The sequence below is a fragment of the Chiloscyllium plagiosum genome, unplaced genomic scaffold (genome assembly GCF_037043375.1).
Source record: "Chiloscyllium plagiosum isolate Xiang-an unplaced genomic scaffold, Cpla_swu_hap1 HiC_scaffold_11, whole genome shotgun sequence".
NCBI lineage: Eukaryota > Metazoa > Chordata > Chondrichthyes > Orectolobiformes > Hemiscylliidae > Chiloscyllium > Chiloscyllium plagiosum.
Window position 1 is genome coordinate 39,143,628 of NW_028270149.1, and position 72,089 is coordinate 39,215,716.

At 42.6% G+C, this 72,089-nt stretch overlaps 1 protein-coding gene across 1 annotated transcript; it reads right to left on the reverse strand.

The window, feature by feature from the left end:
- Positions 1-18,645: 18,645 nt before the first annotated feature.
- On the reverse strand, positions 18,646-58,916 carry zc4h2 (zinc finger, C4H2 domain containing). The gene is made up of 5 exons (XM_043704841.2): positions 58,762-58,916; positions 40,789-40,960; positions 32,495-32,667; positions 24,464-24,626; positions 18,646-21,673 (listed from the first exon to the last, which is right to left on the reverse strand). Exons 1-5 carry the CDS (start codon positions 58,812-58,814, stop codon positions 21,560-21,562), a joined length of 675 nt encoding a protein of 224 aa, XP_043560776.1. The 5' UTR covers positions 58,815-58,916; the 3' UTR covers positions 18,646-21,559.
- Positions 58,917-72,089: the final 13,173 nt, after the last annotated feature.

Sequence of the window (72,089 nt, forward strand, 5' to 3'; positions counted from 1 at the left end):
ATTATGACAGGCTGAGATAAGGCAGACAAGTAAAAATCCTTCCCATTTGGGAAGTAGGAATGTAGTCATCCAAAGTAATCTAAAGGCCCAGGCTAATGTTCTGGGGACATACTGAGCTACAGGAAATGACCAGGGGAGTGGGACTTTCTGAGAAAGCACTGCAGACAGCCAGCATCAACTCAATGAGTGACTGGCCTCCTTCTGCTTTGTAGATGAACCTCTGACTCTCTGTGACTCTAAGCTACTACATCGTGTTCCCAGATCTCTATTTGTTCTGGTAGTGAAATCTCACAGATAACACCCTCATGCCTTTAAAAACTGTGGGGAGTTGTAATCAGAAAATCAAGGTAATGGAGCCAGAAGTGGACATTATCTCCACTCCTGCAATACACAGAATGATGATGCAAGTTGTCAGTGTGTGTGGCCTGCACATGAACCATGTACAATCATGTGACGGGGCAAGCAAAAACGGTCTGTCCTCATCATCTGACTGAATTTAATGTCAGACTGAGCCATAAAAAGCCTGCCTCTGCAAGCATCCAATGTCTTTAAGTCAGGAGAATTGGTAGGAAGTTGGTAGAAAGATTGAGCACATGCAGGGACAATAAACCATTTTTTTTGCTAAACTATCACTCCTATACCCCTTAAAAGTTTTTATGAATTAACCACCCCTCCCCCTACAGCACCCCTCATCCACCCTGCGACCATACCCCCACATAAGGGCACACAATCTTCATGACTTGAATTCAAAACAAATATAAGTTACTGTTGATAGCAGATGGTTATTTCCCTAAACCCTGGCTGCTGTTGCAAAATCCCACTGAAGGGATGTTTAATCGGTCCAATTGGTTTGTTTGTGATATTATAGAGAGTCCTTTTGGCACCTCAACTGAGCTGGGAGTGTGATAAAGCTGTAATTCCCAGAAGCTATTTCCTCCAAAACATTGCCACTTGGCTAAGCAACATGAGCAAGCTTCCAGGTTGGATGCATTTACTTTCAGAACGACTCTGCTGAGCAGAATATGTTTGGAAAAGTTGCTGAATGAGTTTGCTAGAGAAACAAAAGTTCATTGTAATAAGTACTCCTTAGTGCAGTTCAAACGGGAAGATTCTAGCCCAGTTCCTGATTTGTACAGAGATTATTGATCATGAGCTATTTGAGATATGGACAAGGCAAAACCAAAAAGAGCATTTGCCCTTGAATCAGTACTCAAAAACTTCTGCTGTTAAATACATATCTTAGTGATAAAAAAAACTGGAGGTGCTGGAATCCAAGGTAGACAGGCAGGGAGGCTGGAAGAACACAGCAAACCAGGCAGCACCAGGAGGTGGACAGGTCGACATTTCGGGTGTAATCCTTCCTCAGGACCCAAGAAAGGTTGCACCTGAAATATCGACTTCTCCACCTCCTGATGCTGCCTGACTTGCTGTGTTCTTCCACCCTCCTGCCTGTTTATATTAAATATATATCAGCAGGAGATTGGGTAAGTGCAAGACTGAGTTTGGCAATATTGGTCTCTGTTGATGAATAGCTTCTCCCACTTACAACCTACATTCACACATTAAAAAATGGTTGGTTAACAGAGAGCCGCAGGTATCCACAGAACATTAGATGTTTGGAAACACATCCCAGTTGACCTTTGTTTCAATGGGAATAGAATATAAATGTAAGGAAGTTCTGCTAAAACTATGCAAAACACCAGTCAGATCACAATTGGAATACTATGAATAGTTTTGTGTCCATTATCTAAGGAAAGATGCAGTGGCTTTGGAGGTAGTCCAGAGAAAGTTCAGTAGGTTGATACTAGGTATGCAGGAACAAATTACTGCAGATGCTAGAGATCAGAGGCGACAGTATGGTGCTGGAAAAGCACAGCAAAGCAGGCAGCATCCGAGGAGCAGGAGAATCAATGTTTCGGGTATAAGCCCTTCATCAGGAATGACTGGTGAAGGGCTTATGCACGAAATGTCGATTCTCCTGCTCCTCGGATGCTGCCTGACCCGCTGTGCTTTTCCATCACCACACTGTCGACTCTGGTCTCCAGTATCTGCAGTCCTCGCTCTCTCCTAGATGCCAGAGTATGTACTGAAAACAGATGAAGAGTCATCTAGACTCAAAACATTAGCTTGCCCTCTCTCCATGGATGCTATCTGGCCCGCTGTAATCTCAGCATTTGTTGGTTTCACTAGGTATGGAGGTACAATCTTATAAAGAGAATTGATTAGATTGTGTCTCATTGGAATGTAGAAGAATGAGCAATGACTATATTGAAACATAAAAGATTCTGAAAGGACTTGAACAGTACAGAGAGGTTGTTTCCCCTTGTAAGGAGCAGAGGGCATTGTCTCAGAATAAGGCGCTGCACATTTAAGACACAATGCATCTCTCCTTTAATTTCATCTCTCAGAGGGTTGTGAATCTGTGGAATTCTTTACCACAGAGGGCTGTTGAAACTGAGTTATTAAGTATCTTCAAGACTGAGATGGACAGATTTTTAATCAGTAAGGGAATCAATGGTTATGGGGCAAAGGTAGGAAAATCTGATGCTATTGTTAACTTCCCTCATTAGCCATGGCTGGCTTCCTCCTTCCTAGAATCCTTTTTCCTGGAATATACCTTTTGCTGTGAGCGGTTAACTATTTTCTTAAATGTCTGTCGTTGATCCTCAATTGATTTTGTTGCTGAACTCCTTCCCCAATCCACCGCCGCAAGTAATTTCCCTTATTTAAGCCTAGTAGCACATTTGTTTCTGATTCAAGCTCCTCTCTCTCATACTGAAAGCTAGATTCTACAGTGTTGTAGTCACTGTTCCTGAGCGGATTTTTTACTCTGGCATCATTCGTTATTAAAGACTCATTTTTTTTTAAACAACACAATGTGATTTCAACCTACATCAGGGTAGCTACCATTACATTACTGGAGAGTCAATTGTAATGAGACAACAAGTTTGCAAAACCCAGGGAAGATAATGACATCCCTCCAAGGGACTGTGAAAGGTTTTCCATCCATAGGTTACAAGTCACATTTCCTTCTGCTGGCCTCTTCAACCAAAATGTCTGGTGCAGTACCTGAAAACCTTAGTGTTCATGCTTTCCTTTGTCAGCCATTACTAATAGTTGCACAGCAATAGTAACCACAATACACCTCTCCTTTTTGAGGTGCAGGCTACTTTAAGTAGTGACAGCTAGATTTAAGCAAAGTAGGACAGGAGGTACAACAGCAAATCCAGCAATTCCCCTTTTTGGGTCATTTTTGGTGTTAAAAAAGTGTATCATTAACGCCAGTACATAGGCTTTTGAGATCTAATTAAACAAAAGCAGGCACAAAACTATCAACTCTGACATCCAGCTGTGTCTAATGTTGTTGGCTTTTGCTGGCCTCGGGGGTTCAGGAATAAAATGCCAGAATGGAATTTTCCCAATTTTTGGCAAAGCATTCCTCTTTTTTTGGAGGAGAGTCACGGCAGGCTGTCTGACATAGCTGATGTTTTCTCACACAACAGTCGACTCTTAACGCATTAATTATGCAGAGACGATTAAGTGTGGAGCTGGGGAAAGCACAGCAGGTCAAACAGCATCAGAGGAGCAGGAGAGTCAACATCTGAAGTCAGGACCTTTCATCGGGTCTGGGAAAGGGGAAGGGACTGAGAAATAAATAGATGGAAGGGGATAGAGCTGCGGAAAGGTAAGTGGAAAGGTGTTGGTGGGTGTGATTGATCATTGGGAAGGGTGGAGTGGATAGGTGGGAAGGAAGGTGGACAGGTTTAGGTCAGGTCAAGGAGGTAGGGTGGAGAAGGAGGGCTGGACCTGGCAGATGGGGAGATTTGGAAGCTGTTGAGTTCTATGTTGAGATCATAAAGTTGTAAGCTCCTGAGACAGAAGATGAGGTGTTCTTCCTCCAGTTTGCGTGTAGCCCTATTTCAATAGTGGACGAGCCCAAGGATGGACATATCATCAGGGGGGTGGGAGGGAGAGTTGAAATGGCTGGCAACAAGAAGGTGGGATTGATTGGACCATACAGACCCATAGCTATTCCCTGAGACTGTCCCCATATTTGTGTTTGGTCTATCCGATGTAGAGATGACATCAGGAGCAACAGATGCAATAAATCATGAGTGAGGAAATGCAGGTGAATCTCTGCCAGACTTGGAACGATTGTTTGGGGCCTTTGATGGAGATAAGAGGGAAGGTGTGTGGCAGGCGTCACACATCCTGCAGCTGCTCGGAAAGGGGGTGGAGGAGAGGTTGGTGGGGAGTGTGACGGTAGTTTAGGTGGGGAGGGAAATACTATTTTGGTGGTGGGGCAGACAGCAGATGGCGAAAATGCAGGAGGATGATGTCCTGGAGATTTTTGAATGGAATGTGAGAACCAGTGGACTCTATTCTTGTTGCGGTTGGGGGTGGAGGGTTGTGAGTTTGAGGTGAGATGTGGTTGAGGGCATTGTTGATCACGGGGGAGGGGAAATTACAGTTCTTGAAGTAGGACATCTGGGATGTCCTGGACTGGAATTATTCATCATGGGGGCATAGGCGGTGGAATTGTGAGCATGGGATTGCATTTTTTCAGGACAGCAGGTGATAGGAGTTGTAGTTGAGGTAGCTGTGGGAGTCAGTGGGTTTGAAATAGATGTTGGTGCTGAGTCAGTCGCTGGAGACAGAGACTGAGAGGTCCAGGAAGGGAAGGGAGGTGTCAGAGATGATCCAGGTGAATTTGAGCTCAGGGTGGAAGGTGTGGGTGAAGTAGATGAACTGTTAGAGCTCCACGTTAGAGCACTGATGTAGTGGAGGAAAAGGTGGAGAATGGTGCTGGTGTAGCTGCAGAAGGACTGTTCCAAGTATCCTAACAAAGAGGCAGGTATAGCTCAGAACCATGCGGGTACCCATGGCAACCCCTCTGGTTTGTAGGCAGTGGGAAGATTAAAAGGGAAAGTTGTTAAGGGTGAGGACCAGTTCTGCCAAGTTGGTGAGTGTCGGTGGAGGGGGACTGGTTGTGTTTGCAGGAAAGGAAGAAAAAGGAGGGCTTTGAGGCCCTCTTCATAGGGCATATGGGTGTAGAGGGACTGGATATCCATGATGTAGATGAGATGTTGGAGGCCAGGGGCGGGGGAGTCGATGTTGCAGATCTGAACCTTTCATCAGAACTAGGGAGGGGGAAAAGGGCTGAGAAATAAATAGAGGGAGGGGTTTGGGATATTAATTATGCAACCCAGCATTCTACCACATCTTTTAATATTTGCCCGGGTCAGTGATTCAAGAAGATTATTCTACCTCTAATGTCGGCGCAACATCCTAGCCATCATAGCACAATTGAACTTGCTGGTCATGCTTAGGAAATGATTGCTATCTGCTATGTGTAGTAGTCAGGTCAGAAAGCCTCAAGCAGGAGGCTGGTTAGCAAAATTAAAGCACAAGGGAACAGGAGGTAACATACTGGCATGGATTAATGACTAGCTAACAGACAGAAAACAGTGTAGAAATAAATGGGTCATTCTCATATTGGCAGACTATGAATAGGATTAGTACTTGGGCTCCAGCTGTTCATAATATGTATCAATGAGTTGGAGGTAAGTCCAAAAGTGATATTCTAAATTTGCTGATGATACAAGGCCAAGTGAGAAGGTCTATTGTGTGGAAGATTTAAAGCAGTTTCAGGAGGATTTGGACAGGCTTGGTGAATAAGCAAGAACATGGCATATGGAATTTAATGTGAAAAATGTGAGATTGTCAGCTTCAATAGGAGAAACATGTGCAGAGTATTCCTTAAATGGTAAGAAAATAGAGTGTAAAAGTACAATGGGACCTATGCGTTCTTATTAATCAATCACTGAAGGCTAACATGCAGGCGCAACAAGCTATTTGAAAGGCTAATAGAAGATGAGTATTTATTGCAAAAGGATTTGAGTACAGGGGCAGTGAAGATTGCTTCAAGTGTATTGGAGGCTGGTTAGACTCCATCTGGGGTACTGTGGGCAGCTTTGCTCTCCTCATCTCAGGAAAGAAATAATTGCCAAAGACAGAGTATAATGAAGGTTCACCAGACTTGTTCCTGGGATAGCAGACTGTCATGTGATGAGAGATTGGGCAAACTGAGCCAGTATTCTCCAGAGTTTCAAAGAATGAGAGGTAATCTCATTGAAACTTACTTTTAAAGTTAGATGTATTTAAGATGTTTCCCCTAGTTAGGGCACAATTTACAAATTAGGGAAATGTCATTTACATCCAAGATGGGGAGAAATAGTTTCACTCAGAGGAATGAACTTTTGGAATTTTCTACCATAGAGAGCTGTGGAAACTCAGGCTTTAAGTATGTTTAAAGTAGAGACAGATAGATTTGAGTTCCAGTAATGTCATGTAATGGGGTGGGGTTGATAAAAAACACTGAAGTGTTTCCGTCAGCTATGATCTTATGACTGTGCGACAGGCTCAACAGGCTGTCCCTATACAGAGGAACCTCGATTATCCGAATGGGATGGGCAGGCACTATTTCGTTCAGATAATTGATTCAGTTAATCGATTCAATGCCTTTCCTCTGGGGCTCAGAGTTTTCTATTAAGTCTGCACACCGTTCAGGAGACTAGCAGCAGAACAGTGCGTGAGCCCTCGACCCCCCCAAAAACCAGCCTACCAGTCACAGGCCCCCCGCCCGCGCCTCCGTCCGCCCCCAACACCACCACCCCCACCCCACCCATCTGACCTCCGTCTACCTCAAACACCACTTCCCGTCCATCCACCCCCAACACCGCCCCTGCCTACCACCACTCCGGTCTTCCCCAAACACCGCCCACCGCTTGTCCCCAATATCGCTCCCTGCCACCTCCCCAGTCCACCCCAAAAACCAACCCCCTCCGGTCTGCCCCCAACACTAAACCCTGCCTGCCTGCCTCCCCCCCCCATACACGACTCACCGCACGCCCCCAACACCCTCCCAGCCGCCTCCTGCCCGCCCCCACCCCCTAGTGCGACCCTATCCGGTCCACCCCCTGCCCCCCCCTACCTCCCGGTGTGACCCAAACCTGCCCCTGGTCCGCCAAGACAGCCCCCTGCCCGCCCTCCCAGTGTGCTGCCAACACCCCCGTCCCACCCCCCGGTCTGTCCCCAGCACCACCTCCCCCAGGCACCCTGGTCCTTTCCAACACTGCCCACCGCCCACCCCCAACCCCACTTCCCAACACTGCCCCCATCCCCCTCTATGGGGTAACCAGACTGGACACCAACAGCAAGACTGCTGCTTCTGCCACTGCTTTTTTTGGGGTGGGGGTGTGTGAGTCTCCAAATAGCATGCCTACACACATACAATAAAAAGGTGTGTGTGTGTGTGTGTAACTTTTTGACAGGTTCCACCTTTACCCTGTTGGATTATCTGGGGCAGGGGGTTTAGGGTACACCCCAGTGTAGAACTCCTGGAAAAATGTGAGGAAAGAGAGGGTGGGAGGTCAGTCATTTAGAGACGGTGCCTGCACTCCCATCCGTCCAGGACTGTTCTCGGCAGCATTTTTAATCACTGCAAACAAAAGACACGATCAGTGTTGGACACACGTCTTTGATGTAATGTTTCTGCTGGGACCTCACAATCTCCTTTGGTTAATCCAATTTTCAGATAATTGGTATTTGGATAATCGAGGTTCCTCTGGATTCGCATGTTCTATGTCTCTATGTCAACGTGGTGTCTCAACATAAAATAAATGCTCAGCAGTGCTGCAGGCAGTTTAATGACCTTTTGTGCTCTGCAAACGTAATGTGCAAACATTTTCTCTCAACTAGCTCACGTTCACAAGATAACCACCATTTATTCGAACTCTCCCACTACATACAACGTATACAGATTACAACTCTCACTACTGCTTGAGGTTTGTCTACTCAGTGGCTCTCACCCATCTCATTTTCCCAAATTACTAACCCTCCTGTCACTTCCATTTTCCACTCAATAATTAGGGTTACCTCACCTCCTCTCCTGTCCCTGTATTACCACTAATGCCTTTCCCATCCACTTTCGTCAAACTCAATTCCTCTGTATGCGTCATCGCAGGTATAAGTTTCTCATAGCCAGGCCAATAGAGCCAAGATCAACACACTGTGTTGATCACTGTCAGATACCTCACCCTAATGTTGTAGTTGGCTGGAAAAGAGGGTTATCCCTCACATGAGAACACAAGGACCTCTACAGAAAACCAACCTGTGAGTGAACTTTGGTGTTTTGTGCTGTGCTGCTCTCCTGTTAAAACCAGTATTGAGTCATTTTTAACTGACACAATTGTTTGCCCCTTTTATACAACTAATTCCCTCTCTGTTCTCGTGCAGCTTCGAGAAGGACCTAAAAAATGGTAACAAGTAAGAAGCCAGCAGCACCACCACTCAGCTCAAGCTCCATCTCTGAGAAGGTCACCATTCCATTCTCAGAGGATGCAACAGGAAGGCTTCACCCTCCAACACTCTGACACTTCCACCTCAGTGTGTTCTCTGTCTAGATTAGACTCGGGAGTACAGCCTGCTGAAGACATCATGGCTACATCTCCACATCTGGCCAAGGAAGAAATGTCCCAGGTCTTTGATGCTCATAAGACTGCAGAAGTCCAAGCACCTGCTCAGCTCCAAGCAAAGGACAATCCCATGGTCTTGGTCATTAATCACTTTGTGAAAGCAAGCAGGGTTGGCAGGCACAGTTGCTAACCTGGAACAAAGGTTGAAAATCCACTAACCTTCTCTGTTTGGCACCAGTAAAAAGCAAAGAACATGCTGGAAATCTGAAACAAAAACAGAAATTGCTGGAGAAACTCAGTGGGTCTGGCAGCATCTGTGGAGAGGAAGCAGAGTTAATGTTTTGGGTCCACTGATCCTTCTTCAGAACTTGTTTGGCTGAAATATCTCAGTTGGGAGAGCGATAAGCTGAAAATCTAAAGATCCCTCATTCAATACTGGGTTTAAAAGATGATTGGCTGAAAAAGCTCTCAGTTTAGTGCTGGCTTCAACATAAGTACCCATCTGAATGCCTCCATGGATAGGTTGGCTGCTGCAATAGAGATGCAGGTCTAGAACACTCTTTGATGTGGAGGTGCCAGTGTTGGATTTGGGTGGTCCAAGTCAGAAGTCACACAACACCAGTTTATAGTCCAACAGGTTTACTTGAAATCACAAGCTTTCAGAATGCTGCTCCTTCATCAGGTGATGATGCTTCACCTGACAAAGCAGCAGCTTCACCTGACAAAGCTTGTGATTTCAAATATATCTGTTGGACTATAACTTGGTGTTGTGTGACTTCTGATTTTGTCCATCACTCTAGTCATTGGTGCTCAGTAACATAGGCAAGATAAAACGAGGATAAGGGACCTCAACCTCACTCCAGGTGCCCCTTCCTCGCAGGGAGACGGGGTGATGCTAAAAGTCACTAGAGCAAGGTGGAGCTACGCATGAGACCTCAGAAACCTCCATTCAGAGGTGCCTGGTCCCTCCATCTCTCACTTGCCGGTGATGCTGTAATTTGCAGGAGTCCAAGCCAAGAAGGGTGATCCTGCATTTGGACAGGACCCTGTCAACGGAAGTGGGCCCTCTAGGTACAACAGACCTCAGGGAACAACCTGTCAAGTCTTCCAGGCCAACAGGGCCAAATACAGAGTTGGCACTGTGCACCCTAGCTGCAGACATCAGGACTGCAATTCAACATGGGGGAGGGAATGGAAGAGAAAAAAAACACTGAAGGCACATTGGTGACACTTCACTGTAAATAATCCTGCACTTTTGTAAATATAGGCTCACTGACATTCTTAAAATACCAGCTGTGTTCTCTTTGTAGCTGTCTTGGTGACATATTCACCCACTTGCGAAATGAACAGCCTCTTCAGCCATTCCAAGGAGAAAAGACATTGCAATAGCCAATCATTACTCATCTCTCACAAGCTCTTTCACTCTTTGTTTGAAGACAGCATCAGATGTCAAGGACCTTTGAACCATGGCATCATGGTGACTACAGGCCAACATGTTTTAACGTGGACAACACTGAGACTACAAGTAATGCGCAAGGCTCGTGAAAGAGCCTGCCTTGTACAAGTTGTCCATATTCAGACCCATCTTGTGAGTGAGAGTACAGAATCAGCAATGATTCTACATATCCCCAGAGATGACACTGTATTCTATTTTTCAGCTTCCCAAGGAAATACATTGCCATTAAAGGCTGTGAAGTGTTCAAGAGGAGGTTTGACCTGCACTCATCCTCGTATCTCATTGTTCTACCAAGAGAGGCTGCACAAAGCACTACCTCTTAGAAAAAGTGTTGTTTGACAGACACTTCAGAGTGATTTACCAGTCCAATCAAACCCTGAAACACTGAAGACCAACTAATGATGGAAGAATATAAAGAAGGTGTCTCAGGATTGTTCCAAACCTGCTGTCGATCATGACTCAGGTTCCTATGCTGACTGAAGTATTAAGAGCAACCCTCAGCATCATGCCATGTTACTAACCTGTCTCACAGACTGTTGCTGTGTCCCAAATGGTGAGGATGCTCTGTAAAATGCATGAAGATGCAATCAGCTGAAGATACTACAAATACAATCATATAGATAATAAAACATTTGTGTGTGAAACATTTATATAAAAAAATCTGTGGACTGATAAAGGACCATTTGCCATAGAACACAAAGAAAGTAACATAATGAAAGGAAATTCAAATCCAGCTTATTCATTCTAGAAGCACATTGCAATGTGGTTCTGTCTGGTCTCTCACACTTTGATGGTGTATAGTTCAATCATGCTCACTTGGATGTCACTCCAAGTCAATATCCTCATTCTTAGAGGAATACTCTCAATCCCCCATTTTGTCTGCATCTGGGACAGCATCCCTTTGTCGGCTCCAGTTGTGAAAGACACAGCTTACCACAGTCATACAGGACACCCTTTCTGTACTGTACACCAAGGCCCCACCTGAGCAGTCCACACATTAAAAAAATCATCTAAAGAAGGCCAAAGGTCTGTAACGCTATTGTGTTGGTAGAAGCATAGGCATTGTTGTAGCTCAGTTCTTCATCAGTCTGAGAGTTACAGTGAGGTGTCATCAGTCATATGTAGAGGGAGCAGCTCTTGAATCACAGAAGCCATCCTTGTATGGGTCAAAGGCTTTGGAAGGAAACTGGAACCTGTGAGTTATCCAGTATATACATCATGTTCCCACAATAGCTGGTAGACAAGTCTAGAATCCAGCCTTTTGTGGTGATAATCTGGCCATTGATGGAGTGAAAACCTTTTCAGTTGACGAACTCTGTCAATCGGTCATGGGGCACTCTCGAGCCTGTGTGGGTGCAGTTGCCATGATGATGGCTCAGAACCCCAAGGTGACATGGAATCTTTTAACTTTAAATTCCAAAACGTTCCTTTTAAAAGTGAACTGATTACAAACAAAAAGAAGACTGCAGATGTAAACTCCGGTGGTTTGGTAATGTCCTGTTTGGTACCCATGGAATATTGCACCTGTCGAATGTTAAGGGAATTTCAAGTAGAGAGTGGGAGGTGGGGGAAGAGGGAGAGGGAGGGGGCAATAAACAACAAGAGATAACAAGGGAGAAAATTAAAATTTGCTGGAAAAACTTCGCAGTTCTGGCAGCATTTTAAGTGTAGTGTCCCCTTCCTCTGTTGTTTTCTCCAAATATGCTGCCAGACCATAGTTTCTCCAGATATTTCTGATATATCTTTCACATTTTCACCATCCACAGATCTTTGTTTTATTTTAAAGGTAATGAGAGGCTGATGATCTGCCCCCATCTCAGAAGAAACCTCATCATATATTTTATGTGTTTTGACCTTCCTTGAAGATTTAAAAAAAGGAACTAAAGATTGACTACAACCCCATCTGTGTGTGCTAGTGAGAGAGGGTATTACTAATGGAAGAAAGTGTACTCGTGAACAGAGGTTCATATGTACTAGCCCGGGTTCAAACTGTAATGTGCTGTGAAGGTCACAGTTGAAAAGCAACCCACTAGTCACCTCTGCATTGCAGGTAAAAGGATTTTTGAGTGTTAGAAGCCAACTAACCAGAAAGTCAGTCAGAAAGAGATGGGAAAAAACAATCCTTTCATTTTGTAAGTCACCAGCGAATCAAAAGAAAATAGGACAAAACAAATTCAACTAACTTTTAAAAGCCTGGAGTCCTAAACTATTCAACTATCAACATTCTCAGATCTGCTCTTCCTGAAACACCCCGATAGATTGATCTGTGTTTCTTTTAATTGTTGTTTGACTCACAGATGGATTAGGAATAAAAAGTAAGTGAGTTACATTTTTCTTTTTTTCAAATCTGGCAACTATTCAAATCACATTTTTGTTAACTCAAGGAATGTGGGTAACATTAGTTTCTTTTTAAACATAAATTCACATATTCTGGGAGAAAGACACCCACACAAAATTTGGTATTTTTAAAATTAATCTTGCTGTGACCAACTGAGAGGTGGGAGAATTAAGAAGGGAAGCCAGTGCATCCCTCCTTATGTGCGAGCTTGAAAATCTGGAACCGTATTATTTGGGGAACCTTGCCTGAGCCTGGTTATAACACAGTCTCGAGCATCCTCCGCCCGGGAGAAGTAGCAACTTTGGACAATCCCACTGCCCAAGCTGCTTAACTTTTTGTCACAGACAAAAGATATAAACAGTAGTAATCTAGAAAAAAAATGACATCTCTGATATCTTGGATGCATTTCTGGACTGAAGTTGGGAATGCCACACAAGTCCCCAGTTATTCTTTAGGATGAACAGCTAGCATAAGAATTCAGGACAATCCAGTTGATAAACTCCAGCACCAGAATTCAGCATTTCACTTATCCCTGATGAGCCAACCATTAATACCCAGACCTCAAGGACTGACCATGGCCCACGTTGAAGACTGACCTGGGAGGACAACCCTGACTGAGCACAGCCCACCCCATGGAAAGGTATCTGGTCAGACCAAGTGCCTGATTACCCCTGGACTGAGATTAAACAAGTCCCTTAACTGAATGTGGCAGCACTTCTTGATTGACTTTGGTTCCTCCTTCAGTACTGGTCCTGTTTGACTTCTAGATGGGAATGTTTGATTGAGGTGCATTCAGTGTGTTTGCCACATGATGTGGGATCACTGTACATTGATGGAGCCTGTTAGGTGGCATGTTCATTCCCTGTAACTGTTGAATATTCTGAACAATATCAAGATGCCTGCCTCTCCCTCAGCCTTAAAAAGCAATGGAGGCCAATGTGGCTAGCAGCCTCCAACAAAACGTAGGGCATGTGAGCACCAAAGAAAGTAAGTTAAGAGGCAGTAGGTGCATCCCATGTTAATGTATATGTATTCGTGAATGCAAAACTGGCAGAAATGCTCATGAACTCCAAAGAGAAGTGGTGTGAGAGTTGGTTTGACAGTAGCCATAGTGATGTGGTGAGTCTGCTGGTTTGGTAATGCCACGTCCATGAAGGAAGGGTACAAGAGGGCAAGCTGTATGGAGCATTCAGGGTGGTGACAGTGGAGTTGGACAAAGACCCACGGAAGCAAGCAATGAGCTACTGCTGCCCCATAACAGGTCTGACTTTCAGGTCAGGCATTTATGTTATCTATTTGCTCAGAGAAGGAGCAGAGGATGGACAGCTGCGTAGAAATGTGGTGAGATTGGCTATTAATGAGAAACAAATGCATGAAGATAAGGTAGTCACCACTCATTAGGAAGATTCTGAACTCACCATTTGAACCTTACAGGGTAAATTGAGAAAACATTCAGAAACCTTATTTTTTAATTCCACTGTATTTTCCCAACTTCATTGCTATTGCCCACACTGCTCAAGGTATGTGAAAATTCCACCCCCAAACTGCGAGGATTAGGTAATAAGATTAGATCAAGATTTTTATAATCAGGGAGCTGCACTGAATTGTAGGCACAGCTGGCTGCTTGCAATCGAACTAATGTGCAGGCAACTTGAAGTTGCTATCCTGGCTGCATTTCAATCAGCAAGTACAGGTTAGCAGCACCTCTTATATAATTTGTAAAAGCTCATTTATCCATCAGAATTCTGTTCAGACCAGAAATTGTATTCTGCACTGACTGGCTATAGCTAAAAGGTGCCCCTTAGTGGTGAAAGGAATGCATTGTAGCAATAATATAAAGAATACGTATCTAAGAAGGAGACCAAAATAAGGAGACTATTCTCATAGAGATATACAACACAGAAACAGACCCTTTGGTCCAACTCGTCCATGCCAACCAGATGTCCTAAATATATCTAGGCTCATTTGCCAGCATTTGACCCATATCCATCTAAAGCCTTCCTCCTCAAAGACACATCTAGCAGCTTTTTAAATGTTATAATGCACCAGCCTCCACCACTTCCTCTGGCAGCTCATTCCATAAACGCACCACCCTCTGTGTGAAATGATTGCGCTTAGGTCCCTTTTAAATCTTTCCCCTCTTATTTTAAACCTATGCCTTCTAGTCTTGGACTCCCCAAGCCCGGGGAAAAGACCTTGTTTATTTACCCTATCCATGCCCCTCATGATTTTATAAACTTGTATAATGTCACCCCTCAGCCTCTGATGCTCCAGGGAAAAAACCCCAGCATATTCAGCCTCTCCCTATAGCTCAAACCCTCCAACCCTGGTGACATCCTTGTAAATCTTTTCTGAACCCTTTCAAGTTCCACAACATCCTTCAGATAGGAAGGAGACCAGAAATACACAGTATTCCTGTACAGCTGCAATATGACCTCCCAACTCCTATACTCAATGCACTGGTCAATTTATTTTGCATGTATTTGAGTTCCTTGTTCAAGCTGGAAATTTCTCCTTACTATTTGTTATTGTTTTACTAATTAAAACTTCTTAAAAATGGAATTTAAACCTATCAGTTAAAAGTAAAGTCACCATGGTCCCAGTTGAAGGCCAAGGTTGAGAAGGCAGGATCTTCACAGTAACCTTAACTGGTGTAAGTACTGAAACCATGATGCTGATGTCACTCTGCATTGGCAAACTAGCTGCGCAGCCAGCTGAGCTAACCAAACCTCCTTTACCTTATAGAGTTATACTGCATGAAAACAGACCCTTCAATCCAACTTTTCCACACTGACCAGACATCTCAATTTGACCCAATCACATTTGCCAACATTTGGCCCATTTCGCTTTAAGCCTTCCTATGTCAATACCTATCCAGATGCCTTTCAAATGTTGTAATTGTACCTGCTTCCACCACTTGCTCTGGCAGCTCATTCCATACACGCACTACCCTCTGTGTGAAAAGGTTACTTCTCAGGTCCTTTTTAAATCTTCCCCTCCCACCTTGAACCCATGCCCCACTAGTTTTAGGTTCCCCCACCCCAGGAAAAAGACTTTGACTATTCACCTGATCCATGCCCCTCCTGATTTTCTCAACCTCTATAAAGTCACGCTCTGACGCCCCAGGGTATAAAAAAGCCCCAGCCTATCCAGTCTCTCCCTATAGCTCAAACCATCCAGTCCCAGCAACATTCTTGTAACGTTTTTCTGCACCTTTTCAAGTTTAACAACATCCTTCTCATAGAAAGGTGATCAGAATTGTACACAATATTCTAAACTTGGTCTCATTAATGCCCTGTACAGCCACAACATGATGTTCTATCTCCTATACTCAATGTTATGACCAATGAAGGCAAGGGTGCCAAAAGCCTTCTTTAGCATCCTGTCTACCTGCGACTCCACTTTCAAGGAATTATGTACCTGCACCCCTAGATCTCTCTCTTCAATAACATGCACTACAGCCCCACCATTAACTGTATACGTCCTGCTCTGGTTGCCTTACCAAAATACAACACCTCACATTTATCTAAATTAAACTCCATCTGCCACTCCTCAAGGTCCAGATGTACTCAAAGATAATCTTCTTCACTGTCCACTATACCACTTATTTTGGTTTCAGCTGCAAACTTACTAACCCTACCTCCTACATTCACATCCAAATCATTTATGCAAGTGAGAAAAAGCAGTGGACCCAGCACCGATCCTTGTGGCACAGTGCTGGACACAGGCCTCCAGTCCAAGAAGCAACAATTTAACACCACTGTCTACCTCCCATTTTCAAGTCAATTTTGTATTCAATTAGCTATCTCCCACTGGATCCCATATGATCTCCCACTGGATCCCATATAATCTAACCAGTAATAGTCATACAGTCATAGAGATGTACAGCATGGAAACAGACCCTTCAGTCCAACCCATCCATGCCGACCAGATATCTCAACCCAATCTAGTCCCACCTGCCAGCACCCGGCCCATATCCCTCCAAACCCTTCCTATTCATATACCCATCCAAATGCCTCTTAAATGTTGCAATTGTACCAGCCTCCACCACATCCTCTGGCAGCTCATTCCATACATGTACCACCCTGTGTGAAAAAATTGCCCCATAGGTCTCTTTTATATCTTTCCCCTCTCACCCTAAACTTATGCCCTCTAGTTCTGGACTCCCTGACCCCAGGGAAAAGACTTTGCCTATTTACCATATCCATGCCCCTCATAATTTTGTAAACCTCTATAAGGTCACCTCTCAGCCTCCAACGCTCCAGGGAGATCCTTGTTGAGCACTTTGATGAAGTTCATACAGGAATCTACTGCTCTGCCTTCATCGATCTTCCTTATTACCTCATGAAAAAACTCAATCAAGTTAGTGAGACACAATTTGCCACACACAAAGCCATGTTTACTATCCCTAATCTATCCTTGCCTTTCCAAATTCATGTAAATCCTATTCTGCTTTACATAGAATAAATAATTTAAAATATAGTTGCCGATTCATGAAAGAAATGTCCCAAACTACAATTAAGGGTGATTATTTTTTCAAGGCGCAGATTGTAAAAGGGCACCTATGGGCTTGTATTCAAACAGTACCAGAGGCCCCTTAAAATCCACCTAAGTGCCCAGGACCCTAATTCAACATTTAATGTGAAGAGTGGCAACTTGACAAAGCCACAATTCTCCACACTCCACTGAGCATCAGACTAACTAAATTAAGCTGGTGTGAGGATCAAACGTATATCCTGATGACACACAGGGAGGAATATCATCTATGGAATCATGCTGACTACAGAAGTATGACCTGTCGGCTATGCATTAGACATTCTTGCTCTTCAGCAGGCTGTCAGAACATTTCTAAAAGGTAACCTAGATACCAAAATATCATTTACTATTAAATAATCATTATGTTTTTCACTTTTTCCAATGTTTACTTATGTAGGATATTTGTTGTTGAGGCCTTCAATTACCTTTTATTGCCCATAGAGCATATTGGTAAATCTAAGATATAATGCAACATGCTCACAGCCTACTCAAAAGAAAACAACCCTTGACCCAACCATCCCGACAAACTACTGACCCATCTCCAAACTCACTTCCCACTCCAAAGGCCTTGAACACATTACAACTATTCTGTGATTCTGTTGTCTTCTAAATTAATATCCGTCCTTCCCAGAACTCAACTTTGAATTCTTAATTGACGAGGATGACAAAGACGCTGTGTATGATCCTACATCCACTACAACTACTTCAGCAGTATAACATTGACGCACAACATCCCCTTTACTAATTTTCCAGAACTCTATGTTCCCTCTAAATTTTAAATCCAAGATTTTTAGATTACCTCTAATTTTGCTGTCATCATCCTTGTACAGGTGTGGCTTCAATTTTTCATCTCATGATCGACTCCGGAATCTTACAGCTACCAACTTAAAAATGGCAGAACAGATAATCTGGTCTGGTTTATGATGACATTTTCTTTAAGTCAAATTTCAAACATTGCAAGATTTCTGACAAAGATGCAAATTCATAACACTAAGTGATAATGGGCTCTGTACTCTTAAACAACTGCAACACTGGTCTATGAACACATCCAACAGGAAATGTGTTGAATACCATCTTTGTACATGACCACTTGCAACATGCAAAGAAGGCAGATTATGACATTAGTATCTGGAATACTTATTTGATATTATCTGCACGTAGGGGTCTCCAGTTTTTAATCAAATACAAGAAATGAAATGAAAGAACTGTGGATGCTGTACATCAGAAACTAAAACAGAAGTTGCTGGAAAAGCTCAGGTTTGGCAGCATCTGTGAAGAGAAACCAGAGTTAATGCTTCGGGTCCAGTGACCCTTCCTCTGATGCTGCCAGACCTGCTGAGCTTTTCCAGCAATTTCTGTTTTTGTTTCCATTCTCTAACCTATGCCGCCTTAATCTCATACAAATGGCCTAAATGAGCTTTCCTGCCAATGCTGCTCTATAACACTGCCACTGACAGGAGCTTCACTCTATTTGATGGACCAAGGCACCCCACCTTGTCAATTCTCATAAAGCCATGTTGCAATCATGACCACAAAGAATAATTTTGATTCCCAGAAAACTAACTAGTAAAATGCCTTCAAGTTAATGACTTTGGTTTTGTAAATTGGCAAATGGTGGCAGTGTCACAGAAGCTTCCTGGATATCTGTCTTATAAATGCAACCTACAATCATCACTTCAGCTACTGACCAGGTACCCGGCTGGTTTCAGGTTAAGATCCAATTGAGATTTTAGTAATAAGGTCCAGTCAGGCCTTCACATCAACAGACTCCCTGAGTGTCCTATCAGATTTGAGGATCAAACACACCATATCACCCCTCACTTCTTTAAAGCAGAAACTGAACACTCATGTACAAGACATTTTATCCTAAATGTTATTATTTATTTCTTTTCTCATTCTATAGACCTTCCCTAAGACTAGACAAAAAGATGATAGCATTTTATATTTGTTTTCAAACATTCCACTTCCATAAGTACTATGGTAGTAAAAGGAATTCCAAGGCATTCATTTATAAATTTGCACACTGGATATAATACAGATCACTGTGAGGAAAGCAGTAGGGGCATTGGGAATGGCTGATTAGCCTTACAGCCTGTAATGTTGGTTGGTTCAGTACTCTGTGGGACCTGGTTTCACAAAACTGTGGATGAGTGATCGAAGGGCTCTCTTTTGGGACAGTACTGACAATTGACAGTTGCACAGCTTGGTGTACACTGAGCTATATGAAATCAAGCTTCTTGATGGAATGGCTTGCAATCCACTGAAGGAAACTGGGGAGGAAATAGCAGTAGCTTGGCCTAAGATTAAGGAATCCATGCAAGTAATTTGTACCAGACAACTGGACGATAGCCAATGTATCACTTCCCTTCAAGAAGGGAAAGATGAAAATGCTTAATCTAACTAAAAATTAGTCTAATGCCAGTTTTAGAACAACTCTTAAAATTCACAATTTCTTATTAAATTAGTGAGTATTTAAGCACAGATTAAATGATAACAAGACATGGATCTTTAAACAAAAGAATTGATAGACAAATTTGAGTTGTCCATGGAAGTACCAAATGGATGAATAGAATGCTTTGTGTAAAAATTTTCAGTGAGCACATAATGGTGTTTCTTATGGATTTCATTCTTAAAATCATATGTAAACACAGGTAAAAATCAGTGAAAATGCAGAAAGATCTCGATATGGTTGCTGGCTCACTTTATCAGGTAGAGACTACTGCAGTACATGAAAATCAAGGTATCTTAAAGCTATAGATGAGGACATGGAAGCCATATGGTTCCCTCAGATTAAAAGGAGGGCACACTGTAAAATTACATCAATGGCTAATGTTGAAAGCATTTTACTAGATAAGAACAAAATATCTATTAGGATAATAGGGATGTGTATAATACTGAGAAACCAGGAATAAAATCCGCTTTCAGATTAACTGAAGAAAAGCTAGGAAATGAAACAATGGATGGATGTAGTAGTGATAGTGGACTTTTTTGTAATATAAGGAGTCAAGTAACAATTAAAGATCGCATAGAACCTTTGGAAAATTGTGTAGGTCAATTATGTATAGTTCCAGGTTATAGATGAGGTATTAAAAGGGTCATTTTGCACCTCTTCACTACTGAAGATAATGCTGTGTTGTCAGTGTTGATTGAAAGACGTGATGCTAAAATTGAACCAATGGAAATCCACTGTTCTGGCTAGGATTAATGTTGTTAAGGCAGATTGCTCTGCCAATCCTACTGCTACTCACCCTGGAGTACTAAATGAAATAGCCTGTGTTATGTCAGCTGCTATCTCAGATGTTTTATTGCTTGTGGAGGTTTGAGAATGTTCTATGAACTAGAGTAAGATCCACATGGTACATATTCTTAAAATTTTAGTAAATTTGAATATGCAATGTAGATTTTTTTTGGATAAATCAGCTAGAATTAGCAAATGTATTCCTATTTGTGTCTATCTTGTGGAAATAGATTCTAAAACAGAAATGTGGAGAAGGCACACCTATCAACTTTAAGAACAACAACCTGATTATTTAACTATAACTGAATCATCTTGTTTCATTTCATGAAAAAGAACCCAGGCTATTTTACACCACAGAATATTATGTACAAGTAAGGATGTAGAACGGAATTTGGACAAACACCTTAAAATGTGGATAAACAGTGTTTCTCTGCAAATTAATAAAAGGCACATAGAAACTTTGGAATAATTTCTCACACTTAGTTGGACTATTTGAACAGTTAATCTTTTTTTTCTACTCTAACCAGCCTTGAAATTATGCTGTGCACAACACTATAAAAAAATCAAGTAATGTACTTATATGAATTTCTCCTGGCTAGTATCCAATTTGGTAAAATATTAAAATAATCTAGACACCAAATATAGCACCTTTCACATCTTCAGGATGTCCCACAGTGCTTTACAGAAAGTGAAATATCTTTGAAGTGTAGTCACCATTGCAATGTATGAAATGCAATGCAATTTGCAGACAACAAGGTTCCACAGGCAGCAATCAGATAATTACCACTTTTCATGATATTGATTCAGGAATAAATATTGGTTGAGATGCCTGTCCATCAATGTCATTAAATTATTTCCATCTACCTGAAGAGAGCCTTAGCATAAATTCTTAACTTAAAAGACAACAGCACCAACACTCTAGATAATGTGCTCATCTCTGGAGTGGGGTTTGACTCCCAAACTCTGGCTTAGAAGTATACGCTCTATCACTGAGCCATCATCAACAATTTAGTTTCATACGATAGTGTTATGCAGTAATTTGTTAATATGGCACTGTATAATTTCTAGGCTATACTCCAAGCAACAAATGCTTTCTCTTCTAAAGTGGTAACTAATGCACAGCTTTTAAGTTTGATTAATTTTGTAAAGACTTTCTGTTCAGCACATTATACAACCATGGTATGGCTCAATGGGCATTTACAATCTCAATACATCCATGTCAACATTTCAATCCAAGTAGTATTCCATACACTATTTTTAGTAATTTCCCTTCTGTTCATTAAATATTGGTTAGCATTCATATTTAAACAATTTGACAAATTCTATTCTACCTGAAATACAATTATTTGGATAAGTTGCTATTAGCACACAAAGGATTTATTTTTCTAAAAGCAAAGTACAGTTTTGTGCTTACGACAAATAAAAATATAAAACAACTACATAACACCATTTTACGCTTGAGTAACATTGCCACATTTAAACCTTAGTTGATTTGTGCACATTCAATGGAGTTATTATTCATCTTGCTTTCTCTTGGGTTTTTTAGGATTACGAGACCTGCTTTTTGCTTTACAAAGAGGGCAGATAGGTGCATTCCGATGGATTTGTTGATGACAAGACAAGCAAGCCTGTGGATACAAAGAGAAAGCAGTTATTACCGATATACACAGCAACACAGACATTGATATGAGAACTAGTGTGGCCACATAGCTGCATTGTAACTAACATAAGAAAAAACCTCAAACCAGATGGTGCAATATTCACCTCAAACTAACCCCAAAATTGCTATCATTTGCCACAGACCCATAATCCCTAACATGTCAATGTAGTCAGGTCATAAAGTCATAGAGATGTGCAGCATGGAAACAGAGTCTTCAGTCCAACTCGTATATGCCAATCAGATACACTAAACTAATCTAGTCCCATGGGTCTAAATGCTCTCTCAGACATAATGCAAATATCAAAGAACCAAGCCCACAACTGTATAACTGGGAATTTTTTCAGGTGATGTGACATACTATAAAATGCTCACATTCTCACCAGCTTTCTTCAAACTGTATTCGATACCCAAATGCAGCAGGAAACGATCCTTTGTCCCACTGAATGGAGTGATCAGGCAACTGAAAGACCATGATGGCAAAGCTGTGACTATGCCCACGTTTCTACAAAAAGGCAGTCTATTGGTTCATTTTCTCCCGAACTGATGACAGAAACATTCTGAAGAAGAGTTGTATCGGACTCTGAACATTAACTGTATTTCTCTCTCCACAGATGCTGACAGACTTGCTGGGTTTCTCTAGTTTCTCCAGCAATTTCTGTTTTTATATCTGCATCCTCTAACATTGATAAATCCTTCCTCCACATCACAGTTACACCTGTAAATCATGTCGTGGAAGGGGTCTGAGGAACAAGGCAAAATTATAATCCCAAGGGAAGTGGCACTGACTGAACTAATGAATTGTGGGTTCATAATTCACTGGGTCTTGATAGATCAGAGTGTTAAAAAAAGTGGCCAATCAAGTAGATGGTAGATGTGTTGGTGTTAAGATTCTGAAAAGTTGCCATTAAACTTGAAAGTAGCAAACATAACCCATCTAGTTAAGAAGGGATGGAAACAGAATATTATTTAAATTATGAAAGAGTGCAGAATTCGGAGTATAGTAATTGTAACAAGGTCAGCCAGGTGGATCTCACAGAATGAGTTCCCCGATTGGGGCTGTTAATCTGGTCCAGACAGCAAGCCCTGGCTGACAGATATAAACAGGAGTGTCAGACATCCTGCTCACTCTGAGAGCTGGCTCTGAGGGAGCTGGATCAGCGTCAAAGATTCTCCACGTGTAAATAAAGGGTGACTGGGTGACAGGATACCAGCCTCTGTGGAGTTATTTCACTGAGGACCAGAGGGAATCTAGGGAGTGTTCTCGTGCAGGAGTCATAAAATATTTGTATGCAGGTACAACAAGTGATTAGCAAGGTTAATGGAATGCTATCCTTTGTTACAAGAGGAATTGAACGTAAAAGGAAGGATATTATGCTTCAGCATGTAGGACGTAGGTGATCCCACATCTCAAAAGCCATGTTAAGTTTTGGTGAATTGCTCATGCAAAATCCACTCAGTGGTATAAGAATGGTATATGCCAAGGGCGTATTCCTCCTCTCTGGAATTGGCCTCTGAGAGATACTCACCTTTTCCTACCATCTCAGCAATTCAATTCTGGACGAGAAGGTCTGTTCCTGAAGTGCCACCAATTAAGGGTCTTAGCCCACAATCAGCTGAATTATTTTTAGCAGGCAATAAAAGTTGCTGTTTTCCTAATGTAAAATAGGGATGGCCTGCCTGCTGGGTTTAGATGGATGGGGACATCTAAATGCCCCAATCTGATGTCAACCAGCAGCAGGGATGGGAACAGTGGGCTAATTGCTGAAAATCAACTCCCAAACATTGCTTCTAACCATCTTAACTCCCCCTTCCACCATCACTTTTCCCTGTGAAGCCCTACTCCATGAGTTCCCTGTCAAAAGCCTGATCACCACACAGCTCTTCATTGCTCGGCCTCCAGCAATGCTCTCCATCAACCAGCAGCCTCAGGTCAGGCAACTCTTCAGGGGCAAAGCTCCTGATTAGATGAGCAGCTCAACACGCAACATGTAAGTACCAGATTGGTTCCAACGAGTTCTCTCAGTGTGCAGACAGTTAATCGTTCCTGATCTTTCTAATACTTTGTGCACAGAACACTAAATCCCAGCTCAAAACATATATTAAGATATATTTGCACTGCCAGCTATGTTACTTAATTCACATTTGACATGATAAAGAAAGCAAAAATTATTAATCTATAGTAAATAGGATATTTAAATGCATTTTTTGGCAAATACTAATAATTATTATAATAGGAAGAGGCAGTCGAACCATTCAACCTAACAAAATGTTCAAAATTTTCAGATAATCATTTAGAATGTGGTTTTCCACTGGGCACGAGTTTTACTGCAGGTCAAGCTCAGGGAGATGCAGGGTCTGCTACACTTCGATTGCCTTTGATGCACATGGGTATTGGGACTGGGATTGAAACTCCTGGGGTTTTTACAACATAAAAAAAGATTAAAAATCACACATCACCAGGTTATAGTCCAACAGGTTTAATTGGAAGCACACTAGCTTTCGGAACGACGCTCCTTCATCAGGTGATTGTCACAATCACCTGATGAAGGAGCGTCGCTCCGAAAGCTAGTGTGTTTCCAATTAAACCTGTTGGATCATAACCTGGTGTTTTCTGATTTTTAACTTTGTAAAACCCAGTCCAACACCGGCATCTCCAAATCATAAAAAAAAATTGACACAACGGCTGCAATGCAAGACAGCATTTGGACAATGGTTTTAGACAATTTGTTAAAAAGTCCAAAAAACTTCGATCAGTTACCTTCATAGGAGGTGGTTGCTGTCGGAACGTGGCCGTTTGCCGAGCATCCTGTTTCCTGGCCACCTGAAGTTGCTGGGCAGCAGCAGCGGCTGCTGCAAGTGACTCTGGGATAGGTGGTTCCTGAGGTTCTGTCTGCCATTCTGCTTTCTGCTTCTCAAAGTAACTAAACAGCAAAAACATTGAAATCCTTACTGACCAGCATCAATGACCCTTGGGTATTATTGGAGGTGAGTGAAAGATTTAAATATTCGCAGTTATCAATTCTAGATGGGCTTTCCTACATTATTTAGCATTTCATCTTCCATACATTAGATGTTTAAAAAGTACCGGGTATATATCTGTCTAAAACCAAATTCATCTAACCCTCAACAACACCAATTCTTGCTGGGATATACTTCTGTGGCACCTGGCAATCCCCCAATTCTATAATCAAAAGATCTTTCAACAAACAACAACTTTTGTATGCATGCATAGAGTCATAGAGATGTACAGCATAGAAACCGACCTTTTGGTCCAACCTGTCCATGCCGCCCAGATATCCCAACCCAATCTAGTCCCACCTGCCAACACCCGGCCCATATCCCTCCAAACCCTTCTGATTCATATACCCATCCAGATGCCTTTTAAATGTTTCAATTGTACTAGCCTCCACTACTTCCACTGGCAGCTCATTCCATACATGTACCACCTCTGCATGAAAAATATTGCCCCTTAGGTCTCTTTTACATCTTTCCCCTCTCACCCTAAACCTATGCCCTTTAGTTCTGGACTCCCTGACCCCAGGGAAAAGACTTTGTCTATTTATCCTATCAATGCCACTCATGATTTTGTAAACCTCTATAAGGTCACCTCTCAGCCTCTGACGCTGCAGGGAAAAACAGCCAGTGTCTATACAACTTCTCCCTATAGCTCAAATCCTCCAACCCTGACAACATCCTTGCAAACCTTTTCTGAACCCTTTCAAGTTTCACAACATCTTTCCGATAGGAAGGAGACTAGAATTGCACATAATATTCCAACAGTGGCCTAACCAATGTCCTGTATAGCTGCAACATGACCTCCCAACTCCTGTACTCAATACTCTGACCAATAAAGGAAAGCAAACCAAACGCCTTCTTCATTATCCAATCTACCTACGACTGCACTTTCAAGGAGCTATGAACCTGCACTCCAAGGTCTCTTTGTTCAGTAACACTCCCAACGACCTTACCATCAAGTGTATAGGTGCTGCTGAGATTTGCTTTCCCAAAGTGCAGCACCTCACATTTATCCAAATTAACCTCCATCTGTCACTTATCAGCCCATTGACCCATCTGATCAAGATCCTGTTGTAATCTGAGGTAACCTTCTTCGCTGTCCACTACACCTCCAATTTTGGTGTCGTCTGCAAACTTACTAACTATATCTAATATGCTCACATCCAAACCATTTATATAAATGATGAAATGTAGTGGACCCAGCACTGATCCTTGTGGCACTCCACCAGTCACAGGCCTGCAATCTGAAAAACAACTCTCCACCACCACCCTGTCTTCTACCTTTGAGCCAGTTCTGTATCCAAATGGCTAGTTCTCTCTGTATTCCGTGAGATCTAACCTTGCTAATCAGTCTCCCATGGGGAACCCTGTCGAATGCTTTACTGAAGTCCATATAGATCACATCAATGACTCTGCCCTCATCAAACCTCTTTGTTACTTCTTCAAATAACTCAATTAAGTTTGTGAGATATGATTTCCCACACACAAAGCCATGTTGACTATCCTGAATCAGTCCTTGCCTTTCCAAAAAAGTGTACCTCAGGATTCCCTCCAACAACTTGCCCACCACCGACGTCAGGCTCACTGGTCTATAGTTCCCTGGCTTGTCCTTACTTCCTTTCTTAAACAGTGGCACCACATTAGTCAACCTTCAGTCTTCCTGCACCTCACCTGTAACTATCAATGATACAAATATCTCAGCAAGAGGCCCAGCAATCACTTCTCTTGCTTCCCACAGAATTTTAGGGTACACCTGATCAGGTCCTGGGGATTTATCCACCTTTATGCGTTTCAAGACACTTCCTCCTCTGTAATATGGACTGTCTAATACTGTCAAAATTGGCCTTTCTCCAATTTAGAACTTCAACTTTTAGATCTGGTCTATCCTTTTCCATCATTATTTTAAAACCAATAGAATTATGGTCGCTGGCCCCAAAGTACTCCTCCACTGACACCTCAGTCACCTGCCCTGACTTATTTTCCAAAAGTCGGTCAAGTTTTGCACATTCTCTAGTAGGTACATCCACATACTGACTCAGAAAATTTTCTTGTATACCCTCTCCATCTAGACCCTTAAAACTATGGCAGTCCCAGTCTATGTTTGGAAAGATAAAATTCCCTACCATAACCACCCTATTATTCTTAAAGATAATTGAGATCTCCTTACAAATTTCTTTCTCAATTTCCCTCTGACAATTATTTCTCAGTTCCACCCAAATAACTTCCTTGGAGGTATTTCCTGGAAAATCCTCCCTCAGTACAGTTGTAATGCTATCCCTTATCAAAAACCCCACTCCCCCTCCTCTCTTGTCTCCCTTTCTGTCCTTCCTGTAGCATTTGTATCCTGGAACATTAACCTGCCAGTCCTGTCCATTTCTGAGCCATGTTTCTGTAATTGCTATGATATCCCAGTCCCATGTTCCTAACCATACCCTGAGTTCATCTGCCTTCCCTGTTAGGCCTCTTGCATTGAAATAAATGCAGTTTAATTTATCTATCCTGCCTTGTTCTATGCTTTGTCCCTGCCTGCTCTGACTGTTTGACTCATGTTTGTTCTCAACTGTACCAGTCTCAGATTGTTCTCTTTCCTCACTATCTCCCTTGGTCCCACCTCACCCCCACTCCCACCTTACTAGTTTAAATCCTCCAGAGCAACTCTAGCAAATCTCCCTGCCGGTATATTAGTCCCCTTCGAATTTAGGTGCAATCCGTCCTTCTTGTATATGTCACTTCTACCCCAAAAAGAGCTTCCAATCATCCAAAAATGTGAATACTTCCCCCATACACCAGCTCGTCAGCCATGCATTCATCTGCTCTATCTTCCTATTCCTGCCCTCACTAGCTCGTTGCACTGGGAGAAATCCAGATATTACTACTCTCAAGGACCTCCTTTTTAAATTCCTGCCTAACTCTCTGATCTCTCTTCAGAATCTCAACCTTTTCCCTTCCTATGTTGTTGGTTCCAATATGTACAATGACCTCCTGCTGGTCCCTCTCCCCCTTGAGAACATTCTGCACTCTCTCTGAGACATCCTTGATCCTGGCACCAGGGAAACAACACACCATTCTGATTTTTTGCTGCTGGTCACAGAAAAGTCTGTCGATACTTCAGACTAGAGAGCTCCCGAGCACAATCGATTGCTTGGAACCCAACATACCTCTCATTGCATTGAAGCAAGTCTAATATCATAAACCTGGCTGCTCATGCTACATTACCTGGAGAATCCATCGTCCCCTACATTTTCCAAAATAGCATATTTGTTTGAAATGGGGATAGACATAGAAGACTCATGCACTACCCGCCTACCTCTCTTACCTTTCCTGGAGTTAACCTATCTACATGACTGCATCTGAGACTTCCCCCCTTCCTATAATTGCCATCCATCACATCTTGTAAATTCCTCATTGCCTCTAACTGCCTCTCCAACCGAACAATTCGATTTGATAGGATTCGCAACCAACGGCATTTATTGCAGATATAATTCTCTGTAACCCGTAAACTCTCCCTAAACTCCCACATCTGACAAGAAGAGCATATCACTCTACTAAGGGCCATTTTTACTTTTTTAAATCTACAGACCCAGAAAATAGCACTGTCTTATTCCTCTACAAAAAAAACTGCTCTAGGTTAAATTCATACTTATGGCTTATATTTTGAGTTTAATCAAGAGACATAGCCCAGTAAAACATAATCAAGAAAGAACCTACTCTACTCACTTCTGTAGATTTACTGTAAGGCCACACTTAAAAATATTCATTTATCTGTTTCAGTGCTGTGACCTCTCCCAAACAGGTTCCTCCAAGATCAGTTGTGAATTTCACTGTTTTTTTAATTTTCCCAGATGCACTCCAATGTCCAGTGATATATGATTCAACAGCAAAGGCAGTAACTTCACAGGTTCACTGCTCTGTCAGTTAGCAATGTAGGTTTCTTTCTTTCTCTCTCTCTCTCTCTCTCTCTCCTGCACTGACCTCATCATGTGTCTTTTAAAAGTGCTGCTGTTTTGACTTTTTTTCTCCAAATTCCAAAACGATGCAACAGCATATAAAACAGTAATTGCTGCTCCTGAAATTCAAGGAAATCATCTCCAACACCTAAAATACCTCAAAAAAAAAAGGAGTAGCTGTTACAGCCAGAAATTTTTCCCATCCTCCATCTTGGATTCCCCAGAATCCTTTTAAGTCTCATGGGAAGCCTAGACAGTCAATGCTGAGAACATATTCAGAAGGATTAAAACTATACCTGATCCAGTCTTTGTCCAAATTCTCTGTGTGTACTTATCAGCACAAACAGCACACAGAAGCAGGAACCATATGCCACGTGCACAGAGGTCAGTTAGAATATTCCAAGTGTTATCCCGCTTGCAATTAGCTAATTCTGGACCTTGAAAGTGATGTAGGAGTTTCTTATCCATACAGCTTAGCATCATATTTAGCAAGACAACATACCAAGCTGTTAAGAAGCAATTGAGGCAGATTGTGGCCAAATGCTACGCCTGTTATGGCACAGCACATTAACACTTGCTTTTTACCTTCTGTTTGTTCATTGCCAATGCACTTTACTGAAGTACTTGCAATGATGTCCTAAACATAGAAAACATTTCTGTATATTTATATTTCTATAACCTTGACAATCCGAAATAATTTCAACACTGAATCACCCACAGTCACCTTCCTGGTGGTTACCAATAACCAGAAACTGGACTGGACCAGCCATGTAATTAAATACTGTGGTTACAATAGCAGGTCAGAAACTGAAAATCCTTCAGTGAATAACTCACCTTTAGAATTCCCAAGGCAGTCCACCACCTACAAAGCACAAGTCTGGCGTGTGATGGAGTATTCCCCATTTGCCTGGATGGCTACAGCTCCAACCACATTCAAGAAACCTGACACTATTCACCACATCTTCAGATATTCAATACTTTCATCCCAATGCACAGTAGCAATGTGTACCAGCTGCAAGGTGCACTGCCAAAATTCACAGTACTTTCCAAAATCACAACCAGAGCCAGCTAAAAGAACAAAGACTTAAGGGCAAAACTAGGCTAGAATTTTGCTGAATTTGGCTAAGTGTCAATTTTAGCAAGTTTCATGAAAGGTTTCTCTCACGCTATCATTCCAACCTCACCTAATTACCTATGTATCAGTCCCCATGGCAGTCCATTTGGCATATCTTCCCACTCACCACAGCTGGAAGTACTTGCCACTGCTGGGACCTCCTTAGGTTCACAGCACCATATTTAAAATGCAGTTGTGGAGCAGGCCAATTTGCTGGCTGTATGGAGCACTCCTGCACAATCTCTGTCAACTGACTCACAGTTTTGGACAAAGAGAAATTGGCATCCTGCTTTGTCAAAGGAAACCTCAGGGTCCTGGTGGATGAGATGATGCTGAGGAGGGCTGTCCTCTTCCTTCAGAACTAGCAGAGGAGATCATGGCATCAGCCCCTGCCAACCTGATCCAAGATTGCCATGCAGGTCAGTGCAGTCTTCACGGTCCTGAGGCACATCCAACAAAGCAGGATGGTCAATGACCTTCTCTGCTCTGTGAGGGTAGGTGCCATCATCTTTGTCCGGCTACTTCAGCACACATGTTTCGCTGTTACTGTAGCCACCACCACCAAAGGCTCATAGTCCAGCAATCTCTCTATCAAATGCATGATCTTCCTCACTCTCACCCACCAAACCCCACCCACCCATTAACCCTGTATGGTTTCTGTGCTGCCTACTCACTTGGAACATGTCATCACCAGACCAGCAGACTTAGGAGCAGCAGACAGGTTTATTGGGCATTGGGTAAACTGACTTGAAGGCTGAAGGACTCCACCAATGCTGTTTGCACCAAGTTGCCTCTAGCATGTGAGTGTATGGCTGCCTCCATGGACAGGTTGGTGGGCTGTCATGGGGAGCTAGGTCCAGCACAATCACGGTCTGCCGACTATTGGCACAGACCTGCACTTCTTCATTTCAGCCAGTGGTGCTCAGCACCAGCAGTAAGGTGACGGGGGATCAGCGGACCTTGACCCTTCTCCAGGTGCCCCTTCCTCACATGGAAAAAGGGAGGTGCAGATCTAGGAATTCAAGCTGCCTCCAGGCCCAATACAGCAGCATGTCTGACCCCTCTGGCAGTAAACACTCCTGACCGTCAGACCAAAACTCCAAGGCTAATGGGCTACACGGTAAGGCAGGTTCCCTCCATCTCAACTGCAGATCCCAATACTGCACTGAGACATAGTGAGAGGGCACTTGGTGCCATGAGTGACACTTCATTATTATATTTGTAAATTTATGTCCACTTTTCATCATCAGCTTACGTGAGCAAATATCTTGCTCAACACTGGACCAAAGCTACAGAGCAAGCCTTGCTGTTGGATGAGGTTTTGTAGTCCAACATGTAAGGTGAGCAGTTCCTGCACTTTTTGCAGGTTATATAATCTTGGAAGGTCATTGTTACTTTGGCAACCAGCATTAATCTTTCCAGGATGCAATATTTTGCTTGTTATCACAGCCATTAATTGCATTGATAATTGACATTGCATAATATGGTCAAGAATACTTGGAGCCAGGATGTGAACTCTACACAGTACGTCAATGCCGAAGGTTCACACACAGAGTTTCATATTCACAGCTGTCTTTCACCTGCATTGTATTGGTGACTGAATGATGCCTCTGCCCTTTGAAGGGCTTCACATTTCACAAAAGGAGAGTTCCTTCTTTCACAGAAAGAAACACTTATCGCGCACACACTGGGTGTGCAGTCATTTCCTTCTTCATTGTGCACTTGCTACTTGCATCACGATGGAAGGAAACAGAAATCACACTTCGCACAGCGTGTCTCATCTGGGTCATCTCTTGCTAAAATGTTCGTATTTGCAGCTATGTAACCCTCACCATCAAGTTTTGATGTTCTCCACATTCCACGCAACCTGGTTATCCCACTGTTCATGTCCGTACTTCACCCCATAAGCCCCATGCATACTGAGGCATCATATCAGACGTGGTTGTGCACCGTCCCCCGACAAATTCAGGATGGTTCTGACCACCGATGAAACAGAGACCTCCCCCCAACTTACCTCTTTCCTTCCCATATTCTATTGTCTCACTTCCTTATATACTGAACTGCACTCCTCCACTTTCACAACAGTTATCCCTTCTGCAGCCTAGCACACTGATTCCAATCCCTACAACTGAGTTCTTCACCTTCCCTCGAACAGCAGTGGCCCTCAATACAACTCATTCTTGACTTTTAGTGGATAGACTCCCAGACTGACTGTGGTCCACTCCATTGACAGACTTGAATGGACAGCCCCAAATGAAGACTGACTAGATACTGACTGACCTCTGTGCCATTCCTGACTGACACCCCATAGACCCCAGGACTGGTTGCTGTGGACCCATAGCGTTGACGGGGGCTACTCCCTGGACTGTAGAAATATAGACTGCCTGCAAATGCCCACATCATTCCGTGTCTGAGAAGATTCTGCTCATTATTCTGCCCTTTATTACAAAAAAAAACATGCGTGAATAATAAAGGGTTATTAATCAGTGGACTGGCAATTTTTTAATCTAACAAGGAAACATTTTCTAACAACAAATCTGCAAACTAGCCATTCTTGGTATCTAACGTGAGGCCATTAATTAAAAAAAAGCTGTTTATGCTGTCAGTCCATGTCCAATTTAAATTAGATTCAGCAAATCTCTTTTACCTGCGACAAATGGATGAAACAATGCAAGCCTAAAAGTTGCACACCTCTCAGATCAGGGATACTTACTCCAGAGAAAGCTTTTCTTCTTCCTCGCATAACTCTGGTAACCTTTGCAAACCCAAAGTCATTCTTAAAGCATCCACATGTTCTTTAAGAGGCTTGTATTCTTCATGCAAACGTCTTGTAGATTCAAGCAACTTATTTAAATCATTTTCAGACTGTTTTATTGTGTTTTCCATCTACAAAGAAGGACAGAATGTATTATTGAAGTAAACTAATCAACTTCTTTCCCTCCTCTCTCAGGTATGAAACAAATGAATGTTGTGAGATATACATCTTTACAAACTGCCATATTTCTGCCTTCCCCTGCTATCTAAACATACATTTTCCAGCAAAGTCATTAGATAGCCATCCTGTACTACTCCAAGGGAGTAGACCAAATCTCAACACCTTTACCACAACCTGAGATAACATCCATTGTCCTCAAAATAAAGAATAACAGTTAGTGTTAAGTGCTTTCTCATTTGGCATGGTCCATACTACATCGTGCATTTTCTGATAGTCAATCATTGGGCTCAATTGTCTCCTTCTGACATTGAGAGAACTCATGAAGGCCCAGACTGGAGGACTAGGGCAGAATTTTAACCTCACCACGCTGACCCAATGGATAGCAATTTCCCCTGGGCGGAAAAAGTGGCAGATCATAATCTGACATTCATATAAAGTGACATTGGGATCACCATTTAAATGCCAGCTGTGAACGGAATTTATTTTTACATTGGTATTTTTATTGAGGTGGGTGGTTTCTTGTACTTCATGGGAGCTATGAGAGGCAAGTCAATTTGTAAGCCTGCAGTGGAGTCATTTAACAGGTAAGTTTCAAAAGGTATTACCAACTTCAAATGTCATAATATAAAAAGGTAAAGTCGCCATAGTCTGATCAGACCATAACTGCTCTCTTATCAGAGAGAGATGACTTTTGGTGCATTAACCTGAGGGTCAATGCCCTTCACCTGAAGGACAAGGTTGAGAAGTAGAGTCCTTCATGGTAACCTCAGCCAGTGAACCCACACTGTTGGCATCACTTTGCATTACACACCAGCCAATCAAGCTAACCCAAAAGGGGCGGGGTGGGGGGCATAATGTAAAGATATCTAACAGTACTCAAAATACATGAAGGATAATGGGCAAATTGGCCCTTAAATTTTCAAAATGGCTGGCAAAATTCAATCATGGAAGTACGTAAATAAGAGTCAACTCCATAGGTAGAATTAACAAATTGGTGAGGAGTCAAGATTAGAGTGGTACTAGAAAAGCACAGCAGGTCAGACAGCATCCGAGGAGCAGGAAAATCGACATTTTGGGCAAAAGCCCTTCACCCACTTCTGTCCAGAATTGGTAAGGAGCTGCCCCTCCTATCACGACTGATACTCTGTCACATTTTCTGCTGATGGGTTTATTGGTGAATAGCAAATAGGAGAGGAACAGCTTGTGTTTGGAGGAGTAGTGAGCATCTGGCAAGAGGTAGAAAGAAAGAGCATGAGTCAGAGCAGCCGAGACTGAGGCTGGATGGGTAAGGACAAATCTATCAACAGGCCCAGGAAAGAGACGTTCAGCCGAGATTGGGAAAGCTTTTGCAGATGGATGACTGGGGCGGGGCAGGGGGTGGGGGGAATGTTGGTATCTGCAGGTGAATAAAGGATCCTGTGAGAAGGGTAGGGATGAGGAAGGAGGTTCAAACAGGGATGGTAGGACAGGGAGGTTCCAAGGGAAATGGGGTCAGGGTTAGAAACTGCAAAATGGGATACTGTGATCAAAAGGAGGTTTGAAAGGGTTGGGGGTTGGGAGTTAAGGAACCCTTAGGGGCAGTAAAGTGGAAGGTAGCTGCAAAGGAGAGAACAGTTTTAAATCTATCAACAAGGGAACATCCAGCTAATCATGAGCCAGGAATATGTGAATTACGTCAAATAACTAATTATTTGCAAATGATTGTGGAATCTCCACTTTAAGAACTGTATAAGTTCAAGAGCTGAGACAAGGGGCGAAATGCATGGGTGTTACTGTATGAAACATTATTGTCAATCAATAAATGTGGGCGGCACGGTGGCAGTGGGCGGCACGGTGGCACAGTGGTTAGCACTGCTGCCTCACAGCGCCAGAGACCCGGGTTCAATTCCCGCCTCAGGCGACTGACTGTATGGAGTTTGCACGTTCTCCCTGTGTCTGCGTGGGTTTCCTCCGGGTGCTCCGGTTTCCTCCCACAGTCCAAAGATGTGCAGGTCAGGTGAATTGGCCATGCTAAATTGCCCGTAGTGTCAGGTAAGGGGTAAATGTAGGGGTATGGGCGGGTTGCGCTTCGGCGGGTCGGTGTGGACTTGTTGGGCCGAAGGGCCTGTTTCCACACTGTAATGTAATGTAATGTAATCTAATCTAATCTAAATGTATCCAAAAGGATGCTCCCAAAAAAATCAACAAGAATTCTTTGAAAAAAATTACAACCCCTGGTGTATGATCAATTACGTATGTTTTAAATGCAGGGATTGATCAGAGAACTCTGTCCTTATTCATTAACTGACTAGTAAAGTAACTACCATTGTGCATGTGTTTCAGTAGTTAAAGTACACTTCTGTATTCAAGAGTATTGTTAAGCCAATTTAAATGTTTCATTTGTACTGTGTGTTTTGGGTTGATATTAAGTTCAGAGACTTTGAGACTTAAAAAAAGATTGAAAATATGTCAGACTTCTTTCATTGAAACTCAACTAAGCATTTGAAAATAAAAAAGCAGCATAAAGCTGGACATAAGAACAGGCAACTTCAAACACTCTATTTTACTGAGATCTGTGGAGTTCAGAAGATTAACACGTCAAAATAGCAAAACCAGTAGAACCCACTGGTGAGGAGTAGTTTTTGGTTCAGCTAAAAATAGCTATTTTTTGGGACAGTGTATAAAACAAGCAATACTGAGGGCTTGTAAAAAATGAATTGTAATAATCGTTTGCAACGTAACCGTCATATAAACTGGGTAAATTAAACTAGCCAAGATAGCCTGGAGGATTAGTTCACAAGTATATTCAAAACAGTTTCAGGAACAACATGCATTGGAATCAACCGGGTGCATGTCATATAGGACCTGGTAACATATAATAAGAGACGATTAATTTAAATCTTGTAGTAAACAGATTGTTTATGCAAGACTAATTATAACATAACAAAAGTTCACATTTAATTTGAGGATGGGAAATTTGGTTTCCCTCAACTTAACTACAGGCAAGTTCAGGGTATAACCACAGGGTTAGCAAAAGTGGACTAAGAAAACAGGTTAAGATAGGAAGACAATGGAGAAGCAATGAGAGATGTTTAAGAGATAATGCATGACCCACAAAAACATGCTCTATGCAGAAAGAAAATTGTATTTATGTGATAGGTTCTCGCTGGCCACTTGTAAAGCGGGGAAAGCCTGCCAGATTAAGCATTGGTCAATGGGCAGGAAACAGCAAGAGTGGGGATAAGGAGTTCTTTTTCAGGTTGGCGACCTGTGACCAGTGGGGTTTCACAGGGATCAGTGCTAGGAAGGCAACTGTTTATATATATTAATGACTTTGAGGAAGGAAGCGAATGTACTGTAGCCAAAATTTGCAGGTGACACAAAAATAGGTGGAAAGGCTGGTGTGAGAGGGATACAACAGTTTACAGAGAGCTAGGGATACATTAAGTAGGTTGACAAAAAGTTGGCAAATGGAGTACAACATGGGAAAATGTGAAGTTGTTCATTTTGGAAAAGTGAACAAAAGAACAGAATATTATTTAGATGGAAAAAAAAATCGACACAAAAAGGGACTTGCGGATACTTGCGTACAAAACACAAAGCTAGCACACAAGTGCAGCAGGTAATCAGGACGGCTAATGGAAATTGTCCTTATTTTTATGGGGGCTGAAGTATAAGAGCAGGGAAGTCTTACTGCAACTGTACAAGGTGTTTGTGTGACCACACCTGAAGTGCAGCAAGCATTTTGGTCCCCTTCTTTAAGGAAAGGTATCATTTCATTGGAGGTAAAAACAATGACTGCAGATGCTGGAAACCAGATTCTGGATTAGTGGTGCTGGAAGAGCACAGCAGTTCAGGCAGCATCCAAGGAGCTTCAAAATCGACGTTTTGGGCAAAAGCCCTTCATCCTTTTATTCCTGATGAAGGGCTTTTGCCCGAAACGTCGATTCGAAGCTCCTTGGAGGCTGCCCGAACTGCTGTGCTCTTCCAGCACCACTAATCCAGAATCTGGTTTTCAGAATCTGCAGTCATTGTTTTTACCTCGTTGATTTTAACCCTACTGCGAATCCTCTTGCAAGGATGCCTGCCTTGAAGAAGTTTTCCTCCTCTCTCTACAAGAATCTCAGGGAGTCCCTCTCCCACTGCAACTCCCAGGTCATTTCCTCTGCCCTGAAGAAAAAAAGCTTTTATTCCTGATGAAGGGCTTTTGCCCGAAACGTCGATTTCGGAGCTCCTTGGATGCTGCCTGAACTGCTGTGCTCTTCCAGCACCACTAATCCAGAATCATTTCATTGGAGGCAGCTAAGTAAAGATTTACTCGGGTGATCACTGGTATGGAGGAATTGTCTTATGAGCAAAGGCTAAACAGTTGGGTACTACTCACTGGAGTTTAGGAGAATGAGAGAGGATCTCATTGAAACATACATGATTCTTAACGGACTTTACAGGGTAAATGCTGAGAGGATATTTCCCCTCATGGGAGAGTCAAGGTTCAGAGGGCATAAGCTCAGAATAAAGGGGTGCCAATTTAAGACTGAGATGAGGAGGAATTTCTTCTCTCAGAGGGTTGAGTGTCTTTGGAATTCCTTGCCACAGAGAGCCGTGGGGGCAGAGTCCATATGTATATATAAAACTGAGATAAATTCTTGATCAGTCAGGGAGTCAAATATTCTGGGGATACAGCAGGCAAGTAGATATAAATAATGTCGATCAGCCATGATCCTATTGAATGGCAGAGCAGGCTTGAGGGGCCAAATGGCCTACTATCGTTCCTACTTCTTACAGTCTTATAAATATCAGCCAATCACTTATATGCAACAGTCACAGCTAAATTCTAGGTTTATGTTTTAAATTTTCATTTTTTCCATTTCCTTGGTTCCAGTATCACCCATTGGCACAGGATGAACCTTCACTTTTTCTCCATAAAGTGCTTTCTATTGCCTCGATAGTAAAGGAGTTTTGCAGTTTACCTCAGAATCAAACTGAGTGCCTCTTCCCTTTGTTTTGCCTTAACAGTTTCGATACTCTGTTCTCAATAATCAAGGTGGTAAACTAACATTATGCAAGACTGTTTCTTAGATTTCAAATTCCAAACAAAATGAACAAGGCAAGGGAATATTGAATGAATAGTGGCTCACAAGGAAGCTCAGAAGAACAGAGAGACCTGGGTTGTTTGTCCACAGATCCCTGAAAGCCAAGAACTGAGATGCCGGAAATCAGAAACAAAGACAAAAATTGCTGGAAAAATTCAGAAGCTTTGGCAGCACTTATACAGAGAAAACAGTTAACATTTCAGGTGAAGTGACCCTTCTTCAGAATTGATTACAGCTAGGCAAAAGGTTGATATATATACTGAAGATGCAATGGGGGGGGGGGGGGGGGGGGGGGAGGTGGCGGGAAAGGGGATAGAGCAAACTATCAGTGGAGATGGAGCCCAGAGACAGTGAATTACAACTGAGCAGACAAAGGAATAGGTAAAAGTCAGCCTGGGAGAATCAATAGCTGCTACGGGAACCATTAGTAGCTGACAATGGTTTGGTTGTGGTAACAGCTCAAGTGATGACAAGGCCTCGTGTGTGGGGTTTGCTGAAAGGTCATGAGAGAAGGTGCTCAGGACGTAGAATTATTTAACTCAAAATGGAGTCCTGAATGCAGCAGGGTCCCCAAACTGAAACCAAGATGGTGCTCTTCCAACTTGTGCTGAGCTTTGCTGGAGCATTGTAACAAACCCAGGACTGAGATGTTGGCAACAGGAAGCTCATGGTCATTTTTTGGAGACAGACTTGGGTGTTCTGCAAAGTGGTCGCCTGAAGGTGGCAGGGCAGGTAAATAGGGTAGTTAAAAAGGTATACAGGCCTTTATCAGTCATGACAGAGTTTATAAGAGCAAGGAGGTCATGTTGTACAAAGCTTTAGGTAGGCCACAGCTGAAGTTCGGGTCACTGCACACTAGGAAGGATGTGATTGCACTGTGGGGTGCAGAGGAGATCCACCAGGATGTTGCTTGGGTTGGAGCATATTATCTATGAAGAGAGTCTGGAAAAGCTCAGATAGTTTTCTTTAAAGATGACTGAGATGAGACTTGATTGAAGTGTATAAGATTATGAGGGGCATGGACAAAGTAGGTAGAATGCAGCTGTATCCCTTAGTTGAAAGATCACATACATGGGGGCATCATTTTAAGGTGAAAGACAGGAGGTTTGCAGGGGATTTGAGGAAAAACAATTGCATCCACAGAGTGGTAAAAATCTAGAATGCACTGCCTGGGAGAGTAGTTGAGGTGGGAAACCTTACAACTTTTAATAAACATTTGGATGCTAACTTGAAATATCAGAACATTCAAGGCTATTGTCCTAGTGCTGGAAAGCAGGATTAGAATAGATTTAGTATAGTTTTAGTCAGTGCAGACTTGATGAGCCAAAGGGCCTCTTCTACACTATACGATTCTAGTAAAAAGAATAATTGAAACATAATATTAAAAGCAACAATAATAGATTTTACAATACTTACTGGATTTTAATTTTCCCCTGGAAACTAGAAGTTAAAAGCATAATTGTATACTGATCTTTGTACTCTTACATGGCAATTATTTACCTTCTGATTCTGTGGAAGCTACCCGGCTGGATTTGACTCTCTGAATCCATCAGAGAAGCTTGCCATTTTGAATCAAATCAACAGAGAACTTAACCAGAACTAAATAAAACCAACTCAATTATCTGCTAAATTCAAATATATGTTGGTAATAAGCATTTAAACAAATCACAGCAGATATTAAAACAAAACTAATGCAGAATATGCTGGAAATGCTCAACAGGCCAGGTAGTATATGTGAAGAGGATGATAAAGTTTCTGGACTGGATATTAGCTGCCCTCTGCTGGATGTGTTGTTAATATGACAGCACATAAAATAGGTTGAGTGAGAAATTAACCACTTTCCCACCCTACCTCCCTTAGCTCACCAATAATATTGAAGGTGCCAAAATCCACCCACTATGTGTAAACAAATAATTAATTAATGCTTAAGGGAGCTTGTTAAAAGTTCAACAGACTCCATATTACCCCCCACAAACACACCATTAAATGGTTGGCATGGACATCCATAGTAGGGGAGGAGTGGGTAGGACTTTATCATTAAAAATTTTATAAAATTAAAGGGAGGAAGGGTGTACTATCTTCAATGATACCCAATTCCCAACCCCCCCCCCCACCCCCAAAAGAAGACAGTATTCCCCCTCTGTCCTATTCGTGTAGACTTCAAAACCCAAACTTCCATCACCCCACCCTTCCTTCAAGTGGAAAACATTTCTTTTCCAATATCCACTGCCGCCCCCCACCATCCCACCAACTCCACCCCCCCCACCTCCACCCCCACCCCCCAAATTTCCTCACTCCAGGATTCATAGTTGTCAACTTCCTGGCGTGCCTGCATCCATAACCAAGCTCTGCTGCCTCCAGCACTGTCGGAGCTGTTGAGCCATCAGATTGGCTAGCAGATGGGGAGAGTTGGACATCTTCCCAAGTGAGAGTCAGAAGTCCCACTTTCAGCCTGTTGATGCTGTTCAGAGTGTGTTGGAGCTGTGACCAGACATTTTCTTTGGTCTTTGATGAACATTGTCATTTTTTTTGGCGGGGGGGGGGGGAGGGGGGAGCGACAGGAGTCCCAACCCCCATACCACCCCACTCCCAATCTCCTGTAACTTTCAGCCCAGTGTTTCAAGCAGATGTACTTCCCTCAGAATGGACAAAGAGTCACTGACCTGCATTTTTAACTTCATTTCTTTCCACAGTTGCTAGCTATTGATAGCACTTTCACTTTCAATTTTTACTTTAGATTTCCAGCATTTTCTGATTTTGATCTTTTAAATTAAATATTTGAATTGAATGATTTGACCATTCTTGCTTACCTAAGTTGACTAAATTTAAAAAAAATCCAAAATAAATCAGGACATGTTTCATTATTTTAAACCCATTTGCATCAGATTTAAAGAAGTCAATAGCATGCTGATCCTTAACATTAATGTTTTCTTTCCACACAGTCCCCCCTTTTGGGCAGAAGAAGTCCAGAGAATGAAAAGCTAATCACCCTGAACGTACCACATTGATATCAGCATGAATCAGTCGCAGTTCTTCAACATGAGCCATCTTCTCTTGGAGCAAAAGATCCATTTCGTGTTTATAATCTTTCAGGTGCCTTTCTTCAGACTCAAGGGCATCAAATTCTGCCTTTAATCGTGTTTTAATTTTTTCCATTTGCACCGTCTTAGCTCTGCAATTTCACATAAATAAATTTAAGGCAGCATTTTGCTGAGATCCAAAATCTTGCCATTGGACAGTCGCTCTACAATTTGGTTTCACAGGATTCATGTTAAATTGCGACTTGCTATGTTGAAATAATTCAATGTCATTCAGTATTTATTTATTGAGGCAAAGAAATAATATTTGAAGGCCAGGAGAAATCTATTTTATTAAAAACTTGTGTTACTGTAAGGAATTACTGTGGCTAAACAATTGCAAACATTCAAGGACCAGAAGGGCGAACTACAGAATTTGTTTATTCCTGTCTGATGCGAGTGCAAAGAGAACGATGGTCAAATTATGCTGTGTGAGGATAGTTAGAAGGCAAATAAATTGGCAAGAGAAAACAATAGATCCAAGGATTGGAAACAGTTTAGAAGTCAGCAAAGGAGGACCAAGGGATTAATTAAGGGGACAATAAAATGTGAGCGTAAGTTTGCAGGGAACATAAGAACTAATTGTTAATGTTTCTATAGGTATACAAAGAGAAGAATATTAGTGAAAACTAATTTAAGTGTTTTACAATCAGAAATGAAGGAATTTATAATGAGAAAAATAAATGGCTTATGAATCTAATACATATCTCACTTCTGTCTTCATAAAAGGAAGACACAAGTTACATACCAGAAATGATGAAGAAACACAACATTTAGGGACTGGGAGGAACTGAAGCAAATCTGTATTAGCACAAAATTTGTGTTGCAGACATTGATTGGATTGAAGGTTGATAAATCTCCAGGACCTGATAATCTACATCCAAGGGACTTGAAGTAACCCTAGAAATTGTGGATGCATTGGTGGTCATTATACAGGATTCTTTAGACTTTGAAACAGTTCCCACAGATTTAAGGGTAACTAATGTAACCCCACCATTTAAAAAGGGAGGTAGAGAAAAACATGAAGTTATAGACCAGTGAGTCTGATGGCAGTAGTGGGGAAGATGCTAGATTCCATTATCAAGGATTTTATAGCTGAGCACTTAGAAAAAGTGGTAGAATCAGTCAAAGTCAGCATGGATTTACAAAGGAAATCAAGCTTGACAGATCAATGGAATTTTTTAAGGATGTAACCAGTACACTTGATCAGGGAGAGCTAATGGATGTGGTTATTTGGACTTTCAGAAGGCTTTCTATGAAGTCCAATATATAAGAGATTACTGAATAAAACTAAAGCACATAGGAATATGGGTAGTGCATTGAGATGGACAGAAAATTGGTTAGTAGACAGGAAACAAAGAGTAGGAATAAATAAGTGTTTTTCTGAACGGCAGACAGTAACAAAACAGGTACAGCAGGGATCTGTACGAGGATCCCAGCTATTCATAATATATGTTAATGGTTTAGATGAGGGAGCTAAATGTAATATCTCAAAAATTGCTCAATGACACAAAGGTAGATGGAAGGGTGAGCTGTGAGGACAATGCAATGTGATTTGGACAGGCTGAGTGAGTGAGTAAATGTAAGACAGATGCAATACAATGTGAATAAATAGGTTATCCACTATGATAGCAAAAATAGGAAGGCAGATTATTATTTGAATGGCTAGAAATTGAAACAGGGGAATGTTCAACAAGACCGAGGTATCTCTGTGTACCAGTCGCTGAATTTAGGAGGGCAGGTGCAGCAGGCATTCATAGCAAGAGGATTCAGGTACAGGAACGAGAACTTCTTGCTGCAATTATACAGGCCACACCTGGAATACTGAGTGAAGTTTGGTCTCCTTATCCGAGGAAGGATGTTCTTGCTATAGAAGGAGTGCAGCGAAGGTTTACCAAGTTGATTCCTGGGATGGCAAGACTGATGTACAAGAAGAGATTGAGTCAGTTAGGATTGTATTCACAAGAGTTTAGAAAAATGAGAGTGGGGATCTCATAGAAACCAATAAAATTCTAACAGACTAGACAGGTTAGATGGAGGAAGGATGTTCCCTAAGGTGGGGGAGTGCAGAATCAGGAGGTCACAGTTTAAGGATAAGGGGTAAACATTTTGGACATAGATAAGGTGGAATTTCTTCACTCAAGGAGTGCTGAGCCTGTGGAATTAACTACCAGATAAAGTGGTTCACACCAAAGCATTATAGGTTTTCAAAATGGTGGTAGATATAGCTCTTGTGGATAACAAGGTCATGGGGTAAGGGGGAGGACAGGCGTAGGGTATTGACAACAATCAGCCACAATAATATTGAATGGCAGAGGAGGATTATGGGATGAATGGCCTACTCTTGCTCCTGGGGTGGCATGGTGGCTCAGTGGTTAGCACTGCTACCTCACAGCACTAGGGACCAGGGTTCGATTCTAGCCTTGGGCAACTGTCTGTGTGGAGTTTGCAGTGTGTGTAAGTTTCCTCTGGGTGCTGTGGTTTCCTCCCACAGTCCAAAGATGTGCAGGTTAGGTAGATTAGCCATGGGGAGTATAGGGGGTAGATTGGGGTAGGATGCTCTTTGGAAGGTCTGTGTGGACTTGATGGGCCAAGTGACCTTCCCCCACACTATAGGGATTTTGGTGACTATTTTTTATGTTTCTATATTGTTGTAAATTGGCAAAATGTGACTGCTGACCACAAGATGTACTTGAGCAACCTAACTTCAATGGCAACACTGTCCCAGAGACATGAACCCTCCCTACATTCTAGCACTTAGTATTCAAAGCAGAACAGACTATTATGATGCCTCTTTTTAAAGAGCATGCCTGCTTGTTCACATCTCATTTTGCTACAAAAATGCACTTGATTGAATCAAAAGAGACAACGTTAGTTCAGGGTACAATGGTCTTCACTAATTTTTTTTTCAGAACTCTATGGTCTTTCAGTGAAATAAGTCCACATGACTGCTTGTTCAATTTTAATTTAATAAACAATTTCCTGTTCGTGACATTCTACGACTGGAATTGGCTGTTGATCAGCAAAGATAAATTAATGCCAACTAGTTACTCTCTTGGTTGATTATATATGAACTGATATAACTTTCAGGTTTAAAAAATGTGCATACTATATAATTATCTTTATTTAGTCAGCCAAGGTATTTGAGTCACTTAGACCTGCTCGTAAATAACAGCATGATAGCAGTGCAAAAATCAGCTTCCCTCAGAGATGCAAAGCTAAACAATGCAGTTAGTTTGGAAGTTCTTAATTAACAACTTAAAATACACAATACATAGGAAAAATATTAAATCTTTATTCTTGATCTTTTTCCTCCCACCAATGCCTCAGTTATTTGGAAAAGCTCTGACATGCTATCCTGAATTATAGCTCCTAAAGAGTGAAGTAAAATTATATCGCCATGATGCATCTCTCACACAGATTTTATTTGTGTGAGCTGAAGAATCCAAGCATCCACAAATTAATTTTTGAATACATCCAGATTGTAGAGACAAAACGTAGGTCCATGTCACAGAAAACATTGCTGCCAGCACTTATAACAGAAAATAAACAAACAATCTTACAGGATAAGTTATGTCTATGTAAACTGTTAAAACCATTAAGGAATTCCAGATAGACATATATCAGAAAGGAGTCAGAATGTGAAAAGTGCTGCCACCAGGAGAGATTGACGTGAATAACATACATGCATGTAAAAAGAAACAAAGTTGAGAAGGCCAGTCAGCCCCTCAAACCTGCCCTGTCAATGTATAAATCATAGTTGATCTGTTCGCAGGTTCAACTCATATTCCTCAACTCCCTGATGTTTCAAAAATCTACTTCCTCGTTAAATACTTACAATAATCTAGCGTCCACAACTCTCTGGGTAGAGAATTCCAAATTTTCACTACCCCAAGAAAACAAATTCCTTTGCACTTCAATTTTTAACATGTCCCTTATCCTGTAACTATGTTGCCTGGTTCGATGCTGCCCTACTATTGGAAACATCTTCTCAACATCTATCCTCAGTCCCTCAGAATCTTGGATGTTTCAACAAGATCATCCCTCATTCTTCTAGTCAGTCATTCTTGATAAATCAATTCCTTCATTCCAGGAATTAGCCTGGTGAAACTCCTTTGAACTGCCTCCAGTGCCAATATTTCTTCTTGTATACACAAGGACCAAAGCTTGTATACACAGTACTCCAGGTGCAACCTCATCAACACCCCACAACATTTGTAACAAAACTTCACTATTTTTCATCTCCAAATTCCTTTCAATGAAGGCCAGAATTCTATTTGCCTTCTTAGTTACTTGCTAGACCTATATTCTAAAGTTTTGCGTTTCCTGCACAATTACACTCAGATCGCTCAGTACTGCACTTGTTTGGAATCACTCTCCATTTAACTAACAATCTGTACTTTGAATGAACGTGCACTTTGGTAGGAAGAATCTATATGCCATTGTTTTAGCCACTTATTTAACCTATCTATATTCCCTTACAGTTTTTTCATGATCTCATTACAACATACTCTCCCACCTATTTTAGTATTATCAGCAAATTTTGATTCATTAACACTACCCCCTCCTCCACAGTAAATAATTGTGACCATACAACTAATCCTTGTGGCACTCCACTAGCTACACTTTTCCAACCTTAAAAAATAACCCACTAACTTCCTATCTTTTGTCTTAACTACTCTCAATCCATGCTAATACATTAACCCCAATATTGAGCTCATCTCTGGTGCAATAAGCTTTTACGTGGCACTTTATTGAATGCATTCTGGAAATCCAAATGTATTACTTGTACCACTTCCCCTTTATCAACTCAACAAATGTGCCAAGCATGATTTCATTTTCACAAAGTCATGTTGACTGTATTTGATTGCATTGGATTTTTCTTCATTATTAATGGACTCTAGCATTTTTCTAGTGCAGTTTGAAATTCCTGCTTTATGTTTCCATTCCTCTTGTACAGAGCATCTAGATAGGTACATGAGAGAAGAGGATTTAGAAAGGTATGTTAAAAAGGTTAGATGAAAAAGATGGGATGAGACTGGTGTAGAGCATAAACACAAGCATAGACCAATTGTACTAATGCTCTGTATATTCCTCATACTTTTAAGTGATCTGACTTGAATGAAGTAGGAAAATGGTGGCTGAACAAGAGTTGTTTGAAGAATTTGGTTATTCTCTGCATTATAAATAATGCAGAACTTTTTGCGCTATAAATTATGGTAACGATTAAAAAAAAAATCAAAAAAAGTACCTTTCAAGTCATTACTAAGTCTTACAGTGTAGTCATTAGTGCAATGAACTGCTTTTGAAATGTAGTCACTGTTGTAATATAAGTAAAGTTGACAGCCAATCCATCACATAGCGAAGAAATAAATGACTAGGTAATCTGCTTTAATGCTGTCAGTTGAGGATTAAATACTAATTTGAACACTGGGAGAATTCTCATCTTAGAAACAATGTTATGCAATCTTTTTAGTTGACCTGGAGGACATACAGAGCCTCAACAATATATTATCTGAAAAGGCAACACCTCTAATAACCTCGTCTATACTGCACGAGAGCTTCAACCTAGGTTATGTGCTTAAGATGCTCCAGTCAGGTTTAGAACCACAGGAAAGAGTGTTAACACTGAGTCAAAGCTGACAGCGAAATTTAGTTCTTGCAGGTTACCTGCTCTTCTCAGTACTTCCAGGTATGGTCATGTTTAGTTGTTTAATATCTTGCTACTTTTTCACATGACCTTTTTGAGGAAGTAACCAAGAAAATGGAGGGCAGACCGGTAGACATTGTTTATCTGGACTTTAGTAAAGCCTTTGACAAGGTTCCACGCGGTGAACTAATTAGTAAATTTAGATCACTTGGGATTCAGGGTGAGATTACCAACTGAGTACAAAATTGCTGAAAAGGCAGGAGACAGACAGTGATGATGGAGGGTTGTCACTGGAGACCTGTGACCAACAGTGTTCCACAGATATCAGTGGTGGGTCCACTTTTTGTTTGTCATTTACATAAATGATTTGGATGAGAATTTAGGAGACATGATTAGTAAGTTTGTGGAGGACACCATCATTGGTGGTAGAGTGGACAAAGAAGAAGGTTATCTAAGATTACAAAGATGTTAATCAATTGGGTCAATGGCCGAATAGTGCCAGATGGAGTTTAATTTAGATAAATGCAAGGTATTACATTTTAGTAAAACAAACAAGTGCAGGACTTATACAATTATAAGTAGGGCCTGGATAGCATTGTAAAAGAGAGAGACCCACGGGTCCAGAGATATAATTCTTTTAAATTCGCATCACATATAGACAGAGTGGTTAAGAAGGCATTTCGCATTTTTGCCTTCATTGCTCAGACCTTTGGGTACAGAACTTTCCCTTCTCACCTTAAACCTATACTGTCTAGTTTTGGACTCCCCAAGCCTGGGGAAAGAACCTTAACTATTCACCCTATCCATGCCCCTCATGATTTTCTAATCTTCTATAAAGTCACCTCTCAGCTTCTAACAACTCCAAGGAAAATAGCCCCAGCCTGTTCAGCCTCTCCCTATAGCTCAAATCCTCCAAGCCTGGCAACATCCTTGTAAATCTTTTCTGAGCTCTTTCAAGTTTAACGACATTGCTCCTATTGGACAACACCAGAATTGAACGCAGTATTCCAAAATATAGAGACTTATAAAATAATGAGCATAGATAAGGTGAATGATAGATTTTTTTCCCTACGACAGGGGATTTTAAGACTAGGGGGCATAATTTTAAGATGAGAGGAGGAAAGTTTTAAAAAGACATGAAGGACAATTTTTCTTTACATAAAAACAGTGGTTCATGTGTGGAATGACCTACCAGAGGAAGTGGTAGATGTGGGTACAGTTACAATGTTTAAAAGACATTGAAATAAATACATGAACAAGAAATGTTTGGGTAGTTATGGACCAAGAGCAGGCAGGTGGGACTAGTTTAGTTTGGGATTATGGTCAGTGTCGACTGGTTGGACTAAGGTCTGTCTCTGTCCCCTATGACTCTGACTCTATAAATGAAATATTTTTGAGGCTGCTCATAGTCATGTGTTAAGGAACTAGAAGGTTTTGTCTGTCAGCAATAGGGTAGGATGGGGAAGCCTGCAACAGAAGAACTTAAGAAATAACTTGGTAGCCTGTCTTATATCACCCATTTCTTTCCCCCCCCCTACATTAAAATAAACTGAATGAAATTCAAGAGATCAACTAGCATATAGCATTTAATAGCATCAAGAGAACACAAACATTAACTTACAACAGGATCTGGCCCAACTACAACACCTGTCTACCTTCATCAGAAGGAGCAAGCCTCAGGAACCATGTGAAGCATGGTCACATGATACAGGTAGCAGAGAGCTTCTAGTAGTTTGGAACTAAACCCCAAAGAAAGGCAAGAATAAGGCACACCATTTTACTACCAGGACATGACAGGGATGGATGGAGAGAGAAGGGAGAGGTTAATGAGAATAAAACCAAGGGCTAAACATTGACAAAACAATGAATGCAGATTATACACAATGCCAGAACTTTGAACAGAAGAACCCAAGTACTTTCTTTCATTTCATATAGATTTGTATCCTTATTTCCCAGGGATTTATTTTAAGTAATTCTGGCGTTGCACCAGAACAGATGCAAATAATTTGCATTATTCTTCATTATATTTTTATTACAACTAGTCCATGTTCAATCTGGCACAGACTCAGTCTCTTGACATCTTTATTTTCTTTTTGATGTGTCTAATGATCTGTAGACTAGTTCTGCTTTCAATTTACTTTAATACAGGCCAAGAAGAATAACTCACAATAATCTTGCTGGAAAAATTCTCCTCCTATGGATTAATGTCTACGAAAAGTCAGAGATTTCATTGGAAAAACTATATTAAAACGAGTATTTAATAGCATCAAGAGATATTGATCATGAACAGTCTCTTAAAGCAGGATGTAATTGATAGGAGAATATTCAGCAAAGATATATCCAACAATAGAAGTAGGTTAAAAAGACTCACCAAATAATACTCATTTTTTCACTGCTCTGAAAATTGCTTATTCTTCTTTAAACATGACGCTAGTAATCACTGTAGAGAGTTGGGACTTGGCTATCGAGCATCTTTCAGCGCATTGGTAAAATCAGAGATTTGTCATGAGTATGCCATAGTATTCCTTTCATACTACAATTAAAAGCTGTTCCTGTCCTTGCCCAAATCCATATGTTTCCCTTCTCTGAACACATGTTGCCTATGGTTTTCTGGATCAATACATTGAAGAACAAGCCATCTGAGACTGGGTATTGTGTAATGCAAAGGGAATAATTGGCAATCTAGCACTGCGGAGAGTGACCATAATATGATAGAATTCCTCATTAAGGTAGAGAATAACATAGATAATTCTGAGACTAGGATCCTGTATTTAAATAAAGAAAATTACAAAAGGTATGAGGAGTGTATTGGCTATGTTACACTGAGGAACATTATTGAAAAGGGACAATAAGGGATCGACAATGGAAAATATTTTTAAAGTGTGCATGGATGACAATTTTTCATTCCCATCTGGCACAAAATCAAACAAGAAAGATGGTCCAGCTATGGCTAACAAGGGAAATTAGGAATAATATTCAATCCAAGAAAGGGCCATACAAATTGGCCAAAAAAAATCATCAGACCTGAAGGTTAGGGGCAGTTTGATTTACACAAAGGAAGACAAAGTGAAAGATTAAGAAGGGGTGAATAAAGGTACGAGAGTAAGCTTGGGGGACATTGCAATCTGATTGCAAAAGCTTCTGCAGGTACATGAAGAGAAAAACGTTAGTGAAGACAAATGTCTCATGGTCAGAAAAGGGGGAATTATAATGGGAAACAAAGACATGGTAAACTAATTAAATATGTTTCTTGGTTCTGGCTTCACAAAAGACGACACAAATACATCTCAAAAATATTAGGGAACATAGAGTCAAGTGAGATAGAGGAACTGAAGGAAATTAGTATTAGTAGGGAAATTGTTGGGATTAAAGTCTGTTAAATCACCAGGGCCTAATAATCTACATCCCAGAATGCCTTAACAAGTGTCCCTAGAAATATTGGGTGCAACGGTTGTTATCTTTCAAAGTTCTGTAATGCTGAAACAGTTCTTGCGGATTGGAGGATTGCGAACATAATCCCACTGTTTAAAGAAAAGGTAAAGAGAAAATAGGGAATTACCAGCTGGTTAGCCTGACGTCAGTCAGCAGTGGAGAAAATTCTTGAGTCCATTTTAAACTGTTTAATAGCCCAGCCCTTGGAAAACAGTAACAAGATCAGACAGAGACCGCATAGATTTATGAAAGGAAAATCATGCTTCACAAATCTACTGAAATGTTTCAAAGATATAACCAATAGAGTTGACAGGAGGGGCCAGTGGACGTGGTTTGCTTGGATTTTCAGAAGGTTTTCAATGAGATCCCATGTAAGAGATTAGCATGTAAAATTAAAGACCATGGGGTTACAGGCAGTGAACCATCATGGATAGAGAACTGGCTGGCATTCAGGGGAAATAAACATAGGAATAAATGGGTCTTTTCTGAGTGGTTGACAGTAAATACTGAGTTACCGCAGGGATCAGTGCTTGCACCCCAGCTATTCATAATATATATTAATAATTGATATGAATGAGCTAAATTTAATATCTCCAAGTTTATAGATGGCACAAAGCTGAATGGGAGGCTGAACCGTGAGGAGGATACAGAGATATTTCAGTGTGACTTGGACAAGCTGAGTGAATGCACAAATGCAGAAGAAGTATAATGTGAATAAAGTCACGTTTGTCCACCTTGTTAGCAAAAACAGGAAGGCAGATTGTAACTTTGATGGCAATAGATTGTGTAAAAGGGGTAGAGAGCTGAGTAGCCTTGTGTACCAATTGCTGACAGTAAGCATTTAAAGGGATGTTTTGCTGCAATTGTACAGGGCCTTGGTGAGACCACAGCTGGATTACAATTTGCAGTTTTGGTCTCCTCATTTGAGGAGCAATATTCTGGCTGTGGATGAAGTGCAATGAAGTTTACCAGGCTGATTGCTAAGATGGCAGGACAAACATATGAAGAGAGTTGGACTGGTTAGGACTTTTTTCACTGGAGGCTAGAAGAACGCAAGAGACATCTCATAGATACCTATAAAACTGAAACAGGACAAGCCACCGTAAATGCAGAAAAGATGTTCTCAATGCCCAGGAAATCCACAGTTTAAAGACAGGAGGTGAGCCATTTGGAACAAAGATGAGGATCATCCAGAGAGTGGTGAGCCTGCAGAATTCTCTGTCACAGAAAGTGATTAAGGCCACAACTTTGAATATTTTCAAGAAAGAATTAAGGCTAAAAGGGATCATAAGGTATGCAAGAGAAAGCAGGAATAGGTACTGTGTTGGATTCCTGAAGAAGGGCTTATGCCCGAAACGTCGATTCTCCTGTTCCCTGGATGCTGCCTGACATGCTGCGCTTTTCCAGCAACACATTTTCAGCTCTGATCTCCAGCATCTGCAGACCTCACTTTCTCCACTGTGTTGGATAACCAACTATGCTCCAAGTGTTTTATTGTTCTATGCGACCCCTATCCTGATCATTCAGTCCTAATCCCATAAGTCTGCTGGTGACCCAATTTCTGCTCCTGGCTTTCATTCCAGCCAGTCTTGCAAATAGTTCACTGTTCAGGTATTGTCCAAATGGTTTATATGTGATTAAAACAAAAGCTACAAAACATTGGAAACAATTCTTTGGCTATTAAATGTTAGAAATGCCTGTAACAAGTTTCCTCCCATAAAACTACTTTCTGTCTGGAGCTCTGGGGTGTTGTACTTTTCATGTGGCTCCTGTGGAACTAAAAGGACTACTGTAACTTGGCAAAATAATTTACAAATACCAACCATGAAGCACAAAATACCAAAGGAAAATATGAGTTCATTTAAGTTATAAATTTAAGCTGTGATTAACATCCTGAGTTCACAGTACTGTATGGTTGGAAGAATCTTTTAAATTGCTGAGAGTGGAGTTCTTTATACCAAGGATGCATTTAGAACAGTCGCCTCCAACATTTTTAAGCTCTAGATCACTTTCTGAATTTAAATGCAACCCAGTATCCACAGAAGGAAATATAATGTAAACAGCTTGTTTTCCAATTTACATAACATGAAAACTAAGTATATACAATTATTAATTTTGTCCTCTAATCACAGTGTGCAAATAGAATTCAATCTGGATAAATGTGTGATGATGCACTTGGTCAGGACAAACAAAGCAAGAGAATGCATGATGAACAGTAGGATCCTGGGTAGCACCAAGGATCAGAGGCACCTGGGTGTGCATGTCCACCAGTCCCTTAAAGGTAGGAGGAAAGGTAGATAATGTAATTAAGAAGGCATAAGGGATACTTGCCTTTATTAGCCAAGGCATAGAGCTTAAGATAAGGGAAGTTCTGCTGATTGGTTATGTAAGTGTTGGTTGGCCACAGCCAGAGTATTTTGTACAGTTCTGGAATCCATATTACAGAAGGCATGTGATTTACCAGGATTTACCAGGATGTTGCCTGGTCTAGAAAGTTTTAGTTGTGAGGTGACTGGAGTTGGAGCAGGGGAGACTGAGGGGGAACATGTATAAAGTTATGGGGTCATGAATAGGGTAGATAGGAAGAGACTGTTACACCTTTTTGGAGGGTCAAATAACTGGGGGCCATAGAGTTAAGTTGAGGGGCAGGAGATTTAGAGGGGATGTAAGGAAAGCATTTTTTTACTGACAGTGTGGTGGGAAACTGGAATTCACTGTCTGAAAGGGTGGTAGGCAGACACCCTCACAATATTTAAGAAGTACTTTGATATGAACCAAGTTATACAAGGCTAGGCCAATTGTTGGAAAATAGGGTTAGAATAGCTAGAATCAATGCGTCAAAAGGTTCACAGAGAACAGGCGGAGGAGCAGGACTAGTTGAGCTGCTCTTGCAAAGAGGTTGCATGGAAATGATGGGCTGAATAGCCTCCAATTAGCTTCACATCAGTTCCTGGTATATTTCAACTTCATTTGTTTGTATTGACAACACAAAAAGGTGCATTACTCTGCAATGATAGTCCATCTGGACCAAACTGAAACATGCTACAACAAGCTGTCAAAGCCTCTTAAGAGCATGCACATTGCCCTAGTCTGCAATTGGCAGTAATGTCTGGAACAGGAAGTCAAAGCAGCAGTGTACCAACCAGATCGCCAACCACTACAGGCAGAACCTTGGAGCAGCCAAGTAGCTTAGAAGAAGCATTGCTCACAAGGTACTTTGATGCTACCCTTGAGCATTGTAATGGACATGAGTCAACTTAGCCTGCCCTAAGCCATAACAGAATAATCATAATAATAATAATGAAAGACGTTATTGGCTTAGCAGAATTTGACGTCAGAGTTGGTGAACTTGTCATGCCAAGGGATGTCAAAGATACACCTTAGACAGTGAAAGAGGTATCTGTTCAGCTGCTTTTCCTGCCTAGTACTTGCTGTCCAGGTCCCACCATCGTAAAGAATTGCACTGAGTACAAGTTTGCAGACTTGTATTTTGCTTTCAGTCAGACTGCATTCCATCAGTCATGGTTGGATGTGACAGCTACAGCATTTTTATGAAGTGTGAATCTCAGCATCAAGTGACAGTTGCTGGTGAGCGTGGGATCTAGATATGTGAATCTACCAACAACCTCCAGCATTACACGATCACACTGTCACTGTTGATGGGTGGCAGCATCCTGAACCATATCATGTATGGGACCAAAAACTGATCACAATATTCCAAATGTGGTCTGACCAAAGGTTTATACAACTTCAACAGTACATCCCTGCTCCATATTCCAGCTCTCTCAAAACATGCAGTGGGCGAACTTGTTCATAACATTTCTCTTGCTGCTGTAAGACTGAGAAGATCATTTCAATTACAGGCCTTCCAGTTCTGATACTACACTGAGATTTGGGGTAGATGCATTAGAGTCATAGAGTCATAGAAATATACAGACTCTTCGGTCCAACCCGTCCATGCCGACCAGACATCCCTACCCAATCTAGTCCCACCTGCCAGCACCCGGCACATATCCCTCCAAACCCTTCCTATTCATATACCCATCCAAATGCCTTTTAAATGCTGCAATTGTACCAGCTACCACCACATCCTCTGGCAGCTCATTCCAAACACGTACCACCCGCTGCGTGAAAAAGTTGCCGCTTCAGTCTCTTTTACATCTTTCCTCTCTCACCCTAAACCTATGCCCTCTAGTTCTGCACTCCCTGACCCCAGGGAAAACACTTTGCCTATTTATCCTATCCATGCCCCTCATAATTTTGTAAACCTCTATAAGGTCACCCCTCAGCCTCCAAAGCTCCAGGGAAAACACCCCCAGCCTGTTCAGCCTCTCCCTGTAGCTCAAATCCTCCAACCGTGGCAACATCCTTGTAAATCTTTTCTGAACCCTTACAAGTTTCTCAACATCTTTCCGATAGGAAGGAGACCAGAATTGCACGCAATATTCCAACAGTGGCCTAACCAATGTCCTGTACAGCCGCAACATGACCTCCCAACTCCTGTACTCAGTACTCTGACCAATAAAGGAAAGCATACCAAATGCCTTCTTCACTATCCTATCTACCTGCGACTTCACTTTCAAGGAGCTATGAACCTGCACTCCAAGGTCTGTTTGTTCAGCAACACTCCCTAGGACCTTACCATTAAGTGTATAAGTCCTGCTAAGATTTGCTTTCCCAAAATGCAGCACCTTGCATTTATCTGAATTAAACTCCATCTGCCAATTCTCAGCCCATTGGCCCATCTGGTCCAGATCCTGTTGTAATCTGAGGTAACCCTCTTCGCTGTCCACTACACCACCAATTTTGGTGTCATCTGCAAACTTACTAACTGTACCTCTTATGCTCGCATCCAAATCATTTCTGGAAATGACAAAAAGTAGAGGGCCCAGGAACGATCCTTGTGGCACTCCACTGGTCACAGGCCTCCAGTCTGAAAAACAACCCTCCACCACCCTCTGTCTTCTACCTTTAAGCCAGTTCTGTAACCAAATGGCTAATTCTCCCTATTTTCCATGAGATTAAGCCAGGCTTTGCAGTGTGACAAGGCAAATATGAGCAAATGCTTTTCCCACAATGTCCAACAAGACAATATATTGATCGCTGTTGCAAATTGCCGTGGATGTTCATCTTCTTTCACAAGGTGACATGTTTGCATCACATGTAATTCTGGAGTGGTCAAACAGAAATGTTTGGACAGATATTGCATGTGTGTCAGGTTCCCAGGCTTGATGATTTCAGGCTGTGTTGTAGCAGCAGCAGCAGTACCTGGATCATTGTCCATAGTAAACTGATAAAAAGCTTTACTAGCTCTTTTCGTGTAGTTTCAAAATCCAGCCCCGCCAATACTTCCTCAGTGACTGTGTCTTCCTTAAAATAAAATACAAAGCAGTGTTCCTCTAATTTCTCTATCTGTATACAATATTCAGTGATGACTTAAGACTATAAGATCATGAGGCATAGAACCAGTCGGATTCTGACAGGGTCACTCAGCTCCTGACCTCGTTACGGCCTTGGTACCGACATGGATAAAAGAACTAAATTCCAGAGGTGAAGCAGGAGTGACAGCCCTAGACATCATAAGGCTGCATTCGACCAAGTGTAGCATCAAGGAGCCCTAGTAAAACTGAAATCAGTAGGTATCAGGGCAAACTCTCTGCTGGTTGGAGTCATACCTGGCAGATAGGAAGATGGTAATGGTGGTTGGAGGTCAGTCATCCCAGCTCCAGGACATCTCTACAGGAGTTTCTCAGGGTAGTGTCCTCGGCCCAACCATCTTCAGCTGCTTCATAAATGACCTTCCCTCCATCATGTCAGAGTAGAGATGTTCACCAATGATAGCACAATGTTCAGCACCATTCATGACACCTCAGACACTGAAGCAGCTCATGTTCAAATGCAACAACATGTGGACAATATCCAGGCCTGGTCTGACAAGTGGTAAATTACATCCGGGCAGTCCAAAATTTAAGAAATGATATCACCAGCGAGCAACAATCTAATTTCCACTCCTTGATATTCAATGGAGTTACCATCATGGAGTCTCCCACTACCAACATACTCAGGGTTACAATTAATGAGAAACTTAACTGGACTTGCCACATAAATACAGTGGTTACAGCAGCAGGTCAGAGGCTAGGAACACTGTGGTGAGTAACTAACCTCCCAAGTGCTCAAAGCTTGTCCATTATCAACAAGCCACAAGTCGAGAGTGTGTAATGGAATACTCCCCACTTGCCTGGATGAGTACAGTTCCAACAACACTCAAGAAGCTTGACACCATTTGGGACTTTATTAAAAGTCACTTTTAATGCATTCAGAGACTTCTCGCTCTAATCACTCATTATTAAGGAGAACAAACTACTTAACTTCAATGACAGATTTCATCAGAGGTGTGAGTTTTGAACCAGTTTATTTCTGCTCTTGCTTCCCATATTTTGAGAGTGTGGTATTATATAGTGTTTTGAAACAGGTTTCTTTCCATTTCACTTCTGCACTCTGTTTGGGGATGCCAGAGAGTACCTGATCTGTTAAACCAAGGCATAGTTTCTTTTTAAGTGGACAGGCAGTACAGTTGGTGTTGATATGAGGATTCCATTTCTGCTTTGATGAAACATCTTCAGGTGTTGCGCCCTAATCCTGGTTCACAATGAGTGATCTGTATCACTGTCAGTTCTGCGGTAGCCCCATGTGTTAAAAATTTTGTTGAAAATCAAATCTGGTGGAAATCAGTTCCAACTGGTGACAATGCCTAAATTTTGGATCTTTCTATGACACCCTGTGGCATGATTTGTTCTAAAAGAGGGTGCTGGTTTTACAAAGCTCATCATGTGTGCAAAATGCAAGTAGTTTCTGTACACTTTCAGTTATCTTTCCAAACCATAATATCCAAGGTCAGTGTGCCATACCTTACAGTCCATGCCCACTCTTGTACTGATATCCCCCAGTAGTTAGAGATGTTCTTATGTAGCACGGTGCTGATGTCAATGTCAAATTCCACAAAACTGGTCTTTCACCTCTATCATATAGTGCAGTGCAGAGATTTGGACCATAGGTACAAATAAGAAGCTAATTTACCCTGTTTGAGTTGAAAAGCAGATGGAGAGTACACACTCTGAACTATTTGTGGAGGGTTGTACCAAATATTAACAAATGTCTTACCTCATAGCCTTTGCCTTGTTCACATGTTTCCCTTGAACTCTTTCTCTATCAGATGAACGTGCAATGTTTTTCTTTCAATGATCCACTCTCAAGAGCCTGGCCTCTTGTACAGAAGCTATGTCAAGATTCAGCCTATCAACTTCTGTCATTGTTCTACAGTGAAACTAGAAGCTTGGGCAAAAATTATGGAGACTCAATGCTGCCCAAACATCAGATCTTCCGTCTCTGCCTCCAAGCTGCCACTTTTGGAATATTGTGTGCAATTCTGGTCTCCTTCCTATTGGAAAGATGTTGTGAAACTTGAAAGGCTTCAGAAAAGATTTACATGGATGTTGCCAGGGTTGCAGGATTTGAGCTTTAGGGAGAGGCTGAACAGGCTGGGGCTGTTTTCCCTGGAGCATCAGAGGCTGAGGGGTGACCTTATAGAGGTTTATAAAATCATGAGGGGCACGGATAGGATAAATAGACAAAGTCTCTTTCCTGGGGTGGGGGAGTCCAGAACTAGAAGGCATAAGTTTAGGATGAGAGGGAAAAGATATAAAAGAAATCTCGGGGCAATTTTTTTCATGCAGAGGGTGGTACGTATATGGAGTGAGCTGCCAGAGGAAGTGGTGGAGGCTGGTACAATTGCAACATTTAAAAGGCATCTGGATGGGTATATGAATAGGAAGGTTTTGGAGGGATATGGGCCAGCTGCTGGCAGGTGATACTAGACTGGGTAGGGATATCTGGTCGGCATAGACAGATTGGACCGAAGGGTCTGTTTCCGTGCTGTACATCTCTAAGACTCTATGACTCTAAATGCAAAGTTAAACAATACATTTAACATTGGACCGATTGCAGGAGTTGCCATAAAGATGACAGATTTGGACAGCAGTTCTTCTTTGGGCTCCTCTCCACAGCGCTCAGGGTTTACTCCCTGACCCTTCAACTATGGACATCAGCTGCATTTATACAGCATCAGACAAACCTACATTTAAAAGACTGAAAACTCAACATCTCCCGTTTCACAACAGGCTCTCCGATAACAACATCAATGAACAGCCTAGTAAGGCCTGACAACTTTGCTCGTTCTATTTGAAAACCACGCAGGGCGCAATTTGTGAAAAGTTTAAGGCAATTTCTAAGTCTGGGGCAAGAGTACATCACCAGGGATGACCCTCTCGAATGGAAAAGGCTTTTCGATAACAAGCACTTTTTAAAAAATGAATCTGCAGCGTATTTAGTTTCTGAATCCGTATTGTCTAACGGAATTAGTACGCGGGGCAGGAGTCACAGAGCAGTGCTCAGAGATTCCGGCAGAAAGCACAATTCACCGGCTGCTGTTCATCTGGTCAAACAACTGTCAACATCAGGGAACTCTTTAAAGCTCCGATTAGTGAGCAGCGAAACTGAGGCTTGTTTAAGAGTAAAATCTAAAAAAAAACGCTCACTATTTACTCGGAGTGAAATCTAACAGATGTGTAAATCTATTCTGGCCACAGTGGCGGGGTATATACTGAATAATGTTCACAAGCGTTTTAAAACAGTAAAGTCTAAACTGAATACCACCATTGCAAATAAGGGATAAAGCATCAGCTCACATTTCATTTGGACCACGTTCTCGAAGCTAAAGAAATGCATTGACGATGCACTGAAGTACTTTATCCTTACCTTATTTCCTTAATGCTTTCCAATTTGCACATGATCTCCTGCTCGTCGGTCATATTGCTTCCAGTTGATGTGCAGTCAGAATGTGAAAATGCTAACAAAAGAACTCTGTCTGTGGCTGTTCAATGCATCAGCGAACATGTACAGTGTGCAGGAAGCCGGGAGTTGCAGTCTTTTCCACTGAAAACAGAAAGAAAGCTCTCGAGTATAAACTACCACTCCCGGCAGGCTGTCTATGATTCCTCACTTCCTGTGCTTTAGGACTTCACGCGGAACGTGGGAAAAGCAACCTCTCCTTAAATTAATTGTTGCACTTCAGTTCCAAGATTTATTTAATGACACATCCTTAAAGTGGGACTGATTTGAAGTGAGGCTACTTATTTTGGATTTGGAATGACGGTTTTTTTATATATAAGCAGCGTATAATATAATAAACAAAAAGAACTGCGGATGTTGGAAATCTGAAACAAGCAACAGTGTCGGAGAAACACTAGTCTGGAAGCATCTGGCGAGAGAAAAAAAGAGTTAATGTTTCGGGTTTAGTCACCCTTAGTCAGAAACAGTTTTTAAAAACGGTGTTTCCCATTCTTTGAAAAGCCATCTATATAAAAGAATAATAAAAGCGGAAAATACTAGACCAGAATTAATGCAGCATCTAGAAAAAGAAATGTACAGATTAAGATTGGAGTGTAGCCATTTCATCTGAAATGTCAACACCCCAACACCTTAACTCATTTATTTAGATGACTGAAGCTTCTATGTAAGCACACATTTGGTTCCCTTGAGGCCTATCTCACTCTTTCCAGTATAAATATTTTCTGTAGTAGTTATTCAATATTAACAGTTTTAATTAGTAAATCTGCAACAGAAGGAGCTGCTAACATGAAGGGAAAATAAATAGTTTGGAGCCACACATTAAAAATCCTGACAGTGGAAAATAACATCCTAGGAGTGAAACACCAAAACAAAATGGTATAATGTTCCCACCAAATCCCAAGAATACCCCAGATCCATTTGAAAGCATTGGAATTTCTAGGCATGGTCCAGGAAACTCTTTAACTGTAGAGGCGGACTGACCTTAGCCAACAGAAGAGTAATTCAGGATTATTTTATTTAATTATATCATAGAATGCAGCTCACCACCACTACCTTCTCAAGGGCAACTAGGGACAAGTAATAAATGATAGACGCCACCAACACCCACATCCCACAAACAAATAATAAAACTGTGTTCACTTGTTGAATATAGAAATAGCAGTTGGCCATTCAATCACGAGCTATGTTCTGCTGGTCTGTGACCATTTAAGTGCATTGGATACATGTATGGACGAGAATGAAGTAGTGTAGGTTAGATGGGCTTCAGATTGGTTTCACAGGTTGGTGCAACATCGAGGGTCAAAGGGCCTTTACTGTGCTGTAATGTTCTATTTTCTAAATGGGAAAAGGCTTTGAAAATCTGAGGCACAAAGGGATTTGATTGATTAATTTATTTATTGTCACTTGTACCAAAGTACAGTGAAAAGCTTTTGTTTATGAGGAATACAGGCAGATCATAGTAAGCAAGTATGTACAGAACAAAGGATTTAGACAAAGGCATACAAGTTACATTGCACAGGACATACAAGAGAGATCAACATTAGCAAGATCAGCATTATTTGAGGCTAGAGAGTCCATTCAGTAATCTAATAATGGCTGGAAAGAAGCTGTTCCTGAACCTGTTCGTTCATATATTCAGGCTTCTGTATCTTCTGCCTGATGGAAGAGGTTGTAGGAGATCATTACCAGGGTGCGGGGTCTTTGATGATGTTAGCAGCCTTTCTGTGGCAGCAAGCTGTGTAAATAGAGTCCATTGATGGAAGATTGGCTCTAATGATGGCCTGGGCTGTGTACACCACCCTCTGTAGTTTCCAACCATCCTGGGCAGAGCAGTTGCCATACCAAAGAGCATGCTTTCAATGGTGCATCTGTAGAATTGGTGAGGGTCCTTATGGACAAATTTCCTGAGCTGCCTGAGGAAGAAGAGGCATTGTTGTGCCTTCTTGACTATGGCAACTACACAGGAAGACCAGAAGAGATTGTCTTAACAGTCCTAGTTTCAGATTCTCTTAAGGTTTTGTTTATTTATTTGTGGTAGGTGGGTATTGCTGGCTGGCCAGCATTTTATTGTCCATCCCCTGTTGCCATTGAGAAGTTGGTGGTGAGCTGCCTTCTTGAACCGCTACAGTCCACCTGCCATGGGATTGACCCATGATACCATTAAGGAGGTAATTCCAAGATTTTGACTCAGTGATAGTGAGGGAATGGTAATATAGTTCCAAGTCAGGATGGTGAGTGGTTTGGAGGGGAACTTGAAAGTAGTGATGTTCCCATGCAGATTAACATGCAGATTCAGTTGGCAGTTAGGAAGGCAATTGCAATGGAAATGCAATTCATTTCAGGGGGGTGAGAATACAAGAGTAGAGATGTACCACTGAATCTGCATAAGGTTCTGGACTGACTGCATTTGGAATATTGTGAGCAGTTTTGGGCCCCATATCTAAGGGAGAACATGCTAGCCTTGTAGGAGGTCTGGAGGAGGTTTACAAGAATGATCCCAAGGATGAACAGCTTGTCAAATGAGGAGCAGTTGAGGACTCTGGGTCTGTACTCAATGGAGTTGAGAAAAATGAGTGGGGTTCTGATTGAAACTTACAGAATACTGAGACATGTGTGGAATGTGCTGCCAGAGAAGTGGTGGAGGCTACTACAATTGCAACATTTAAAAGGCATTTGGATGGGTATATGAATAGGAAGGATTTGGAGGGATATGGGCCAGGTGCTGGCAAGTGGGACTCGATTGGGTTGGGATATCTGGTCAGCATGAACGGGTTGGACAGCATGGTCTGTTTCTGTGCTGTACATCTCTATGACTCTAATAGAAGCATAAACCATTATTCTTCTGTAGATTGTGCCATCTTTGAAATGTAGCTATATTCCAGTTACTCACAAGGTGCAGTGACCAAGCAGAAGATCAATCTTCAAGACAACAAGTCTGAAGCTACAATTTTATGTTTCTTTCAGAGCCGACTGCCATACAATTGATGAAAAACACCTGAATCTCTAACTAAGTACTTTTACATAGTTCACCAAAAACATCTTAACTTTCACTTCAGTAGGTCCTAGTCAGTGAAAAAAGTTCATATTATGGACTTTGTCAAGACACAAACGACTTGATAGTGATGGAACGTTGATTTAGAGGAAGAAGAACAATAGAACAATACAGCGCAGAACAGGCCCTTCAGCCCTCGATGTTGTGCTGACCTGTGAACTAATCTAAGCCCATCCCCCTACACTATACCATCATCATCCATGTGCTTATCCAAGCATTGTATAAATGTCCTTAACGTGGCTGAGTTTACTACATTGGCAGGCAGGGCATTCCACACCCTTACCACTCTCTGAGAAAAGAACCTGCCTCTGACATCTGCCTTAAATTTATCACCCCCCAATTTGTAGTTATGCCCCCTCGTACAAGCTGACGTCATCATCCTAGGAAAAAGACTTTCACTGTCTACCCTACCTAATCCTTTGATCATCTTGTATGTTTCTATCAAATTCCCTTAGCCTGCTTCTCTCCAATGAGAACAGACCCAAGTTTCACAACCTTTCCTCATCAGACCTTACCCCCAGACCAGGCAACGTCCTGGTAAATCTCCTCTGCACCTTCTCCAATGTTTCCACATCCTTCCTGTAATGGGGTGACCAGAACTGTACACAATATTCCAAGTGCAGCCACACTAGCATTTTGTATAGTTACAGCATGACATTACGGCTGCAGAACTCAATCCCTCCACCAATACACCTAACACACCGTATGTTTTCTTAACAGCACTATAAACCTGGGTGACAACTTTCAGGGATCTCCAAGATCTCTCTGCACATCCACACCACCAAGAATCTTTCCATTGACCCAGTACTCTGTCTTCCTGTTATTCTTCCCAAAGTGAATCACCTCACATTTATCTGCATTGAACTCCATTTACCACCTCTCAGCCCAATTCTGCAGTTTATCCAAGTCCCCCTGCAACCTGCAACATTCTTCCACACTGTCCAATACTCCACCGATTTTAGTGTCATCTGCAAACTTACTGACCCATCCACCTATGCCTGCATCTAAGTTATTTATAAAAATGACAAATAGCAGTGATCCCAAAACAGATCCTTATGCTAGTAACCAGACTCCAGGCTGAATATTTTCCATCAACCACTGCAGAAAGCCAGTTCCTAGTCCAAACTGCTAAATTACCCTCAATCCCATGCCTGAATTTTCTCCAACAACCTACCATGTGGAACCTTATCAAAGGCTTTACTGAAGTTCATGTACACCACGTCAACTGCCCTACCCTCATCCACATGCTTGGCCACCTTCACAAAAAAGGTTCTAGATTAGAGTGGTGCTGGAAAAGCACAGGAGTTCAGGCAACATCCGAGGAGCATGCAAATCGACATTTCGGGCAAAAGCCCTTCATCAGCCTCTATTCCTGATAAAGGGCTTTTGCCCAAAACGTTGATTTCCCTGCTCCTCGGATGCTGCCTGACCTGCTGTGCTTTTCCCGCACCACTCTAATCTAGACTCTGGTTTCCAGCATCTGCAGTCCTTGTTTTTGTCACCTTCTCAAAAAACTCAATGAGGTTTGTGAGACATGACCCGCCCTTGACAAAACCATGTTGACTATCTGAAATCAAATTGTTGCTTGCTAGATGATTATAAATTCTATCTCTTATAATCCTTTCCAAAACCTTTCCTACAACTGAAGTAAGTTTCACTGGTCTATAATTATCTGGGTCATCTCTATGGTCATTCTTGAACAAGGGCACAACATTTGCAATCCTCCAGTGCTCTGGTACTAAACCTGCAGACAATGACAACTCAAAGATCAAGGCCAAAGACTTCAACATCCCCTCCCTAGCTTCCCAGATAAATCCCATCTGGCCCAGGGGACTTGTTTACTTTCATTACTTTTAGATTTGATAACACCTCTTCCTTACTAACCTTGATCCTTTCTAATCTAATATCCCATATCTCATTCTTCTCCTCTACAATATTCACCTTTTCCGGAGTAAAAACAAATGAGAAATATTCGTTTAGCTCCTCTTTGATCTCCACAGGGTCCACACACAATTTCCCATTTCTGTCTTTGACTGGCCCTATTCCTACCCTAGTCATTCTTTTATTTCAGTCATTGGCTTTATTAAACAGTTACTGTCAAAAGTCCATTTCTGAGGAACAATTACCTAATTTCAGAAATTATCCTATCTGCTATCTAGCAGAAGCTATTCATCATCATATGCTTTTGTTTGTGATGATCATTGGGCTTCTCAAACTCAAAGGCCTAATGGCAGATAGATCCCCTGGCCCTGATGGCTTGCATCCTAGGATCCTAAAAGAGTAAGCTACTGTGATAAAAATAGAGTCAGAGAGATGTACAGCACAGAAACAGACCCTTCAGTCCAATTCGTCCATGCCGACCAGATATCCTAACCTAATCAAATCCCATTAGCTAGCACTTGACCCATATCCTTCTAAACCTTTCCTATTCATATACCTATGCAGGTGCCTTTTAAATGCTGCTATTGTACCAGCTTCCACCACTTCCTCTGGAAGCTCATTTCATGCAAGCACCACCCTCCACTGAAAAAGTTGCCCCTTACATCCCTTTTATATCTTTCCCCTCTGTGGTGAAAGGGTTAAAATTGTGTCCCAATACATGTGTGAATCTAACCGAAAATGGAAGGTGTCGCTTAGTCCCGTGTGAATCTTATTACACACCTTCCCGTGTGAATCTTCTTATCTGTATGTGACCAGAATGGAATGTGTTTTTCAGCCTTGCTCTGCTGTTCACATGAATGTTTAGATCTCGAAAAGAGTATATCAGCTGGAAAAGTCTCCAGTTCGGTAGAGTCTGCTCCGGGGTTGCGTTTAACCGCCAAGCGTGGGTTGTTGGCAACCGCTCTACGAGAACTGACGGCTCCCAGTTCCGGTAACACGTAGAGTGAGTATAAACCAGACCCGTTGTAAGTACGAGACCTGGTTGTGGCGACGCTGCGGGGAATAAAACACTTATATTCTAGCAGACTCGCCTCTTGGCTGTTTGTTCTGTGTCAGACTACTTTCCTGCGAGCCTGGTCCTTGACCTTGAGAATTTTTTAAAACATTTTGGCGTAGTCGGCAGGATCAATCGCAATTGAGGAAAGATTTTGATACAGAACAATGTTTTGGAAAAAGGCTAAGAAACCAGAGGAACAAACTGTGGAGGTCCCGACCGTCCCGGGATGGCATGGACCATGGCATGGCGTGGCAGTTTGTTTGAGAAATGGTGGGGGGCGACCGGAGAACTGGGAGGCCGAGGGCGTAGGAACCCCAGGGTCGCTGCTGTCCACCCTTGAGAGGATCCCAGTCCTGCCGAAGAACCCCTTGCCTGGGGTACAGCGGAGGATGTGGGCCTGTGCGGCGGCTTGTAGACAACAGTCAGACAAGCGCCAAAAAGCTGAAGCAGAATTAGCCCTCCTGAAACATGAGCAGGGACTCAGTTCGGGAGATGCCTCTATGTTGAGGCAGGAAATTATGAAGTTAAAAGCTGAATTGACAGCATTAACTGAACTAGCAGGACGAACTATTATGTATCTGTCTGCTAAGAAACGGAAAGAGAAAAGGAAGGTCCCTCGAACCCCGGACCCAGTACAAGTACGGGCGTTTGTAGCCCAGTTAAATAACGGGGATCGGTGGGATATCGATCATTGGGATGGGAACATTTGGGGAGATTCAGATGATCAGTACGAAGAGGACCCACCCGTACTCCAAGCTAAACCAGTGGTTAGGAGAAAGCAGGTTCAGAGACGTCTCCCAGTGCAACGGGAGGTAATGTTAGATGAGGAAGGAAACCCTATACGGAATGAACAAGGGGAGGCAATTATGCATGAATTACCGCGGGCTCAGCCTCCTGCAGAATTCTCTGAATTAACGGAAGACTTCACTACCGATGAGGTGCTGTTTATCACCCAGAAAACCCGACGTAATCCTGGGGAGCCGTTAGAGCTATGGCTAATTCGGCTCCTCGAGGAAGGGGGGCAACAAGTGCAGGTAGACTATCAGGATGCTCCTAAGTTTGGTGGATTAGCAAAGGATGCTGCCATAGACCTGGGGTACCGCAGACAAGCCAAGGATATGGTAATAGATCGCAGTATGGGGACCTTATTTGGGATGTATGCCAGGGCAGTGGCCGAACAGTATCCCTTCCCGTCCGATTGGCCCCCCTTGGAAGGAACTTGGACAACAATTAAGGAAGGGGTTCAGAGGCTAACCCGTTTGTGTGTGCGGGATGCCCTGTTGCTGGGAGTGCTGGACGAGGTAGATAACACAAATGTTAGTAGACAGACTAGAGACCACCTAGTGAAGACTGCCCCCCCCCATTATAAACCACTGTTATTAACCATAATGTTGAGTGGACGGGGAGAAACCCTAGGAGATGCCCGTAGTATGATGAGGGAGATGGGTGGTTTGGGGGATTGGGGACCCACAACCCGTGCTTCTCAGGGGGGCACGGAGGGGCGTCGCCCTGAGGCTCGGGCAGGGGGAAAAGTAAACCCTAATCAAGGAAGTAACCAAGGCCCCTCACGGCGTGCTTTGTGGCAAGCTTTGATACGGGCGCAGGTCCCAGCATCGGAGATTGATGGCCTACCTACACCGGAATTAAAAGACTTATGCAGACGAAAGGGACTGAAGGTGTCCCGGGTAGAGACGGAGTCCCGACCCACTATGGAAGACCTAGTGGAATTACTAACACAAAAATGTCAGACACGGGGTCCGGTTGTTAATGAGCCTCGAAGGGGTAGAACCTCCACTTCCCAGCGGTGGGAATCCTCGGAGGACGAGGAGGAGGAGGAGGTACGGCCTCCCCTCCGAGAGTGTTATAAAGTGGATAGGCGTGGCCGGAAACCTAGTAAGAAAGGCAAGAACAAAGAAGGGCGAGGCAAACGTCTTTACCCAGTGCTGTCTGGGGAAGATGAATGGGAGGAACAATAGGAATCGGGCCAAGCCCCAAGGGTTTGCCCACGAACGAGCCAATGGTCAGCAGACGACATTCGACCTCATGTATCATTGACTATCTATTGGCGCAAATCCGTCCAAACCGTTATGGCTCTAGTGGACACAGGGGCGGAGGCCACCTTAATCTATGGGACGCCCTATAAGTTTAAAGGAACCCCAGTCACGCTGGTTGGGCTGGGAGGTAATCTGATTGAAGGAAAAACAGTACAATTGCCCCTAAAGATAGGTACAATGCCCATTAAAACTTATTCAATTATCATTACACCAGTTAGAGAATGGATCCTGGGAATGGACATTCTGGCCGGTTTAACACTTCACCTCCAACAAGGGAAGTTTGAATTTGGAATCACGAAAATGGCTTTGCGCTGTAGGACGGTGTTAGTGGGAAAGGTTAAAATGGACCCCTTCCCCATCCCGATCGCCGATCGCGTAATAATTCTTAGACAGTATAGGATTCCCGGCGGACATAAAGAAATATCCGCCACAATTAAGGATTATTTGGAAGCGGGAGTGCTTAGGACATGCACCACGGCGTGGAATAACCCCTTATGGCCCGTACATAAAGCCGATGGGTCATGGCGGATGACGGTAGATTATCGGCAACTAAACCGTCACACTCCGGCCTTGACGGCAGCGGTCCCGGATGCCGTCACTATTATAGGACGAATCCAACATCATCCAGGGGTGTGGTACGGAGTAATTGATTTGGCTAATGCCTTCTTCACAATTCCTATTCCCGAAGATAGGCAGGAACAGTTCGCATTCACTTGGGAGGGTAGACAATTCACGTTCACGCGATTGCCCCAAGGATATCTGCATAGCCCTACTATCTGCCACCGGATAGTTGCAGAACACTTGGCTGCCTTTAAAGTGCCTGACGAAGTGATGATCTCGCACTATATTGACGATATGATGATACAGGGGACAAGTCAGAAGCAGGTTCAGGAATTGCTGGACCAACTGGTTCAACATATGCGAGGATATGGGTGGGAGATCAACCCAGCCAAAATCCAGGGTCCCTCACAAACGGTAAAATTCTTAGGAATCGTGTGGAACAAGGGGGAAAGGGAAATCACTGCGAAAGCTAAAAATAAGATTCAGGTCTTTGCCGTCCCTCACACCCAGAAGGACGTGCAGCAATTTATTGGGTTATTCGGATTCTGGAGACAGCATATTCCCCATTTAGGACAAATTTTAAAACCTTTGTATCGAGTTACGAGGAAAAAGGCAGCGTTCGAATGGACGGAGGTCCATCAAACTGCATTTGAAATGGCCAAGCAAGCGATACAGCAAGCTGTATCCTTGGGAAAGATACAGTCAGGACCTGTAGAACTGCAAGTCTCAGCACAGGGGGATTATGCCAATTGGAGCTTATGGCAAAAACAGGGAAGAACCCGTAAGCCATTGGGATTTTGGTCCCGAAAATTACCCCCGGCAGGGGAACGGTATACCCCCTTTGAGAAACAGTTATTAGCATGCTACTGGGGCTTGGTGGAAACCGAAGCCCTGACCATTGGACATGAAGTGATCATGAGAACAGCTATCCCTATTCTTCCGTGGGTACTTAGTGACCCCACTACCCACCGAATAGGAACTGCCCAAGAGAGCAGCATCATTAAATGGAAATGGTATGTGTCGGAGAGAGTGCGGACTGGACAGAAAGGAGTGTCAGTCCTACATGAGCAAGTGGCGGAGGCCCCTGAGGAAGGGGAAAAACGGTTTGAGGTGATTGAATACAAGGAATCACCCGTTAAGATGGGAAAACGGTATGATGAACTGACCCCGGATGAACAAGCCACGGCTTGGTTCGTAGATGGGTCAGCCCAATGGAAAGCGGGACAGCGTAGATGGAAAGCTGCCGCCTTTAACCCAAAACAAGGCACTACCCTAGAAGAATTAGGGGAGGGAAAAAGTAGTCAGTGGGCAGAATTAAAAGCAGTGCATATGGTAGTCATGCAAGCAGGGGTCATGGGAGTTTGTTTGTTCTCTGACTCGTGGTCAGTGGTTAACGGCATGACACAATGGATGCCAACTTTGCAGGCCAATCAGTGGATGATCCAGAATAGGGAAGTATGGGGTAAACAGTTATGGGAAGATATATGGGAGAAAGCTCAATACCTGATCATATACATCACCCACGTAGATGCCCATACATCTCGAAATGATGTGGAAGCTCTACATAACCGATATGTGGATGGTATTGTCCGAACCATGATTGTGCAAAGGGGCACCTCAGTGGACCTAGCTAGATGGGCACACCTTAAGGCTGGGCACTGGGGAGTGCAAGGAACCTTGCAATGGGCTCGAGACCGAGGAATAGATCTTATGGTAGATGATGTTAAGACTGCAGTAAACCAGTGTGAGCAGTGTCAACATCAGCGGCAGGTAGTGCCCCAACACATGGTGGGACATATCCATCGGGGGGATGGTCCGGGACAGAGCTGGCAAATGGACTTTGTGGGTCCCTTACCCTCCTCACAAGGATGTAACCACATATGTACAGCTGTGGACACTATGTCTGGGGTTTTGGTAGCCCATCCCTGTCGTCACAACAATCAACAGGCTACCTTGCGATGTTTAGATTTGATTGAACAATTTTATGGATTGCCCATACAGGTCCAGAGTGACAATGGCTCCCATTTCACAGGAAGGGCGGTAAAGCAGTGGTGTCACGATAACCACGTGGAATGGGTTTATCATGTACCCTATCACCCACAAGCTGCGGGACTTATAGAACGAATGAATGGGCTTCTGAAGTCCTCACTACGAAAAGCAGGAGGTTGCAATGACTTAACAGGTTGGAAGAAGCAACTAATTCGGGTGGTGAAACAAATTAATAACCGCCCATTAGGAAATGGGGTAACACCCTTGAATAGGATGATACGAGTATGTGATACCCCAAAGACTCAGCCTATCAAAATGTGGAAATTCGCTGAGGAAGCTGATATTCCCGTAAGGGCCACGCCGGCTTCGGCTGGACTGGACCTACGAGCACTAACTGCCCAGACTTTGATCCAACAGAAACCTACGGTGATTAAGACCGGATTAGGATTGATTTGTCCCCCTGGAACCTATGGGCATATCCTCCCGCGGTCGGGACTGTCACTAAAGGGGATTGATGTGATGGCAGGCGTAATTGACGCGGACTACCAAGGGGAGTTGGGGGTGGTCCTGGTCAACATCACTGCTGAACCTTACGTGATACAGAAGGGGGACAGAATAGCGCAATTGGTCATTAAGCCATGTAACCTTACAACGGTGGAAGAGACGGCAGCTCCCGTTACGGTTACTGAGCGTGGGACGGGGGGATTTGGGTCTACTGACACTAAGGGGGCCAAGGTATGGGTGCGCCAGATGACCGGCCCCCCCAGGCCGGCCGAAATCATAGCACAGGGGAAGGACAGTCTGGTCACCATTATGTACCCCGGGGACCCGACCTGGGCAAACGTCCCGGCGAACCAGTGCTACTTACGTGAGACCTAAATAATGTTGTAATTGCTATGCACCCGCAGGCTGGCCCTCCGCCTTGAACATGGGGTGGTCATGGGGATTGCGACTCCTATTGGCGATGTTCGCGATCGGATGGCCACTCCAGGGCATCGGTATCACGGCCTGGACGCTGGTACCGGTCGCCCGCCATGAGGTGCGGTGGGAGGCCAGTAGCCAGCGACGGACGCAGGACAATTTTACATGTGAACCCGGTCAGCAGTGCGTTGTTCTGACTCTCACCAGCGACTGTCAATTGTACACGTGTGCACAGTGCTACATGCGCCGGGATGGGGAAAAATATGACATATCGTTCATACCGCCTAATTGCACCCTGGTGGTAAATGCCCAAGTCAAGACGTGTTTGTGGGACCGACGCACCCAGACATGCGGGACAACGGGGACTCATTGGAGCGTCACAGCTCGGGGGGAAGATCTGTGGCTGCGCAATGCCACCGATATTCGGAATCGTCATCGATTCATGTGGTTAATAATGGTACTGCCCTCGACGAACGCCCCGTCTGAGGCGTTATTAAACCCCACGCGGGGCGGGCCAGCACCGAAGAGGGGTGCCACGGGGGGCGTGCGGTCGCATCGAACACAGTTGGCCCCTATTATGTCAACTTGTCAACAGATGGCCCGGGCGGTACTGCACACTGATGTTCATTGGCGGGTACAGTTGCCCCTCATACCCGTGTCATACCAAGAGGCGGCGACGAGCGTGGTACGACACCCTGCTGGGAGGCGCAGGAACTGTTATGGGTATCTCGAATGCCATTGACTCTGAGGTAACCCGTACTAAATTATCTAACACGGGACAGGCCACCTCACAAGGACTACATACTATTGGAAGGTGGATGCCATCCGTAATGATCACTCAAGGAGAGACAGCTGAAATAATGATACGATCTCTGCAATGGGAACTGGATGTCTGGGGTGCCACTCAGGAACTGTTTGAGAACATTACGGCTCAGTTAAATTGGACTGCCTGTCATATTCAAATGTTGCATGCTCAAATACGGAAAGAACGCTTTTTGCGTGTGGTAACATCCCCCAATGTACAAGCGTGAAGGGGAATATGGAATGTATCTGAGAAATTGTGGATGATAACCCATCCAGAACGAACATGGTGTAACGCAACTATGTGTAACGGATACTTTGTTACCATGAATGTAACCCACACTGTTACGGTCTGTCGATATTATGTATTACCAGTGATTACATCTTCTGGATATTATTTTCTGAAGACAAGGGGACAGTGGTTTAGCCCAGATACCAATATTACCTATGATCTGTCCGCTTGTGAACAGACTGATCAGGGGAAAACTTGCCTACTGATGGACAGGTATCGGGACCCTTGCTTGACTAAGGGAACGGCCCTGTGCGAATGGACTGTTGAAACTCCAAGGGACATGATGTGGCAGATTGGGCCACACATGCTCTGTGTGGCTACCAATAATCCACATCCTATGCTTCCCTCAGCACCGTTCTCGGGATGCCTCTCAAATGTCTATCAGTGGCACTGGCAGAATCAGACCTATTTGTTGACCACTTATAGCAGTGCTCGCCACTTTACCAAGGTGCAGTGGAAAGTGCTGATGAATCCTTGGAACATTTCCCTGGATCGGTTTAAGCGAGCATTGGACCGATTCGAGGAGCTTAAGCAGATATTACGAAAGCATCAAACCAATGTCACCAAGGTTACGGTGTCTACCTTTATACATGGACAGGAGGTAGTACATGCTGCCCGTGTAGTGGA

Bases quoted from the DNA above. Each gene is read 5' to 3' on its own strand.
- zc4h2 (XM_043704841.2), bottom strand. From the start codon at position 58,814: ATGACCGACGAGCAGGAGATCATGTGCAAATTGGAAAGCATTAAGGAA. The intron at 24,627-32,494 runs GTAAGTATCCCT...TTTGCTGTTTAG, and splicing joins GAAGAAAAGCTTTCTCTGGA to TTACTTTGAGAAGCAGAAAG. The intron at 21,674-24,463 runs GTAACTGATCGA...TTGTATCCACAG, and splicing joins AGCAACCACCTCCTATGAAG to GCTTGCTTGTCTTGTCATCA.